This window comes from Camellia sinensis, chromosome 5, assembly GCF_055761805.1.
Source record: "Camellia sinensis isolate YWXY chromosome 5, ASM5576180v1, whole genome shotgun sequence".
NCBI lineage: Eukaryota > Viridiplantae > Streptophyta > Magnoliopsida > Ericales > Theaceae > Camellia > Camellia sinensis.
Window position 1 is genome coordinate 153,990,330 of NC_138965.1, and position 72,089 is coordinate 154,062,418.

At 34.1% G+C, this 72,089-nt stretch overlaps 2 protein-coding genes across 7 annotated transcripts; one reads left to right on the forward strand and one right to left on the reverse strand.

Annotated features, from left to right (window-relative positions):
* The first annotated feature begins 4,751 nt into the window (after positions 1–4,751).
* On the forward strand, positions 4,752–30,400 carry LOC114285002 (phospholipase D zeta 1). 5 transcript variants are annotated; one of them, XM_028227985.2, is made up of 20 exons: positions 4,752–5,181; positions 7,445–7,546; positions 7,764–7,879; positions 7,994–8,135; positions 8,383–8,544; positions 12,627–12,800; positions 14,450–14,692; positions 14,784–14,900; positions 15,875–16,014; positions 16,160–16,309; positions 16,734–16,890; positions 16,971–17,483; positions 17,865–17,975; positions 26,687–26,833; positions 26,919–27,116; positions 27,212–27,313; positions 27,862–27,993; positions 28,143–28,208; positions 28,894–28,955; positions 29,636–30,400. In XM_028227985.2, the coding sequence occupies exons 1-20, from the start codon at positions 4,999–5,001 to the stop codon at positions 29,883–29,885; spliced, it is 3,267 nt and encodes a 1,088-aa protein (XP_028083786.2). In that variant the 5' UTR covers positions 4,752–4,998; the 3' UTR covers positions 29,886–30,400. The 5 variants fall into 5 exon arrangements, with proteins under 5 accessions (XP_028083786.2, XP_028083792.2, XP_028083799.2 ...); XM_082870224.1 differs by lacking the exon at positions 4,752–5,181 and adding an exon at positions 5,298–5,355; XM_028227991.2 differs by lacking the exon at positions 8,383–8,544.
* An 827-nt stretch (positions 30,401–31,227) lies between these two features.
* On the reverse strand, positions 31,228–37,267 carry LOC114285024 (putative protein phosphatase 2C 34). 2 transcript variants are annotated; one of them, XM_028228007.2, is made up of 6 exons: positions 36,996–37,267; positions 35,529–35,785; positions 34,743–35,057; positions 33,307–33,424; positions 32,836–33,059; positions 31,228–31,659 (listed from the first exon to the last, which is right to left on the reverse strand). In XM_028228007.2, the coding sequence occupies exons 2-6, from the start codon at positions 35,769–35,771 to the stop codon at positions 31,453–31,455; spliced, it is 1,107 nt and encodes a 368-aa protein (XP_028083808.2). In that variant the 5' UTR covers positions 35,772–35,785; positions 36,996–37,267; the 3' UTR covers positions 31,228–31,452. The 2 variants fall into 2 exon arrangements, with proteins under 2 accessions (XP_028083808.2, XP_028083814.2); XM_028228013.2 differs by having other exon boundaries at positions 36,666–37,153.
* Between the last annotated feature and the right edge of the window lie 34,822 nt (positions 37,268–72,089).

The window sequence follows — 72,089 nt, forward strand, 5'->3', positions numbered from 1 at the left end:
GTTTTGAATTGAGTTTTCAAAACTTAATTGAAAAACTTATAATTAATAACCAAACACACAACTCAAAACTCTATTAAAAATTCTATTTTAAGCTCATAACCAGATTTTTTTTTAAATTCAATTCAAAAAATAATTTGTCATTTTGGTGTAAAAAAATAATTTTATATTTAAAAAATATCAAAAACAAATATATTTTTTTTTTCCACATAAAAGGTGACGATTGGCAATTGCCAAAAAAAAAAAAAAAAATATTATTCCGGTCAATCGGCTGGACATCCGAGAGGATGTTAAGTCTGACGATCGGGTAAATCAAAAATTTAAAAATTGTCTGATTTACCAAATATATTTTGAAATTAATTTGGAATTATGATTTAAAAACTTTAACCAATCATAATATTAGAATGTAAAACTAGCTCCAAACACAGCCTTTCATTTTCATTTTCATTTTCATTTTTTTATTTTTTATTGAGATGGAACACATAAGCATCAGATGCCAAATTCTTCCTAGATACCTTGCAATTAAAGGTGTTGGTGGTGTAGTGATTAGTGATTATTATAATTAGTGGTGCTTAACGGATACACTGATTCATTTAAACTGATTTAATTGAATCGATTCGTTACATTTTAGACGAATGTATGATGATAAAAGGACGAATATAGATAGATTTTCTTCAATCCGTCTAATTTTGGACGGATGACAGATTAAAAATTCTTAAGCCGTAACCAAATCGTGAGTACTCCTAGTTTACAATCATTGTTAATATAGAAGTTTGTTGGATTATTATCCATGTTTGTAGTCATTATTAATAAGACATATTGAATTGTTATCCAAAAACAAAAAACAAAAAAATTTGTGTCGACTGGTTTTATTATGTTGAAAATTTGAAAAATGTAAACTGTCAAACCGATTCGGATCTATTTGTCAATTCGACAGACGATTGCTGATTAATTTTCTTCAATTTACTTAGTTTGGAATGAATGACGAATTAGAAATTTTCAAATCACAACCCAACCGCTAGCACCTCTAATTATTATAATAACAACGTTATTTTCCTCTGGTTCACATCATCATTTGACAAAAGAACACCTTGTCCGGTTCTCTCTTCGTTTTCAATTTTTTTTCATGTTTTCAAATATTAAAAAAACTAAAAATATTCATCGTTTTTATTTTTTTTTATGAAAAACAGTTCTAAAAAATTCAAAAAATAATTTCTTTAATTTTTCCTAAAAAGTTAGTTGCTTTCAGAAAAATGTTATCGAAAAACAAAATTTGAAAATTTACCAAATAAATTTTGTGTTTGAAAGAATCCAATTTCTCTCTGAGGGGTTGTTTGGGGTGTCCTAAATAAATATATTTTTTGTCTTTTTGAATTAAAAAATTGAGGAAAAAAAGATGGATATTTGGGTTAATTTTTTGTCTTTTTATAAAAAAATATGTGATAAAAAATTGTATAAATAAAGTGTATAGTGGAAGAAAGTTAATTAGTTGTACGGCTGCCCGGCTGTCCCAGCATGTCTTACAGAAAATAATTGCCTCCTTCAGGGCAAAGTGTTTGGACAATGATGGTCGATCCATGGGGGCCACCATGGGTCCCATTTTAATAATCTGAACCATCAATATGTACAACTCGTCACTTTGATCGGATATCGATAACTATATGATCAGATTAGTTTTTTTTTCAACAGTTAACTATCACACCATCTGTTTTGTTTATACAAAACTGATTTGATTATATAGTTAACGATATCCGATTAACGTGATTTTTTATAGACATATATTACGCGACGAGTTCTACATATTGAACGGTTCGAATTATCAAAACGGAACCCTTAGTGGGCCCCCAAGGGCCCAACATTACCATCAAACTTTGTGACTTTACATAGGTAATTTTTTTTTTGGCCCAAAAAGTGTATAATGCCTTCCTGCTTCACAAGTACGGCTGACAGAGCTTGATCAAACTTTTGTATTATAAAAATATATAAAATATTTTTTTAATATTTTTTATTTGTAAATAATAATAATTTTTTTACTTTTTATGTAATTTTTTGACTTTTTTAATTATTTTAGACTTGTCAAACCAGTCCTCAATTCGACCTAGTTGGGCCACTATAGATGTCATCCTAATGATATGAATTTTTCATTTTATAAACAGTTCTATATAGATTATTGAAGAAAAATTTAAATTAATTTAATAATCATAATCATATAATTTTATCAAAATAGTCATCTAATGAAATTATGTAACTATAATTATTAGATTAATTTGATTTTTTTTTTATATAGATAATTTATAGATAATGATTTAAAAAATGAACTGTTAAAATAATTATTAAAGTACAATTTGTGATGGAGCTCTGAACTGACTTTCTCTGCCACTGAAAAAAAGCCATATTTTCTTTTTTTAAAATGAACAAAAACGAATGGACAGCCAACATGCTTATTCTCTTTATTACTATGGAATAGATTAATGATTATTATTATTTCCAAATACAACAATGATTCATTCCATTAAAAATATCACTACTAATAGCACTAATATATTAAAAAGTAAAAAAAAAAAAAAATACAACTCCAAGACCAAAACATCACATCATTAATAGCGAGACCCACTGCCACCTAATTAGTGGGAGCACTAATTAGTGCTCCCAAGCATTTTTCTTCCAAATAGGACAGTTGTTGGTGATGTAATACTAATAAGGCATACGGGGTCACCATCGTTTGTTTTTTCGATGGCGCATACTTAAGAGATATTTCAATTGTTTAGGGCTTGTTGGCATATTCTGTGACTGTGAGCACAAAAGTGTGGATATTCTTAAATTGATTCTAAGTATCGCGGATGTGTCGCATGCAACATCTCATGGTCCCCGTTGCATGTTAAATGACCCAATTACCCAAACACCCCCCCCCCTTCAAAAAAAAAAAAAAAAAAAAGAAGAAAGTATGATGGACTTAGGCCCCGTTTGAGGACTTACTTTTTTAGCCAAAAAGTTAAAAAATTATCATTTTAGTCAAAAAGTCAACAACTCATACAAAAAAGTCAAAGATTCTCTTTTCTCTCTACTTTTTGCATATCTTTTCGTAATTAGTCAAAAAGTCATCCCAAACATATAAATTTTTTTTACCTATTTTTTTAGCCAAATAACCAAAAAGTTACTAAATTAGCATGTTCCCAAACGAGGCCTTAGTAAAGGTAAGCTCATCTTGTACTCACTTTATTTTTTCAAGAGTATCAAAAGATGTATATACTTTTTAGATTTAGTATGTTCGAGATTGATGTAATACTCTCAAATCAATAAGAGTATTAGTAATTGGATGACAGAAGTCGACTTGGGCCTCCTTATTAGTAAGGTCGGATTAATTTGTCTCCTTTTGTGTAGTTTTGTTGATCAAGAATACTACTACATGCACATGTCTCGAGAATACTTCAAAAAAACTAAATAATTTGTCCTATTTCAAAGACATTATTAGCTTTCGAAGGTTAATCCATGAAACTCTCTTTAGCTCAAGTATATTTACAAAAAAAAGTTGTTATTAGAGTTAGAAGGCTCAAAATTATTTGTATTGCAATTCCTCTTGTTATCTGGATGCATTCATAGCCACTAAATTATATCTCCTGATTGTTAGTAAATTAGGACTGAAAAAACATAAAAATGAAAATTTTGAAACAAAAGATCCCTTGATCTACTAGAAGTAGAGATAGCATAGATAATGGATTAACTTTGCCACTTTTTTTTTAGAGGGTTTTAATTTTGTGACTTTAAAAATAGAAAAATTAATAAAAATTAGAGATAATATAGTATATTATGAATAATGATTTATAATTAATAAGAGTTAAAAAATGTAAGATGATAAATAAATTAGTAAAAATGAATGTTAACTATAATATTTTAATAATTTAATCTTATTATATTAAAAATCAAATTATATACAGATAAATATATTTAATATATAAAAATGGGATATGATAAGTTAGATCAGGATAGAGGTACAAAACTTATTCTCACCTGACTTGTTTATCGAGACAGGACAGACAGATGTGAGGACAGAGTGAGATGGAAAAACATTATCGTTGATAGTTAGAAGGCACTATCATATCATTGGAGAATAATAGTAGTGAAGGTCATCGGTTGATTTTGAACTTGGGACAAAAATAAGAAAAATATTATGAACTTCAAATAATTTATTAAATATTTTATCAAATTTCTTATATGAGTGTGGGACCTATACAAACTCACATGTGTGTAAGTCTCATACTTATATGAAAGGTTTGATAAAATATTTGGTAAATTATTTGAGATCTCTAATATCACTTCAAAAATTAAGCAGCCCAAGTTCCTCCAAAAATTAATGAAAATCAAGGGGGGTATTTTGGACATTTCAGGTTATTCAGTTAGGGGACAGGTTTGAAATCAACCTTAAACCCTCAATTAAAAAAGGCTTACTTGAATATTTAAACCTCCAACAATTATATTCAAATCCAAACAAAACGTTAAAACACCTCAAGTAACACAATAGTCTCCGAGAAATCCAGAAAATCCACATGCCACGTACCCATACTTCACACGTGTCATCATCTAACAGTAACATTACGAAACCTCACTGAACCTATAGGTGACCACTTGAAAGAATAATATTATAATATCATAGATCATAAAATAAATATCATAAAATATATTATGAAATTTTTTTATTTTTTAAATATTGTGTGATTTTTTTATTATAGATGTAATCTTAAAAATAAAAAAATTTCGTAACCATTTTGATGATATTTTTTCCCCGCCACTCAAAACTGCGTCACTTGTTTTTGCTTCTGACAAAACATATATATATATATATATATCATAGTTTCTCTCACTAAAATCCAAGCTTTCTCTCTCTATATCTACATCTATATATATAATTTTGAGTGAAGCTTTGTTTTCTCTCTCTACTCTGAAAGAGGACATGCCAAAGCGAGTTACTGGCGATTCGACTCGGTGCAGAGAGAGAGTATTCGAATGTCGTCGGAATATCCCACTACCGGCGCCGCAAAGTACGTTCCAATCCAGCCCTACGGCCCAGAACCGCCGAGAATATTTGAAGAACTTCCTAGAGGAACGATTGTTTCAGTTTCGAGACCCGACGCTAGCGATATTAGCCCCCTGCAATTGTCTTACACCATTGAAATCCAATACAAACAGGCACTTCTCTCTCTCTCTCTCTCTCTCTCTCTCTCCCTCTCTTCCAATTTTTATATATATATATATATATATATATGTAATTGTGTGTATATTGTGTTTTTGTTTTGTACTTGTGTAGATGGTGAGAAAGGGAAAAAGGAAGAAAGAAATCATTTTAATTAAAGCTAAACTGTGGTAATAAGCGTGATTTAGTGCAGATTTAGCAATTGATTTTTTTTAAAAATGGATTTCAACTTTATTATGATGAATCGAGTATCTACAAATTTTGAAAACTGCCAAATATATAAGTTATTAATAAAATTCAGTTCTTGACTGAATCTTCTTTATGCTGGTTGTAAGAGATGAATGACGCGTCAATTTTGAGGTTTCAAAGCTTCGTTTAATTTGATAAAGAATTGGTTGTTGTGTTTATACCTTCTTTTCTTGTTGTTTGGAATTGGTTAAATTAGACAAATGGTCCCTAAATATGTCTGTTACATTTTAGTCCTCAATTTTTTTAATTTTCTACTTTGGTCCTCAACATATGAAACTTGTTACACTTAAAAGTCCCTAGCATCAATATTGTTCAAAATTAGTAATGGGTATTTTTGAAATTTTATATGTAAAACAAAATTAAATACTAGGAACAGAAATGCAAAAAAATGTTTACTTTGGAGACTAAAATGAAACAAAACGCATATTTTGGGAACTAAAATGCTACAAAATGCATACTTTGAGATCTATTTGGTCGTTTTGATTTTTTTGAGGTTTCATATAAAATTTCAAAAATACCCTTCATCTCGTTATTGATTTTGATCAACGCTGAGTCGTTGACATTAGGAACTAAAGTTTAATGGATCGCATAATTTGAGGAGCAAAGTGAACAATTTAAAGATTGGGTATTAAAGTGTAACATAATGTATAATTCAAGACCATTAGTGCAATAAGCCCTTTGGAATTTAACATTTTAAAGAACTCTACAAATAAAATGTTGTTGTGAATTTGGTTAAAAATTGATTGTATGTTTGATATGTTGTTGTGAATTATTTAGAATTTAGAAAACTGTAAATTGTTCAGCTCTTAATTAAATTCCAATGTATGTTTGATTATGGCAAAAGCTTCATTTAATTTGATAAAGGATTGATTGATGTGTTTATACCTTCTTGTTGTAATGTTAATTTTCACCAAGAAGGGGATGATTTGTTGGTGAATTGTCCATATTACTTGCTGCAGTAAATTATTATTTATTTATAAGAATAGGGCTGTGGTGGAGCATTATTTGAATTTTTTGTTTTGATTCTTATGAAAATGACAATCACATTCAATGGAGAATATTTCATTTCAACTAATGGGGACCACTTGGTGCTAGTAACTAGGAATATGGAATTAAGTCATAAAAGTATTTATGGACAACGTTCATAGATTGATTAGTGCTGTACTGGCTTTTTGTTTCTGATTGAAATGTTGGAAACTTTTAATAGTTGTAGTTGAATGCGATGTGTGCACCAAAATGTTCTTTTTTATCTTTCAGTTTGTAGTTTCAAGTTTATGCATTAGTCATGGAAATTGAGTTTTGTTTGTTGTAGATGTCAGAATTTTTTTGCAATGTGGACCAGCACATCTCCGTATTAAACCAAATGAAAAGAATGGTCAATTGAGAGTAGACCAGATGGATCTAAGAATTATTTGTGATCCCCAAATTGAAAATAATGCTTTTTATTAAAAGTCGTTTATGGGTTAGGACTTGCAATGTTGGATATATATATACAGACAGAGTGTTGGTCTCTACTCTTGCTCATGAGTTGCAGTCTTTCCAATAGGCTTAGCAATGAAAAGTAAGGGGAGAGAGTAAAAAAATTCCTCTACACTTACAAGGTTTGCCTGTTTGAATGAAATTAAGAAGACATGAATACAGTTACGCACACTTTTACAGCGGAAATAACACTGATGGAAATCTTTTGATGTTCTAGACTATGTATATATATATTTTTTAATCTTCTACTTATTTTTAGATTCTCATAACTACAAATTCTTTCAGATTTGAAAGTGTCAGTTCTAATTCTTTTGGCATGTTGTTTGTCGTCTTCTTACCTATGTTTGGTGTGGTTATGAGATTACTTTTGCTTTTCATATATTCTCATGTTTTAAGACTTGCTGAAATGATAACAGAAAGGGTCTACAAATCTGAAGCAAGATGCTCTTCCTTTTCATGCTTTTTACCTTTTGTGTTTCCTCTTAAACAATATCAATACTATGAAATACTCATTGTGTCTTTATTCAACAGTTTAAGTGGCGCTTACTAAAGAAAGCTTCACAAGTTATCTATTTACACTTTGCTTTGAAGAAGCGTGCAATAATTGAGGAACTTCATGAGAAACAAGAGCAGGTGTGCTTTTGACTTGTGCCCCTTCCTTACCCTTTTATTATGATCTCTCTCTCTCTTTTAGGGTATGTATGGAATTCTTCACAATGAACTTCTTAGTTAGAGTTTTGTAACGCACTTGGATTCAGATTTAGCATCTTATATGTTATGGGATTCCAATTATTTTTATGTGAATTTCTGGACTTCTGTTTTGATTTGTTGTTGAATCATTACATAAAAGGTAAAAGAATGGCTTCTCAACATTGGAATAGGAGACCAGACAGCAGTTGTGCATGACAATGATGAACCTGATGATGGAGCTGTTCCCATACATCATGAAGATGGTGCAAAAACCAGGTGATTGCTAATACCATATCGACAGCATTTACTGCTTGACACCATGCAAATTTTTGTTCACAATAACAGTTGTTCTTACTGGCTAGTTTTTTTTTTTTTTTTTTTTTTTTTCAGATATGTTCCATCCAGGGCTGCTTTGCCAATCATTCGTCCAGCACTGGGAGCACAGCAGACCATTTCAGAAAATGCAAAAGTCGCAATGCAAGGGTATCTGAACCACTTTTTGGGAAACATGGATATTGTGAATTCACGAGAGGTGTGCACCTAACTTTTTTTGCCTTTAACAACCTCCAGTTGGTCAGTTTATCTTATTCTGATATGAACATGATCCTTATTTTCATTACACTATTTTAATAAGGTGAAGACAAAGCTCCCTTTGGTCACAGTAGATTGCTTGATACTTCCAAACTTTTTTTTATTGTGTAATTTGCTCATTTATGTATCTGTCTGTTCTCAGTCTTCTGCCTCCATTCTAGTCCATGACAATTTTTTTTGAATTGTAGGTCTGCAAGTTTTTGGAGGTCTCTAAGTTATCGTTTTCACAAGAATATGGTCCAAAGTTGAAAGAAGGTTATGTAATGGTTAAGCATCTTGCAAAAATTCCAAAGGATGACGATTGTCATGTGTGTCGTTTGTTTGACTATTGTAACAAAAATTGGCAAAAGGTAACTGAACAAATGGAAATCAGTTTTGTTATTGTGTCTGCGCACAAAAAGAGATGCATAGACATAAGTATTATTATAGTCTTTTCCTGCACATAAGTTCCATGTCTTCCAAAAAGCACAACACCCCATGGTGATCTTATGTCAGTTGAAATTTGCCATTTTATGTAGAAAAATCCTCAATATGAAATAATTGACTTGGGTTCAAAGCTGGCCATTATCTTGTCCACCATTTGCATACATCGACATTCTCACACTTGGCCACCTTTGAATCTTGAAATTTGGAAGTTTTTTGTGTCCTTTTATGAACTTTGGGTTGCTCAGTTTTCGGTTTGAGTGTTCTTTTTAGGATGACAACATTAACATATGTCTCCAAAAAGATTTAGACCTGATTGTACTTTCCAGGAAAACGGACTGATCAATTATAGAAAAATGAAGATCATTAATTCCCTCTCTGAATTTATTGAAGCTGATTGCAATGGATGCTTCAGTTTAATAATTATACATATTTTCTGCATAATTTAATCCCTGAGCAATAGATAATGTAAGATTTTATGTATTATTGATTGATATATATTGTTGTATTGTGTTATTGATATTACAAGGATTCCTATTATATAGGAGAGGATTTGGGTAGTAGGTGAGGAGTAGGTGAGGGTACATTGGTGGTAGGTGTAGTAGGTGTGGTAGTAGGTGGTGGTAGGTGTAGGTACATTTCAACAGCCCCCCGCAAACTCAAGGAGGATAGGAACTAACCAACTTGAGTTTGGAGAGAGTTACAAAACAAGAAAATACATAAAAATAAAAGAGGATAAGAGACACTGTATGGTCGTGTCAGACCATTGGTGAAGACACTGGATGGTGGTGTCATAACGTTGTAGAGGACACTGTATGGGGGTGTCATAACCATGTAGAAGACAGTTTATGGGGTCATGTCGGACCGTTGTAGCAGACATTGTGTGGTCGTGTCAGACCGATGTAGAAGACAGTTTATGGGGTCATGTCGGACCGTTGTAACAGACACTGTTGTGACAGTTGTTGTGACAGTTTACGGAGTCTTGCTGGACCCTTGTAGAAACTAATCGGAATCAATGTCGGGACAGTTTACAGAGTCTTGTCGGACCCATAAAGGAGCTAACCGGAATCAATGTCGGGACAATTTACAGAGTCTTGTCGGACCCTTGTAGAAGACAGTTTATGGGGTCATGTCGGACCGATGTAAAAGTTGCACCCTCAAAAGGTGTGCCCAATTTTTCAAAAGGCGTGCCATCAAAAGGCGTGCCCAATTCATCAAAAGACGTGCCGGACATGATGGCGAGGCACGTGGGCGCCTTGGCTTGCGTGCCCGTTTGTCGGCTGGTGGCAAGAGGCGCGCGATGCGCGTGGCTGCCTTGGCTATTTAACCAAGGTTGATGCTGAGGCTGAGGCAGAGAAAAGCTGCGAAAAACCTCTGAAAAAAACTTCGTTGTGCTGAGAGAGAGAGTCTGTAACACTCTGTTTTCTGAGAGAGATTTCGGAGAGAGATACTCTGTAACACTCTGTTGCCTAGAAAAATGGCTTCGTCCTCGTCTTCCCGTGGACTGCTCACCCTCTTTCCCGACCTCAACGAGTCAATAAGAGAGAGAACGGGTGCGGTGGCACTGGAACCTCAACCAAGCGCCCCGGAGTTTGCTCCGTTGAACTTTCCGATGCGGTCGGTGGAGCAAAGAATGGCAGTGCAGTCGGATGTGGAGGCCAATCAGTATACTTTGAAGTCATGCGTGGAAACCATGACTGCGGTCACAAATTTGTCGAACCGGCTGCAGAGTAGGACAAATGAGGTGCAACAGTTAACCTCCCAGCTGGCTCTGCTCCAACGCATGTATAAGGATGCGCGAGCAGAGATAAGTGTGCTGAAAGCAGAAAATAAGGAGCTGAAGCGGAAGGCCACCGTGATGTGGCGATTTGGAGGTCCGCCATATGCTGCAGTGGAGGAGCAGGGGGGAGGCAACTTGCTTGGTAGTCTAGGAAACACGGAGATCGGATTGGCACGGGACACCCAAGATAAAAGTAAGAAGAAGAGACCTGCAGTAGAATAGAGAAGGGAAAAGAAAAATCCCACTGTGGGTGTGGTTGTTTTGTTTGTGGGTGTTTTTTTTTTTTTTTTTTTTTTTTTTTTTTTTTTTTTGGTGTAAAATGGTGATCGGGGTGAAGCCCGATATAAATAAAATGAGTTTGCAGTTCGTCTTCTTCCTCTTTGTTTGTTTGTTTGTTTGTGTTTTTTTTTTTTTTTTTTTTTTTTGTGAATAATAAGAATAATAAAAATAAAATATGAATGGAGAAAGCAGATAGTGGGAAACATGCGTGGGTGGAAAGATGGAACCAAAAAAGTATGAGTGGGAAAAAGTAAAGTGAGAAAAGAGGAGAGAGAGGGAGATTGAGTGGGTGCAGGAGTGGGTTAAAAAAATAAAAAGGAGGATGGATGAGACGGCTGCCAGGCTAGGAGATGATGATGTTTGTGTTAAAAAAAGAAGAGAAAAATAAAAAATTTGTTGAAAGCAGCTTCTGGAATTTTGATGCACTGTTCCAGCCACAACAACATCCTGCCCGTGATTCTCATGATACGTTCTTCCTGCAAGTTCCTCCCACTACGAAGTTTCTTCCTGAAGATTATGTTGAGCGGGTGAAGCGTGTTCATGAGTTTGGTGGCTATGGGTCCAGGGGTTATGAATATGATTGGAAAAGGGAGGAGGCAAACAAAAAACCTTCTGCGAACTCATACAACTGTTGTTTCCTCAAGGATGCTTACCGGCTTGCACAATAGATCGTGTATTCAGAAATGAAGCTGTGGATCGAACTCCTCCACATCTCCAACACAGCCGATCGAACTCCTTCCGCCCTTGTTTCTGTTGATCTGCACCAAAAAGACAGAGGACACGAAGGAGAGGAGAAGCGGCCGAAGATCTGATGTCATCATCGACGATCCCATCGTCGTCGCTGAGAAGGCTTTGACGTCCATGACTTCTGGATCGCCGGCTGCAGTGGTGGTAGAGGAGGAGAGAAATCTGTGTGAAAGATCTGAAACCAGAGAGAGAGATGTGTGTTTCAGTGAGGTGCCGAGAGGGAGAGGGAGGTTTGAATTGGTTGAGATCCGGCGGACGGTCAAGGCAAGGTTGCCGCCCGCCGGAAGGCGAAGAACACCAAGATCTTTAACCTATTGCTCTGATACCATGTAAGATTTTATGTATTATTGATTGATATATATTGTTGTATTGTGTTATTGATATTACAAGGATTCCTATTATATAGGAGAGGATTTGGGTAGTAGGTGAGGAGTAGGTGAGGGTACATTGGTGGTAGGTATAGTAGGTGTGGTAGTAGGTGGTGGTATGCAGGATTTTCAACTAAAAGCAGGATGCGTTTCTAGATTATAATGAAGCTGATTGTTCTTTCTTGATGGTCATGCAACATGCATGTTCTTTTGACAATGTAAAGATTCTGTTTAGATTATTGATTGTCACGTGAGATACACATCATTGTGTATTTCTTCACAGCAAGTAACGGAGTGTCACCATGTGGCATGAAAATCATAAAATATCATACATTAAGCACAGACAAGAATAGTAATGAATAAGTACCATCCTTGTCAACATCTCTTGAATCAGGGGTTCTTGGACATCCCTATAATGATATATGGAACCTTTTATCAATGCCATATTTATAGTTTATGGGAAGTCATGTCATGGAAGCATTGGGCAACCTCACCAATTTTGTAAACAGATCCTCTTGGCGAAGGTTCTACAACTCTATCTATGCATTCACCTTCTGTGCTTTTAAGTACCTCTGTTAGTTTATATCTAACAATAGTCACCAAGGTCCAGCTTAACAAAAAGGAAACTTGAGTACTATAGGACTTCCTTAGCTGTGATTGAAACTCAGGTAGCTGTGGTCTTTGTTATGAGACCATTAACTTTGTAATTGCTGCTACCACAATAAATCTTTCAAATATCATCTAAATTTATACCTGTGTGCTACGACTCTATGATTGCTCCAATTGCACTTTTGCTTTTGTGTATGTACGTGACCACCTTTCATTTCCTATGTAGGTTTGGGCTGTATTGAAACCTGGGTTCTTGGCCTTACTGGAAGATCCTTTTGATACCAACCTTTTAGATATAATCATTTTCGATGTGTTGCCAGCTTCAAATAAAGATAAAGAGGACCAAGTACATTTGGCAGAGGAGATAAAGCATCGCAATCCTTTACGTTATGCAGTTAAGGTTAGCTGTTTTTAATCATTTTAATTTGTTGAAACTTGAAAATCAAAGATGGCTGGAGACCCTGGTTGCCTTTATTTGACTTCAGTCATCTGCTTTGTTCAGTACCACTTTACCCCTGATTTGTGAAGACCCTCTGAAGTAACATTTTGATTTGACATGGCAGTGTTATTTGCAATAATTAATCATCAGTGTGATCTCCAAAATAAATAAATAAATACATATGTATATCATTGGGAATATTTAAATTCTTGACTATATGGCCATGTCTTTCTGTAAAATTTAATGTATAAAGAGAAATAGAGAGAGAATAAATTGTATGTATTATTGATTAATAGATATTGATATATTGTATTACAATGATTCATGATTCCTATATATAGAAGAGGGTGAGTGTGTAGTAGATAAGGAGTAGGTAAAGTGGAGGTGGTAGTGGTGTAGTGGGTTAGGTTTAGTGGAGTAGGTTTAAGTGGGTGAAGTAGGTGGAGAGTAGGTGGATTTTAACACTTTCCACCCGACATAACACCTAAGTAGCACAGACACGGACATGATACGAACACGCTGACATGACAATTTTTAGAAAATGCAGGACACAACATGCCTAGGACACATTAAAATTGATATTTTTATAAATTTATTATTTGTAAAACATAACACCAATTAAAATTAAACAACCATATATTCCATAACTTAAACATCAAAATATCATTCATATAATGATTGCATTCTAAATAATACAAAACAATTGTAAAATATTGAAATACACATGTGCATCTTATAAATATGTCAAAACATATTCGAAGTGCACAAATTGCATTTTGAAAAATTCAAAACATTATTACAATGAAGAGATTTATCGCATAGGTCGCGTTTGGAGAGATCAAGAAGTGTCGCCAAAGTGTCTAATATAAGGAATATAAAATTTTGACTTAAACACATTGAAGAAGTGTTGGACACACTTTAGGAGTGTTTGCAAAGTGTGACCTCCACATTATTACTATCATGGTTGTTAGAATCTTATGATTCACGATTCGATTCATATGAATTGGTACAAGTTTCAAGCAAAACGATTCGATGCGCACGGTTGAATCTTAAATGGAGTGAATCTTACAATTCATTGTGATTCATCACGATTCAAGTGATTCAGTTCACATAATGCATGGAATGACATCATTTTCCAAAATAAAAAAAGAGATCAACTACATATATATGTATATATATAATTTTATTTTAAACACTATTTGTGTATTTTTATATGTATATATATATATACATATGTAAAATTATATAGTATGCTAAGTAAAGTGAATCTTGCAATTCACAAATCAATTCACGATTTGACAACAATGATTACTATAATAATGGTATCGAAAGTCCAAAAAAACCTCCATGTCCACTGAATATTGTGACCTATATATTATTACTATATTTTTTTTTTCTTTTTACACATGGAGCAAATGCCATCTATCTGATTTCTTGAACTGAAATGTCCTGTTATATTATTTGGGAAATACTCTAATGTACTTTGAGTGGTTCAGCTTATTTCTTCAAGTGTTTTAGGTATGATTGTTTAGAAATCCACAAATTTACTTCCATTGGAAACAACGTTAATTGTAATTGTTCTTTTTTCTTCCTGTTGCAACCGTTGAAAGGTTTCTTGTGAAAACCGGATCATTAATTTAAGAACCACAAGTAATGCTAAAGTCAAAGCATGGGTTTCTGCAATCAATGATGCTGGTCTAAAGCCTCTTGAGGGTTGGTGTCATCCACATCAGTTTGGTTCTTTTGCTCCTCCAAGAGGTTTGATTGAAGATGGCAGTCAAGCTCAATGGTTTGTAGATGGCAAAGAAGCATTTGAAGCAATTGCCTCTTCTATAAAGACTGCAAAATCAGAGGTTCAACTCTCACATTACAAAGTCCCAGAGTGAATTAAGATTTGCCTATGTTTGACCATCAAATATTCAAATAACTAAAGGTTGTATGCAGATATACATAACTGGATGGTGGCTTTGTCCAGAGCTGTATTTGAGACGTCCCTTTCACAATCACAGTTCCTCCCGGCTTGATGCTTTACTTAAAGCGAAAGCTAAGGAAGGGGTCCAGGTGAATGTGTGAATTTGTTTGATTATTTGCGTCACCTTGATGCTTTTCTAATAAAGTTTGATTATTTATCCCCAAAAAAAAGTTACACTAAATCCATCTATATTTGGAGCTGCATTTGACTCACATATAATATGTGCCATTTTCAGAACACAGTAGACTAAATCTATAATCAAGCTAATTATCTACTTTTGCTGACATGTTTAATTCAGAACACTTTTTATTTCCTGGCAATTAGCTTTGAATGTTCTCCGGGGTTTATTTTCTTAAATCAGTTAATGATGGGAAGAATAACCTGATTTTTTGTTGTAAGAATCAGGATCCAGATCCATGCCACTTCACATGAATGTAACCATATCATCTTGGGCTGCGTATAGCCGAACTATTAGGGGAAGCACACCATAAAATCTTCAGGTTCTGATTACCTAACATTAGATTGCTTACACGATGCTTTAGTTGTGGACATATAATGGACTTGAGCAGCACCTTGTATTTGTTGCAATGACATGGGAATCACTGTAATATTGAAATTCCTGAAGTCAGGTGCATTATAGTGCAATTGGAAGCTCTGAATTCTCAGTTCTTATTTGCACATGCTAGCATCTACATTAACTGATAATTTATTGTGGATACATTACAAATTTAGAATCAATTGCTTCTCATAAATGATGAACAAGTGTGCTGATCTATTCACTAGATCACTATCTCATGGACTCAAATTAAGGCATGAGTTGCAGCAGTGTCCAGCTTCGTCATATTCAATGAATTTCTTGAGTATCATAATGCTGAATGTTTTTCACTTCATTAGATTGTTGTCCAATGCTTTAAGATTTCATTGTCTGTTACGCTTGAAGTATGGATCTGTGTTGGAGTAGAGTGGTAGTCAGGGAATCTATCTTTAATATGCATTCTAGTTGTTGAGCTATCTCATTATCAATCATGAATCAAAACTAAATTTTAATCAAACAATTATGCAGATTTACATTCTTCTCTACAAGGAAGTTTCTATTGCTTTGAAAATTAACAGTTCATACAGTAAGCAACTGTTGGTTGACATTCACGAGAACGTGAAAGTACTGCGCTATCCTGACCGTTTCCCTACTGGCATTTACTTATGGTACGCAGTTCATCTATGCAATCCATTTAACATTCTTGCCAACGATGAGATTGGCAACTGAATTTCCTCATTCAGATCTAAAATTAGTACTCCCTTTTTACTTGGTTTCTTGAGACACTGATTGAATGTGCCTAATTATGTACAGGTCACACCATGAGAAACTTGTCATTGTTGATTACAACATTTGCTTTATTGGAGGACTAGATCTATGCTTTGGCCGTTACGACACAATTGAACACAAAGTGGGTGATTACCCTCCGTCCATATGGCCTGGAAAGGACTACTATAACCCACGGTGGATATTGTTTTCTCTCTATGACTGGACCATGATTTGGGAGTGAGAACTTTGATAAATATTGTGACCTATTGACATTGATTTGATGGTACAGAGATCAGAGGGTAGACCCCTTTCAGTCAGTGGAGTATCCCTAGGAACATACCTAATTTGATTCGCTCTTCATTTTAAGAGCTCTTTGATGGATAAACGTTCATATTTTAGTACTAAATAATTTAGGTAATGGTGGAAGATATCACCATTTATGGCATATTGCTGACGACTTGACCTTCTATTTTTCGTACCTAGTGGAATTTGAAGGAGACTTCTGCTAACTTTTGTTACTTACAATTCTTTGATTTGTTTTTACCTTATTTTGTTCTGCTAGCACTTAGTTGTTTGATTCATTTTTTATTAATTTATTCTGTCTTATTATTTGGGCTAGAGAACATGAACCAAATTCTTGGGAAGACACCATGAGAGATGAACTGGATCGTGAAAAATATCCTCGCATGCCTTGGCATGATGTCCATTGTGCTCTTTGGGGACCAGCCTGTCGTGATATTGCTAGACACTTTGTTCAGCGTTGGAACCATGCTAAGGTAGACCTTATGTTACTTTTAGTCCCTCATTGTATTTTCCCGTTACGTTTCATGTCTAATACTGTTACACAATCTGCCAGAGAAATAAAGCTCCAAAGAAGCAAGCAATTCCTCTACTTATGCCACACCACCACATGGTTCTCCCACATTACATGGGAAGAAGCAGAGAGATAAACGTGGAGAGTAATACAGAGGTAAAGCAGAAAGACATCAGTAGACAAGATTCCTTTTCCTCCCGATCACCGTTGGAAGATATTCCCTTGCTTTTGCCTCCTGAAGCTGATAATACATTAAATGGCCTAGACAACCATCAATTTCAACGTAATCTCGACCGGCCAAGCAAGATTGGTCAAAGTCCTCCATTCTCCATCCCACAGCCCAAAGTTGAACCTTTAATTCCAGATATGCAGATGAAAGGTGTTGTAGATGACCTTGATTTTATGGACCTTCAAAGTGAAACGAGTATAGATGTAGTGGCACAGTCTGACATACAAAATTCAGATGAGTGGTGGGAAACACAAGAGCGAGGTTATCAGGATGTTTTGGCTGATGAAACTGCACAAGTTGGTCCTCGTACCCCATGTCGGTGTCAGGTTAGATTTATCTCTTAAAATTCATCAAAATCTTTTATATTTTATTTCAAATTTCATTCTGTTTGAATAGGTTTTTTGATCCTTGTTCATTAGTGCATTAAGTGTAATTAGTTTTCAGAGTTTCATTTTGTGAGAAACCATTCAAAGCTGTCGAGAGACTCAGCTTGGAAAACCAGCACTGCTAACAGATTTGCAAGTTTCAGCATTTGGAAGAAAAATGATCATAGAGCTAGATAGCTGTTATAATCATGTCTATAATGCATTAGTATAATGATTCTGCCAGATAATGAGTATCATACATATAATTGTAGATAATTATTGCCTTTATGCACTCATGTATTTGAACTTTTTTTGATGTTTTATCTACTTGATGATATGCAGGTTATCAGAAGTGTCAGCCAGTGGTCTGCTGGAACCAGTCAAAGTGAAGATAGCATTCATACAGCATATTGTTCTCTCATTGCGAATGCAGAACACTTTGTCTACATTGAGGTAACATAATTATCAATAGAACTTTGTTTTCTGATAATAGTAAAAGTGTTCTTGATTTAGTTTTAGATATAGTCTAAAGAGCAGTATGAGTGAAACAGGCACCACATCAGGAGATAATTTGCCAACGTAATCATGAAACCTAAATTTGATCTTACGGTTTTGACATTCGTGGAAAAGAAATCTTAGTAACCATCATGCTTTCGGAACTTTACTTTTTTAATAAAACTCAGCCTATGCCTAGTGTCACGGCCTTAGATTTCTAAGCCAACCGTGCGGCCTTAGATGCCTATCAACCCTCTTGGTTGCACCTAAGTCAGCCTCACCCACTCAACCACACTAACTTGAACACAAAGTTTAGGTGGAAGAAATGCCTTCACTATACAAGTTAAATTTACAAGTATAGTCGTGTACAAAGCTTTACAAGGCTCTCATACTCACACTTACACTCACAAGTGCTTCACTCTTAGAGCTCTCTTGGATCTCCAGCATTCGATGCCTAACAAATGAGACCCCTCACCCTTATATAGCCATCCTCCTCCCTAATGGACGGCTAGGATCATTTTGATCCAAGGGCTACAAACTCTCATCTAGAACATTCCATAGAACTATCTAGGACAACTACCCTATCTACTACAATCTAGAACTCTCCACACTAGTGTAGTACATGGTAGGCTTCTCCAGGATAATCTAGGATGCTCCAGACCCATCCAGACTCCTCTGGACACTCCAAGGCTCTTCCACATTCCGTTCTAGAGTCTTCCAGCATACTCTAGCCCGCTCTTGCTCCTTCCAGAACCTTCCAGCACATTTGGCCACTTCAAATGCTGCTCCTTGTGTCACAGAAATTCTCGGGGCGTGACACTCTCCCCCACCCAATCCCATGATGCCCTCGTCACGCAGAAGCATACCAAGCCACCACGTCTCGATATGATCTGTGTTCGCTGCTGCTGGTGCTTGCTTCTTCGCCCTTGCCCTTGCCATGCTGCTCAGTCTGCTGCATTGCCGCAAGTGCTTTCTCCTTGTCCTTGAGTAGCTGACTCCTTGCCACCAATGGGACCTCACATGGTCGATCACCTGCAAACAACAACATGGTTGCAGCGTGCGGGACTGGCATCACATTGTTCTTCCTCATAAAATCCATCCCTAGGATTATGGGGTGGTCATCTATCTCAATGACCGTGAACTCCACCTGCCCAGTCCAACTCTCAATGGTCATGTCAGCACTCCTCACCAGGCCTTGGATTGGTGTCGCCTTCGCATTCACTGGCTTGGACCAACCCTTGTCCTCTTTGACCTTCCAGCCCAGCCTCTTAGCCTGTCCAGTGCTCACAAAGTTATGTGTGGCACCTGTATCCACAAACGCGTGTGAAGTTACTCCATTAACCTTCACCTCCGCGTACAGCACATCCTTCTTCTAGATGCTCCTCGGTGCTTCCATCTTCCCATTCTTCTTGGTTATTGACCCCAGAAGTTGGACGCTCCCCAGCTGTGCTTCCTTCTCTGAAGCGCTTTCACTATCGGAGCCTTTCGCCACTTTCTTCTTCATGGCACTTAGCGCCTTCTTCTTCGGGCAGTTCCTCACCAGGTGCGGTCCATTGCACAGGAAACACTCAAGCTGCCCTTTGCCTTCACGCTTCTTCTTTGGAGATCCAGTGCGTTGCCCATCCTTGCGCCGTTCCCGCCTCTTTGGGGACTCGTCAACACTATGCTCGTCATCGGTGGTTGGTGGAGACTGTCTCCCGCCTTTGCCCTTGGGTTTCCCTAGTACTTTGAAGTCATCCAACTTCTCCGCCTCCGCTAGTGCAGTTGCAAGGTCTTTTACTCCCTGACTCTGCAACTCTCTTGCTGCCCAAGGCTGCAACCCATCCAAGAAGCCATACAACGCCTCTTTCTCTGCCATGTCGGGGATCTCCAATAATAGCGCGGAATACTCCTTCACATAGTCCCGCAACGTCCCCACATGCTTTATGCTGGAAATTTGTGTTAATGCATATAATAAGATAGTGGCATGTATAGAATATGATAGTGGTGTTGGTGGTAGATAGTGGCATGTATAGAATATGATAGTGGTGTTGGTGGTAGATAGTGGCATGTATATAATATGATAGTGGTAGATAGTGGTAATATATAATATGTAAGTGGCATATAATGGGTTATAATGATGTTTGTAATATCTCCTATATAAGGAGTGTCATTTGGTCTTGTAAAATAAGAAGTTTTTAATATAACAGAAATATATTCCTTCTTCCTCATATTTTCGGAGTTCTTCTTCCTCATATTTTCTAAGTTGGTATCAGAGCTACAAAAAACACAGCAGCCCTAAAACCGTCATAGCCATGTCGGAAGTCACGTCCGAAACCACTTCAACCCCTGCCGCTGCTATTCCGGTGAAAACGTCAAACTCTCACTCTGTCCAAATCACCACCATCCGCCTAAATGGTGATAATTTTCTCCGCTGGTCACAATCTGTCCGGATGTATATCCGTGGGCAAGGAAAGATCGGTTACATCACTGGTGACAAGAAGGCTCCTGCTGTTAATGATCCGTTGTTCGACAGTTGGGACGCTGAAAACTCCATGGTTATGACATGGTTGGTCAATTCCATGGAGGAGGATATAAGCTCTAATTACATGTGCTATCCTACTGCACAAGAATTGTCGGATAATGTTAGTCAGATGTATTCTGACCTAGGAAATCAATCTCAAGTTTTCGAATTAACTTTGAAGTTGGGAGAGATTCGTCAAGGAGATGATTCCGTCACCAAATATTTCAATTCGTTGAAAAGGTTGTGGCAGGATCTTGACATCTTCAACACATACGAATGGAAATCGGTTGACGACTGCAACCACCACAAGAAAACTGTGGAAGACAGCCGTATTTACAAGTTTCTTGCCGGCCTCAACATTGAGTTCGATGAAGTGCGATGAAGAATTATTGGCAGACCTCCTCTCCCATCCATTGGCGAAGTATTTGCCGAAGTCAGAAGGGAAGAGAGCCGAATGAGCTTCATGCTGAAGAAAAAAGGTACTGGTGAATCAATTGAAATTTCTGCTTTAATTAGCGATGCTGCAGCCAACAAGGCTGCAAATTACCAGCGCAGGTTTGATGATAAGCCACGGGTCTGGTGTGATTTTTGCAACAAGCCTCGCCATACACGCGAAACGTGTTGGAAGATCCATGGCAAACCTGTCAACTGGAAAAACAGCAAACAAGGAGAGAAGAATCGTGGCTTTCCTACCGCTAATGAAGCCGATTCAGGTCCCTTCACCAAAGAGCAGATTGATCAACTCTTAAAGCTGATAAAATCCAACTCCTCATCCGGTACTCCTAGTGTTTTGTTGGCACCAACAGGTAGAAATCCTAAAGCCTTCGCTTGACAAGTGGAGTAGAAGACCGTTTTTGGGATATTTCTATCCCGCTCCCCAATGTCATTTATCCTACACAAAAACCACATTTGTCTGATAATGATCACTTAGGAGAACCAAGTTCTATGGTGCCTAGTCAAGAAGATTCTTGTTTAGGAGGAGAAGTACTACAAAATGATCTAAATCTTGAGCTTCAGGTTTATACTAGGAAGCGATTTCATCTGAGGAATAATGACCCGAATGTCCATCCTAATGACCCGAATGTCCACCCGAGTTCTGACATCGAAATTTTAGGTAATCCTATTCCTTCTATTTCCGACCTTGATGTTCCTATAGCAATTAGGAAAGGTGTCCGAAATTGCATTAAACATCCTATTGCAAATTACCTCTCCTATCAAAGACTGTCTAAAAACCATAGAGCTTTCACATCTAGGATTTCACACTTGTTTGTTCCAAGGAATATACAGGAAGCATTGGATGATCCGAATTGAAAATTAGCAGTCATGGAGGAGATGAATGCTTTAAGGAGAAGTGGTACTTGGGAGATAGTTGATCTACCCAAAGACAAGAAAACAGTTGGGTGTAAATGGGTGTTTACGATAAAATGTAACGCAGATGGAAGCGTTGAGAGATACAAGGCGAGACTGGTGGCTAAAGGCTTCACTCAAACTTATGGGATCGACTATCAGGAGACGTTTGCTCCTGTTGCTAAAATAAATTCCATCAGAGTACTGTTATCTCTTGCAGTAAATTCAGATTGGCCTCTACATCAACTTGACATTAAAAATGCATTTCTCAATGGTGATCTTGAAGAGGAGGTGTTCATGAGCCTACCGCCGGGATTTGAGCAGAGACTTGGAAGCGACAGAGTATGCAGATTGAACAAGTCATTATACGGACTCAAACAATCACCAAGAGCATGGTTTGAACGCTTTGGGAAGGCAGTTATCAGTTGTGGCTTCTCGCAGAGTCAAGCAGATCACACAATATTTTATAAACATTCAAAAAACAGTAAAATTGCAATTTTGATTGTTTATGTTGATGACATCATTTTAACTGGTAATGATGAAGCAGAGTTAGCAGCCCTCAAAGAGAAACTCGCAAAAGAATTTCACATTAAGGATCTGGGAGCCCTCAAGTATTTCCTAGGAATGGAATTTGCAAGATCCAAGGAAGGTATATTCGTTAATCAGAGAAAATATGTTCTTGATCTCCTTGGAGAAACAGGTATGCTTGGTTGTAAGATGGTGGAGACTCCGATCGAGCCTAACTTGAAGTTACAAGCTGCTAAGGCTGAAGAAGTCAAAGAGAGGGAACAATATCAGCGACTTGTCGGGAAATTGATTTACTTGTCTCATACGCGGCCTGATATTGCCTTTGCAGTCAGCATGGTAAGTCAGTTCATGCACTCACCAGGGGCAGAGCACTTTGAGGCCGTTTATAAGATCTTAAGATATTTGAAAGGAACTCCAGGGAGAGGCTTACTGTTCAAGAAACATGGACATCTTCAAGTTGAAGTATACACAGATGCAGACTGGGCAGGAAGTGTTACAGACAGGAGATCAACATCCGGATACTGCTCCTTTGTAGGTGGGAACCTAGTTACATGGCGGAGTAAAAAACAGAATGTGGTAGCTAGAAGTAGTGCAGAAGCAGAGTTCAGAGCTGTTGCCCATGGAATCTGTGAAGTAATGTGGATTAAAAGAATTCTTGAAGAATTAAAGCTTTCTCACCCGACACCTATGAAGGTCTATTGTGACAACAAAGCAGCTATATCTATAGCTCATAATCCAGTTCTACATGATCACACAAAACATATAGAAGTGGATAAACATTTCATCAAGGAGAAAATCAATGCTGGCATAATCTGTATGACCTACCTTCCAACAGGTGAACAATTAGCTGATGTGCTAACGAAGGGACTACACAAGAAACAATTTGATAAGCTGACTAGCAAGCTGGCTATGGAAGATATCTTCAAACCAGCTTGAGGGGGAGTGCTGGAAATTTGTGTTAATGCATATAATAAGATAGTGGCATGTATAGAATATGATAGTGGTGTTGGTGGTAGATAGTGGCATGTATAGAATATGATAGTGGTGTTGGTGGTAGATAGTGGCATGTATATAATATGATAGTGGTAGATAGTGGTAATATATAATATGTTAGTGGCATATAATGGGTTATAATGATGTTTGTAATATCTCCTATATAAGGAGTGTCGTTTGGTCTTGTAAAATAAGAAGTTTTGAATATAACAGAAATATATTCCTTCTTCCTCATATTTTCGGAGTTCTTCTTCCTCATATTTTCTAAGTCTTTAGCTTGCGTAGCTTCCTGTATGCTTGGAACTCGACATTGACAGGGTAGAAGTGCTTCTTCAACTCTCTCTTGAGTTCAGCCCAAGTCTCTATCTTGCACAGCCCCTTCTCCATGTCGGCATACCGCCTCCTCCACCATAGCATAGCAGTGTCCTTCAGATACATGGTTGCGGTCTGCACCTTCTCGTCTTCATCCGCGATGTCGACGTTCTCAAAGTACCGCTCCATGTTCCAAATGAAGTTGTCGATCTCACGGGCATCCCTTGCACCATCATAGCTCTTAGGTTCTGGCACACGAACCTTCTTCCTGGTTGGAGCCAAATTCCCTCCATTGCCAGCCACGATGGCCTTCTTGCACAACTCCAACTCCACTTCTAAGCTAGCGACTCTCGTCTCTAGGGCCTTCCGTTCAGTGGGACTGTCTCTAACTACCTCTGAGAGAGACGAATCACCCTTTCTTCGAAGGAGTCAACATTTTCCTCCAACTCTTCCACCCTAGCAATAAGACTAGCAAAGTGAGTGAAAAATTCTCCTACATGGAATGTGGACTTACCAGGGCCAACTAGAGCTTCCTCCAGCCTAGTGAACCGTTCTGCCACAATCTCCATCATCCCCTCAAGTCGTGCCTCCAATGCTACCATTGAGTCCTTCGTTGAGAGCTTCTTCACCTTTGGGACGTTACCACCTTCGTCACCCGACGTAGCCATGTACACCTCACTTGGTTACTTTCTCACATAACCTTGCTCTAATACCAACTGTCACGGCCTTAGATTTCTAAGCCAACCGTGCGGCCTTAGATGCCTATCAACCCTCTTGGTTGCACCTAAGTCAGCCTCACCCACTCAACCACACTAACTTGAACACAAAGTTTAGGTGGAAGAAATGCCTTCACTCTACAAGTTAAATTTACAAGTATAGTCATGTACAAAGCTTTACAAGACTCTCACACTCACACTTACACTCACAAGTGCTTCACTCTTAGAGCTCTCTTGGATCTCCAGCATTCGATGGCTAACAAATGAGACCCCTCACCCTTATATAGCCATCCTCCTCCCTAATGGATGGCTAGGATCATTTTGATCCAAGGGCTACAAACTCTCATCTAGAACATTCCATAGAACTATCTAGGACAACTACCCTATCTACTACAATCTAGAACTCTCCACACTAGTGTAGTACATGGTAGGCTTCTCCAGGATAATCTAGGATGCTCCAGACCCATCCAGACTCCTCTGGACACTCCAAGGCTCTTCCACATTCCGTTCTAGAGTCTTCCAGCATACTCTAGCCCGCTCTTGCTCCTTCCGGAACCTTCCAGCACATTTGGCCACTTCAAATGCTGCTCCTTGTGTCACAGAAATTCTCGGGGCATGACACTAGGGTGGGGGTTTGGTGTGGAGCCCAACCATGTTAAAATTACTAAATTCAAGTAAAAGAGCCGGGGTATTTAGAAGCCTAACCCTTGGACAGTGTGCTATGGAACTTAAGCGAACATGCACAACCCATTTTGTCTAGCCTAAGGAAACATGAGGTGAGATTTTGAAAATAGATTTCAAGTTGAGTGCCAATTAGCATCAATTATTTTTCAGTTAAACACACTGACAGGAGGAATCTTTTAATCCAAGCTAATTTAATTCAAATTAATTCCAAGTTATTTTAGCAGAATATAATACACAGAAAAATAAAGCAATCAATCATAGAGAGGCAACAACTCGACAAAAAACCATGGACACGAACACTCGACTAGTGTATCAAGATCAACTACTATGCTTACTAAGATCCAAACACAGATCCTACCTACCTAGTCAACACCCAGAGCAGGTTCGTTGTCCAATCTGCTATCCTCGCTTATTCAATCTCTCACTTGTACTCCTCCACACATCAATCACAATTTAGCTCTCCAACCGTCTGGTCCATGGAGCAAGCAGTGTACTGGTCCCAGTAATGATTGTACAAATTTAAATCTAGGTGAATAAAACACAACACTCGCAAAATCTAGAATCTCACAAAGATCAACCTTGACCCTTAAAAATTCTCGTAATGAAAAAGAGAGTATGAATTGGACTATTTGAAAAAGCTCACTGAAGTTCTCCCAATCCCCAATCTGTGTGTGTGTTCTCTTCAACAAATAAGCCAAGATATGTATTTATAGGAAAGGGTAACCTAAGGGAACAAGGAAGCAAAAGCCAACAAGGATTCTATTCCAGGCACCCAATCCAAAGGAAATTGTGCTAATGCGTTCACTTTTGCTTCTTTTAAGATTGTAGTGCTTGTAGAACCAATGCACGTTAATATACAATTTATCTTTTCCAATTGTTAGTGTAGTCTGAATTTTTTTTTATTTTTTAATTTTTTTTTTATGATGAGGAACCCACCCCAAACATCTTGTGCACAAGTTTGGTAAACCCTAGATATATGCAATCACCCACAAACCATTTATATCATGCGAGCCAAGGTGTTGCGCGTGAAATTTGAACACAGGACGTCCGAGTTTATGGTTCATCCCACATCAACCCCTTATTGCTGGGTTACTCATGTGGATCATTAGAGTAATCTCCACTCCTTTCTATGCTAAAGGAAATGTAGACTATCATACATGAAAAATAAAACCTAGCTTGAAGTGCATAGATCCAGATCAATCTAAGTTAGTGAGGCAACAAAAAAGTTCTATGAAAAAATCCAAGTTGATTTAATTTAATTTAAGGAGTCGCTAATGCCACACAAGTTTTATGGTGCCACAGACAATAATGACATATTTTCTAAATTACCCTCTTTTCGTTTTATTTTATCCTTTAATTATCTTTTCTCTGTCCTGTCCTCTTTAACTCTCTCGTTCCCCTTAAATTCTTCAAGATTTTGACTTAACACGGCATTCATCATTCAACAACCACACCACCATCTCCATAGTTGACTACTTGATAGTGTGCGGCTTTTTAACTGATCAATGTTTGAAATAAATACCAATATAATTACTTGAGTGTCTATTGCTGATAACCTTTTCTGTTTTACTGCTGCTTTCTTCCAGAATCAATTTTTCATATCAGGCCTTTCAGGGGATGAAATCATACAGAACCGCGTCCTCGAAGCCTTGTATCGGCGTATCTTGCGGGCTCACAAAGAGCAGAAGTGTTTCAGGGTGGTTGTCGTCATACCACTCCTACCCGGATTCCAGGTAGTAAATTAGTTTACTTTTGTTTTGAACCACATAAATCTTTGTTTATAGTACCTTTTCTTTTGTATTAATTTTGAATTGACAGGGGGGTCTGGATGATAGTGGTGCAGCAACTGTGAGAGCGATAATGCATTGGCAGTATCGAACCATCTGCAGAGGAAAAAACTCAATTTTGCATAATCTTAATGCATTGCTAGGTCCAAAGGCAAACGATTATATTTCTTTCTGTGGCCTTAGGACATATGGTAAACTCTCTGATGGCGGTCCTGTTGTCACAAGTCAGGTAGTTTACAGCATAACCTGTCTCCTTTTCATTTATACCGTATATCATTGTTTGTCAACCTCTTCTCATATTTATGATGTTATTTCTCCATCCAGGTATATGTTCATAGCAAAGTGTTGATAGTTGATGATCATATTACTGTGCTTGGATCATCCAATGTAAATGATAGGAGTTTGCTCGGATCAAGAGACTCTGAGGTAAAAACTGTATTTTGCCTTCAAGTTTAAGTTTTATGTTTTTAGTATGTCAAAGTCAGTTCAAAGGCAGAATTAGTTCTTTGCTTGTGATTTTAGCCAACACTAAAGCCCTCTTTCTGATTTGGTGGGTGTCATTGATACCATGCATCTAGTTATCGCTTAACTGAAAATAAATCGGAGATGAAATTATGAACTGTATACTGCAGAGAACCAAAAAAAAAAAAAGCTAAACTTCACCACCACCTTGAACCATCAATTTTTATCAATTTGAACCTTCCATTAAGAGGGTATGTTATGTAAAGGGATGGAAAATTGACATCTGACTTGCAGGTAAAGTGTAATTAAATAAAGTCCAAAATATCTGAAAGATTACCGTCTTGCTGAGTTTTATGGATTGTTGCGTTGAAGGTTCAACTTTACAGTTTCTTCATTTTCTCCTTCCTCCTCTATGTTCCCTCTCTTTAAGGCAGCCGTCTTTGCTCACTAGTGTTGCTCTTCTCCTTTCTGGGAAAAATTTACTATTTCTAACATTCAAGTTTCTCTCTCAGATTGGTTTTGTTATTGAAGATAAAGAGTTTGTTGAATCATCAATGAACGGAGACCCTTGGAAGGCTGGAAAATTTGCTTTGAGTCTTCGGCTTTCCCTCTGGTCAGAGCACCTTGGTCTTCATGCAGGAGAGGTTAGTAATTGATAAATTTAAGTGCTAGTGCACTTCTTTTTTCTCTCACCCAACTCTACTTTTAAAGGACACAACCTAAATTGGCAATTACTAACATTGAATTGGTAACACTGTGTTTGATACATCATGCTATCATTTTGCTTTTTCAGATTAAGCGAATCAGAGACCCCATAGCTGACTCTACTTACAAAGATTTGTGGTTGACAACTGCAGAGGTGAGAATGATATTAAAATGTAAAACAATGTCCAATCAGGTGTTTGTATTCGATGGTTGAGACAAAAGGAATAAAATAAAGAATTGTTGTGCTAAAAATATGCCGAAGGCCTCAATTTCCTTTTAGAACTACAATTCTCTCTCTCCACAGCTATGTATGTAGGATGGAGAAGATATCATTTCATTTCCAAATGCCCTAGTTAATCTCTAATATGTTTGTATATGCAATCAAAAATACCAAAAAGATTCACATACATTTATTTGTACGTAGGTATTTCTGAATTTTTCTAAGTGTGAGGTTTCAATGGCATAATTGGCATTCCACTTTTCTAATAATTTTCATATTTGTCTTCTTAGGCAGCTACTATACCTTGTTTTCGCTTGAAATTACAAGAAACCAAAAACTTACCCTAATTAGGTTTCTTGAATCGCAAAACCTTGTGAAATTGGTACCACATGCGAATTTTTTGTACATCTTCTCCCAACACGTATGGCACATGCTTACAATTCTTGACCTATCACTTGATTATTTTGATCACCACATACTAAAAGCTGGCAGATTGGTGTACCAAAAAAGGTGTTTATTACTGATGATCAAATAATGAGTCGGTGTTGATTTTTGTGAAAGTTACTTTCTGTCTGTGCTTCTGCTCATCGTCTAAATAACAATTCTTATCTTTTGACAGACTAATACCACAATCTACCAAGACGTCTTTGGTTGCGTCCCCAATGATCTTATTCACTCCAGGTACCAAACTGCCTTCACCATCCTCTTCTTCTTAGTACTTATTTAACCTGTTTGGCTGTTGTTTTCCCTTTCTCCATTTTTGTTTCTTGTTTTCATTTTTGTTTTTCATGTTTTTAGAACAAAAACAATGAAAAGTTTAAAATCCATCATCGTTTATCATTTTCATGTAAAACAATTTTTGAAAATTCTGAAAGAACTTTTGGGTGAGTTTTCTTTACTTGTTTTCTAAAAAAAATGAAAAATTATAAACTAGTTTGACAAAAATAAACACAAAAAAAGATATTTTTAAATTTTCAAAAAATTTTCTCTCCAAAAAAGAGAGAACTATATGAAAATAATGAGTTTTTTTTTTTTTTTAATTTTTTCACCAAACTTTATTTTTTTTATTTTTTAAAAAAAAAATTCATAAAAAATATATTCTAAAAACTCAACTAAACAGAAAACAAAAAACACAGCCAATCAGAGAACAGAAAACATAACCAAACAGATTCATAAATTTTTCATAAAATAAGTTTTTGGAAACAAGTGGACAAACAAGTTTTTTGAGCGTGTATTTTTTTTAAATGAAAACAAAAAGCAGAAAACGAAATCACAGCCAAATATAGGGATTTTTTTTCCTTCCGCTTTCTCATTTCCCAATGCTCTTTCACACATTTGCGCATTATTGTCGTCAAATGCAGGTCTGCATTTAGGCAAAGCATGAACCACTGTAAAGAGAGGATCGGATACACCACTATTGATTTAGGAGTAGCTCCCGAGAAGCTAGAAAGTTGTGAGGATGGAGAAACTAAAGTAACCGATCCAATGGATAAACTGAAGTCGTTGAGAGGATTTCTTGTTCTTTTTCCCTTAGAATTCCTCTGTGAAGAAGATTTGAGACCGATGTTTGTTGAGAGTGAGTTTTATACATCTCCACAAGTGTTTCATTAAGTAGCATTTAGGAGGAACTGTTGAAAGCATTATGATCGCCAAAAGGAGAAAATCGTGGTAGCAGTTGAAATGTGGTTGGCAAAGAGGTCAAGTGCGGCCAATTTGGAAAGAAGAAAAAGGATCAAAAGATGATCGAACAAGTTGTTTCTGACTCTAACTCAGCTTCTTTCTAGGAGAAGGTGTTGTCAATGTTGAGGCAGAATTTGAATCAGAATGATCTTTTGTTAGAGATCAGTAATTAGAAGTTCTAATGAAGAAACACTTCGTACATCAATGCGAATAGATTGACCGGTTGTATAGTATTGCATGGAAAAATAAATATAAATAAAAAATAAAAATAGGAAAAGGAATGAAAATGAGTACTTATTAATCAGTCTTATTAATTAGATTTATTTATTTACAAGTTCGAATTGATAAATTTATCATTGTAAATTTATTTATAAAAATAAGAGAGACTGCTAAATTTGTCACTTGATAAATTTATTAATAGAACTTGATGAGTAATAAGTCTCAAAGTTAGGGCCTATTAGTAGTTTATCTAAATTATAAAAGGGGGGAAGGCAGCGTGCGTTGGCATTGTTACATTCGAATACTGTTTGTAGTTTGCTTTGTTATGATTAATGTTTTGAATTATTCCTAGGGTTGCTGTTATTATTAAATGCGGCTCAATTGTAAATGGAGTTTGTAAGTGTTGAGCACTCTAATGATTTGACTTTCCAAAATTTTCCTGACAAAAACATTATTGGCCGAAAACATGAAAAACATTATATTAAATTTTGAAGGGTCATACAAATCATATACTAAAATGAAAAAAAACACAAACAAACAAACATAAAAAAAAATAACAAATTTATTAAAAAAATCAGTTACAAATTAAGAAAAATTACCGATTTTTTTTAGAAATATAATTTGAAAAAGTAAAATTTACATCAAATCAAGCAAGATCTTCTTGAAAGATCATCACCTCCGTTGACTTCGTCTCCCTCATTGCTGCTCAATCAATTATAACGTCATCTCCATAGTTGCTGCTCAATCAATTATGACGTTGTCTCCGTCGTTGTTACTCAATCAATTATTGTGCTTATTAGCCGAATTATGAATACGGAGAGAGCTTTGAATGAGGTTGTTTTTGAAATATTTATGGAACCTTATGACTTAACAGCTAATCTCATGGATTTGTCCTTTTTAGCTCAAAACCAAAAGGCGTCTCCATAGTAGTGATTAGACGTGTGGCCTAACCCTCACGCAAAAAGTATTGTCTGCAATGACCCAGCCCAATAGCTAACCTCACAGGCTTGACCCTTGGGACTCAAACCCAAAGGCAGTGCCAAACATGGTAATATGCACAAATTCTGAGTACGTAGCATTATTAGAGTGATTCCCATGAACATTTTTTTTTCAGATAAGGTAATGTGTATTATGCCAACACTACCAATATAAAGATAAACAAGGTCAAGCAAAAATATAAACAAAAATAAAGAAGAAGAATATTAGGAAAAGATCATAGACGTGAAGAAGTAATTGCCTTGATCTTCTTTTTTTGGCCTTTATTTCATTGCTGTGTTGGCTAAGTTATTACGTGGTGATTATGCTCAGAAGATAAAGGAGAGTGAAAAAAGAGACAAATAGCTGAAATATCGTCCGCCACAAAACCTCGCCTCTTACGTTTCCATGCTTGGGAGGCATGCTCAACCAGGCGTTTCGCCGACTTCGCCCTGTCGGGAGTTGAATATACAATTTGCACTGCTTCTTGATTGGAGACAACATCCCATACCTAAAAAAAAACCAAAAAAAAAACAAGTATTTTGTGTTAGGTTTTGACAAAGAATTTTCTTGTATACCAAAAACATACACATTAAACGTGAAGTTACATGGTTGGTTTACCTTTCAATTTTTCTCTTCAGATTTTCTTCTTCTTTTCTTTTTTTTAAACTAAAAAATAGTTTGGTGACAAAAAAAAAAAAAAAAAATCAAAAGCACTCATCATTTTCTTTTTTCTTTTCTTTGCTTTTTTTTTTCATTTTGGCAACTAATTTACACATTTTTTTAAAAAAAATACAGAGATAGGTCATGAATGATACACATCACTATTGTTCTATCCTTAGGTTCCCAAGAGCATCTCCAATAGAGCTCTCAAAACACTTGTCAAAACTATAATTTAGCAATAGTGATAAAAAATGGGTCTCCAATGAATTCTTATTTTACTTGCTAAAGATGACATATGTCATATATGTTCTCAAATTTGACAAGCAAAATAGCAATTGCCAAACATGTCACATCAGCAAATATGAACATATTTGTGACTCCGAATTCAGTTGAAAAAACAAAATTGAAACAGTAGAAAACCGAGTAATTTTTTTAATTTAATTTTTCTATTTAATTTTTCAAATTCAATTATATTTAATTTTTTTATTTTTTTATATTTATCTAGTCGGGAATAATATAAATATATAATTTTTTTTACAAATAGTTAAAAAAAAATCATAAAAGACAAAAAATAAACAAAAAAAAAAATCACAAAAAAACCTATATCCAAACAACATCTTTAAACTTGGAGGGAAAGTTGGTTGAGAATTACTAAAATAGACCATTGAAGCACCATTGCTATAATTTGACAAAATAACACTATTCATTGCCAAATTATAACAATAACTAAGGAGTGCTTTGGGGTTCGAGTTCATAAAGAAGCATTGAACGCTCAATTGTATAAACCTAATCTACTAACTCGCTAACATTTTACCGAAGAAAAAAAAAAGTGTTATTTACATGGGAAAAGTTATGAATCATGAAAATTTTTTCATGAAAATGATTATGAAAAACTTATGATCCTTTGATTACCTTAATTAGTGTGTGATGTTTTATTCTAAGTGTAATCTAAGGATCACAAAACTTTTATGATTATTTTTATGAAAATTTTTTCATGATATCTAGCATTGCTGTATTTACATACCCCATCTGTTGCAAGCACAACAAATTGGTCTTGGTTGGATATATGTCTTTGTGTGACTTCAGGCACAGAAATGAGTCCAAAATCCTTGACAAAGTAGTCCCCGAAGGCTCTCGACATTGCCAATCCAGGTGATTCCACGTCTGGTAGCCAAACCCGATGCACCCCTGGCTCGTCTTCTAAACAGAAGACTCGCCCGTTGCTCTGAATTATCCGTTCTGCTTCCTCTGTTTCAACATAAACAAAATTATAATGGTTGATCAAATGGAGAGAGAGAGAAGTTGGGGTAGGGCTATAAACAAACAGAGCTGTTTATGAGCTCGGCTCATTTAAAGTTTGTTTGAACTTAGTTTGTTTATTTAGTAAACGAGCTCTACTTGAACTTGAGCTTGACTAATTCTTAGCAAACCGAGTTTGAACACTCAAAAGTTTAGCTCGGCTCTTTTGCAAGAAAGAGAAAGAGAGAGAACTGACGAGGTAGATTGGGCTTGAAGTCGACAGTAAGTTGAACTGGAACCAAGCTGCCATCATCAGACATGGTGGCCAATACAGCACGGGAGTCACCGACATTTGCCACAACCAAAAGTTCACCCTAGCAAAACAACCATCATGAGAGAATGAGAAAATCATGCTAATCCTAAGTTCCTGAGAAAATTTCTTAGGTTCATAACATTAACAAATATTATTAGCAAATAAAACCAACAAACATTATTAGTAAATAATAATAAGGTTTTTAATGGCCTTTTAAACTGAGTTCTAGCTTTATTACCGATCATTTTCCAAAAGATTTAACTGTTACTTTTTTATGGGATTTTAGTGTTTTTCTTTTTTTTCTTTTTTCTACTAAAAGCAAAAGTTGGAAGTACGGAAGCAAAAAAAATTGCTCGTGATTATATATAGAAATTAGATACTATTCTAGGCCGACTTAAGAAGTAATTGTATAAACTTCACCTTTCGCATTCTGTGTAAAAAGCACTTCCAAAACTTCGGTGAAACCAGTTTCTGAATCAAAATTCTAACTACAAAATGGCACCAACACGAAAAAAGCCCGGACCTGCAAAAGAAATTTATTTCCACCCACCATTGACGTTGAGGACCACTTCTGAGAGCTGTCTAAACAACGATCACGCCTTTTAAATGTGGCAAATTTGATGGCGAAAGGACAGTTTGCATAAGCAGCACGATTCCCACTTGGGCAATAATAGTCAAAATTCAAACATAAAGATGGCCTACAAAGCTCGTCAAGTCTCTTCAAATAACTCAAATCCATGAAGTCTTTTCAAATTACTCAAAGCTATGGTTGAATGATTTAGCACTCTACGTATTATTGAGTGATTCATCGAGTTTGGATGTTTCCTTAACGCTGGGTTTGGTTGGAGGATTTGAGGAGGGATTTGGAAAGGGAAAGGGAAAAGTTAGGTGAAATGTAAATAAAATATACTTACATTTCACCTAGTTTCACACACCTTTTCCCTTTCTCTTTCTAAATCCCTCTCCAAATCCCCCAACCAAACACAGCATAAAAGTTCAGCATTGTTATCTAATCATTAGTGTCATTTTATCAAAACTACAGATTAAAAACCATGTAAAAATTTATATAGGGGCATTCATAACTCTTCCAAAACTCGTGTCATAGTAGTTACATTGATGTGAAGAGTCTGTAATTTTTCATAGTCGGGCCAAATTCTACCACGCAAAAAGTTTCTTCCCCTTGAATGTCAGATAATGCATAAAACAACCCATATCACATTTCTTTTAAAAATTCAGTTCTTGCGCTCCCTTTGTTTTTTTGTCATCGAGGAAATTACTTATGGTCATACGACACATTAATCAATAAGAAATTATACATATAAGCTAAGCAAACTATCATCACCAAAAAAAAAAAAAGATTATTAGGGATCTTCCATTACCTGCCTAACAATTGTGAGAGCAGTGGTCCCACTGTAGAACGAATCAATTTTGCGAAGCTGCATTAGATCTTGATCAACAGTGGCACAAGTCTTTAAGTAGGAATGCTTCCATATATTAAATGTATGAAGCTTCTTATCCGATTCCAAATCAAAATCCAAATCCGGGTTGAGCGAAGCTTCAGTAAGCGTCTCTTGCCAATTGCACAGCAAAACCGAGGGCATTGTTTCTCTAACCCTCTTTGCCACATAATGTCCCCATTGACCATGCCCATCGAAAATCCCACAAAACATAATGTCTTCTTGGCCTCCAAATTCCTACCCACCAAACACATACAATCCACATCTATTAACTTCAAACCCCCCAAACAAAACCAAAGCAAAAATCATGATATAAACTAGGAACAAAATTTGTTTCTTTTCCATCAAAATGGACGAAAACAATAGTGGAATACTGAAATTCCAATGTTTCCAGCCGAACATACTGACATGCACCAAAATACACAAACTCTACAAAACATACCAAAGCAATGCGTTGTTCGACACTTAATAACAATATTTAACAATGTTCATTTTTATTTGCCTCTTTCCATCAAAAGAAAAATTTGAGAATAAAGAAAAGTAATAAATTTATTAAAAAATCCAGAAAGGAGAAGATAAAACAGACATTAAAATCTAAATAACACAAAAACAAATGAAAACTTGCAAAATCATATAAAAGCTGTTTTTTAATGACCAAAAAAAGACTAAAATTAAGATCATAACAAGCAAAATTGTCTAAAAACCTACCTCCCACACAATAAAGCAATCTTGGTTCACTCCTTTCTCTCCTCTTTTGGAGAAAACAGATGCAAAATTGTTCGACCCATTGACATGAACAGTCCCCGAAGACCGCAATATCAACTCGTTCTTCTTTGATTCTTTCACCATTGATTCTGCAGATTCACTTCCGCCACAATACCCAGAATTCCGCCCGTTCTTGATCGAAAATGACCGCGCCAGTCCATTGAACAAGGATGAAAAATGACCCATTTCAAACACCCTCTCTGCACAATTCAATTCCCATAAGTTCTTGTTGATTGCAGATTCAAAATTCTTAACAAACAAATATAGATATACAATTGAATCGTGTTATAGTTAGCTGAGTAAAAGATGTTACATGAGTGAGAAAGCTAAAAGAATCTATGAATTATTAAAAATGGATACAAACATTCAGGATGAATCTGGAAGAGACTAAAAAACACATGCTTAAGTAAACGGAAATCAGAAAATAGTCAATCTTACATGGAATTAGAACAGTACACGTAAGTAACACTTGTTTGGTAGCTCAGAAAATGAACCGACAGAAATGAAGAAAAAAAAAAATTCAATAATCCGAATCTTAAACTTCCCAGTTATATATATATATTATATATATATATGACCATTCAGAAAACAGAGGATCCAGAATTTTCTTTAATTTTTTGTCTCCATTTTCTAAGCAACCGAACAGAGGGTAAATCTAAGTCTACAAGTAATACCCAAATAGAAGTAGAGAGAAACAAACAGATGAGTAAAACATGTGACAATGGTCAGAAAGCTAAGAATCTGAAATTTTTCAAAAATAAAAAGAACATTATCGATCAGAAAGAAACTAAACAACCATTCCATAATGGAAATCACGAAAAGCAGAGGAAATTCAGTCTTAAATGGAATTCCAACAGCACAAGTAAGTAACTCGTGTTTGGTATATCAGAAAATAAACGGACACATTAAGCTAAAATGGAAAAAGAAACTAAACGGACCTAAAATTTTTTTAAAAAAAAATCAATAATCTGAATCTTAAACAACCCATTTTATAAAATTAAAAAAAATTATATTATATATAAAATTAAAAAAAATAAAAAGACCATTGCCCGTGGCAACCGCAGAAGACCCAGAACTTACTTTACATTTTCTTTTCTTTTTCCTCCATTTTCTAAACAACCGAACAGAGGATAATTCTACTGGAAACAAAACAATCTGAGCCTGCAAAAAATTCCTTTACTTTTTCTTTTCTTTTTGCTCTATTTTCTACGATACCAAACATAGGGTAATTCTACTTGAAGCAAAACAATCTGAGTCTGCAAACAATATCGTAAATAACCCAGAATTTCATTTTCTTTTTCCTCCATTTTTCTACGCAACCAAACAGAGTATAATTCTACTAAAAGCAAAACAAACTAACTCTAAAAATAAAACCCATTTCGAATTAGAGAGAGAAACAAACAAATAAACCTTTTCCAGGAATATTTGATTGGATGAGTGAGAAAATACTAGGCCGGAAACTGACAAACTGGCCGGAAAATCAATATTGTTGGCAAGTAAATGACGAAATTCCGACGACCCAAAATGAGATTGTGAGAAATGGAAGTGAGAGATAAATGGAAATCCATAGTTTTGGTGTTTACTTTGAGATCTTTTTAATCTGTGAAGAAGAAAGAAGGAGAAGAATACAAAGAAAGAAGAATGGCTTTTTCGTACACACGGGAAAAATTGTAGGCGGACTCTTTTTCATAACTGTGCGTCCGTTTATCTTTACGTCATGTTTAATTACTTTTTTACCCCTATCTTGTGGCATGGTCGAGGGTATTTTCGGAAATAAGTAAGTTAATATTATTTTAAACGGTAAATTACAACCTCCTGAGATTTGTTTAAAATACGAATTGTCCCTTCTGATTTGAAAAATTAAAAATACCTCATTGTCAGAATTTTTTATTTAACAGAATTAATTAAAAAGTGAAATTTCTAACTATTCACCTATACAATAATAAAATTATTTGAATTATTAATTGAAATAAATTTTTAACATTATTAAAAACTGTTAATTAACTTGATAATTTATTAATAAAAGGGCCTATTTATTATGAAATTAGAAATCTTCGGGGCACAATATAATTTCTAAAATTATAAAAAATAATTTGTAATTTAAATAAATCTCAAATGATGTATTTGTAATTTATCCCATTTTAAAATAATAATTTTACAAAAGTTATGTAGAAAAGTGTTAACAATGTAGGATGAGTAACGCCCAAAATATATTTAATTTATATTTTCTTTATTGAATATTTTCTAAAAATATGAAAAATTCTTAGGCCTATTTTAATAATTAGGAAAAAGTTAACTTAGTAATTTATTTGAATTATATCACTTCTCTATTTTATTATACGTTTCTTTTAAAAAAAGTCAAAAAAATTAATTTGTTTTCTTCTTCATAAAATAGGCCTAGGTATGTATAATTCAATCACTCAATCAATCTGAACTCTCTTCCATAATAGATAAATGTGTAAATTGTCCATGTAAGATAATTGTGTCTCATTTTATAATCAACTATCGTGCACTTAGAAAAATCATTAAAATATATCTTTTAACCCTTAACTTTGTAGCCCAATCATCCATGAAAGAGGTAGGGATGTAATTTTGGCCTAGTCCGGCCTTGCGAGCTCTCGCCAAAAAATCGAGCTGGGCTGGGCCGGGCCGGCCTACGGGCTAGAAAATTAAGCCCAGGCCCAGGAGTATTCGGGCTTTTGGGAGGGCCAATGGGCTGGGCCCCTGGGCTCGGTCTTGGGTCGGCCTAAAAAAAAATTAAATTTTTATTTTTATTTTTTCTACCAAAATTTTATTATTTTCCATTAAAATAACACTTGGCATTGGGTGGGCTGGGCCTCAGGGCAGGCCTTGAGCGGGCTGGACCGGACTTCAAAACGATGGCCCAGGCCCTGGCCCAAGGCCTCGGGCTGGGCTCGGGCTCGGACCGCCTGCGGGCCACGGGCCAAAATTACACCCATAGGAAGAGGGCGTTTTAGGAAATCAATTAGTTAACACTCTTTAAAATTCATTATTCAATAGTTAGAAAAATGTCTCAAATATATACATAAGTTGAGGATGAATTAGGTAGGGGTGGGCAACGGTTTATCCGAACCGCCCAACCCGCATATAAATGGGCGGTTTTGCAAATATAATGCGGGCGGATGCGGTTTGAAATATGACAAATTTGTGGGTTGCGGGCGGGTCACGGTTTAAACCCGCAACCCGCAAAAACCGTCCGCACTTTAATTATTATTATTTTATTTTTTTTTATATACCAACTTTGTAACTTTTACAGAAGCACCATTATATTCTCTATGACACTAGGATACTTATTTTTAAGTATTTCTCAACTTTCTTAATGCCGTAGAATTATCAAGTCTTAAACTTGGTTTCTTATATGATTTTCATTGGTGATTCATCCACTTTTTCCTAATAAAATTTTCCTTTTAATGGTCGATGGAACTTATAGTTTGATTATTGATTACTGAACTGGCAATTCTAATTGAGTACAACCTTTAATGCATTGATATACATTTTTTTCATGGCAAAAATGCTAGTGTAGGGTCTCTTTGTTTTGGGTACTTTCATTTAATGCATTGATATTCAATTTTTATTTGTAAACTCATCAAAAAATTATTATCACAAATATATAAAATGAATCTGATGCCTAAATTCGCTGGGAAAAAAAAACTCGAAAATTAATTTTTAAAGAAAAAAGTGTAAACCGCAAACCGCCCACAACCGCCCGCACATTTGCAAACCCTATCCGCACAAACCGCAAACTGCACTGCGGGCGATTGCGGGTTGACTTTTTCCCAAACCGCATAGATGCGGGCGGGTCAAAACCGAACCGCAAACCGCACAAAACCGATCCGCGAACACCCCTAGAATTAGGTTCACATATTTTCTTTTTGTGATACTAAGGTCTCGTTTGGCAATATCACTTTTAGTTTAAATGTCAAAAAATTATTTAAAAAATAAAAAAACTAACAACTTATACCAAAAATTCAAAAATTTTATTTTCTCTCTATTTTTTGCACATCTTTTCGTAAAAATCAAAAAGTCATCCTAAACATATTAATTTTTTTACATCATATTTTAACTAAAAAGCTAAAAAGTTATTAGGGTTGGTTTGGCATATACTACATAATCCATCTTTTTATCTTTTTTTCATCACATCACCTCTCTACTTTTCTGCACATCTTTTCATAAAAAGACAAAAAGTACACTTTTTTAAGACATCCCAAACCAACCCTAAAAAAAATTGTTTCTAAACGAGGCCTAAATCAATTATTGTCATGTGAGATGGCCACATCACATGATGTCTAAATTTAGAAGTGAGTTAAAAGTTACTTCACAGTTTTTAATTTATTTTGAGTCACATCATCTCTCATATTTTTTACACGTTTTAAAAAAAAAGTCAAAAAAAAAAATTAACTTTTAACCATCTTCAAAAAAAAAAAAAACCCTAATGAAAAAATAATACATCACTCATGATTGAACTTTACTATTAAATTTTAAAGATTATCTCATATGTCATCAACACACAATTTAAAATTTTGAAAGTGGACATTAAACCAAATAAATACATTATAACATAATGGATTACATTTAAAATTTGGCCACCATTAATATTATAGTCATGACAATTACTGTTGTAATGATAGATAGTCTAAATGGCTTATTTTGCAACGTATGCATTGAACAATATTTTACAGGTTACAAAACAAAAAATGTTATTAAATAAAATGTGCTTTGATCATCATTTTTGAATAAACATTAGGTGTGGAATTTATAAATTAATTTTATTTTCTTATTATGAAGAAGAATAATACCGGCATTCCTTCTCTAGAATAGCACGTCTTAAGTACTTTAATGTGTGCTATGGAATTGAATATTCAAAAACTACAGATTAGTTAGCAACAAAACATAGAAAGAAATTAATAAATAATTATTTTTTTTTAAAAAAAAGGTTAATCTCTTGGACTGAATATTAAGGCTAAGTTTGGCATACCCAAAATAATCCATCTTTTTATCTTTTTTTCATCATATCACCTCTCTACTTTTCTGCACATCTTTTTATAAAAACACAAAAAGTACACTTATTTAAGTCATCCCAAATAATCCCTAAATTAAGCAGGACTTGTTCTTAATTAGTAAGAAAAACATATAAGTCATAACTTGAACTGAATATTATACAATTAATGTTAAGATGATTAAACTTTAATATCAAATTTACTTATTATTTGACATGGCACTTTACCTATATTGTTTAGGGTTCATTGCAATGATGCAGAGATAGGTGCTGTTTGGTATAGCTGTTAAAACAGATTATGTGTCTGTTTGGTGCAGCTTAAAAGCTGCTTATTTCAGCTTTTAGCTTAATTTAAACTATTTTGATGTGTTTGGTTTAGCTTAACAATGCAGCTTATAACTTTTTGTAAGTCAGAAATTAGCTTACTCTTTGAGTAGGGCAGGAGATGCTTAATTTATAAGTCAGAAATCAGCTTATGTTCATAATTATAAGCTATAAGCTATTAAGACATAAGCTATAAGCACTTTCCTACAGCTCTACCAAACAGGGCCTATAGATTATAGCTTAACAGATTATAGATTATGACTTTAATCAGAAGCTGTTAATCTGTTTGGTATAGTTGTTGGATTATAGATTTAAGTTGCTGAATAGTGTTTGTTAAATAAGTTGTGAAGTAGCTTTTTCAATTAATTTTTATTTTTTATTATTCACTATTTGTCTACATTTTTTATAAAAAATAATAATAATATTTAATAGTCCATTTGGGTCTTTTTCTATTTTTAAAAAAATAAAAAATAAAAAAAATCTAAGAGTATAACCGTGAATTAACATGTCCCAGCAGAAGCTAATAATTAGAAGTAAGGGGTGAACAGCTTCTCAGAATCAGCTTTTTGACTTAAAATAAGTTGTTAGAATCAGAAGCTATATGAAATAAGTTTAACCAAACAGTCCAAAATAACTTTTTAAAAGCCAGAAGTCATAAGTTGGCTTAAAAAAGTTCCACCAAACACCCCCATAATATGGGATGATAAGTAAACTTGTTTAAAAAAATATTAGTCATCACAGTATTATTACTGTTTTGGCTCATTAGAATGGAAAAATAAAATAATTACTTTGTCTAAATATGCATTCTCATATTTGATTTTGTAAAAATGAATGAAATGTACATTTCAAATAACTAAGGAATAGCTATTTTATTCTTGTCCTAAATTATTCAAGTGAACCAAACATTTCTCATCGAGATAAATCATGAACTCAATGGATCAATTTTTTTCTAGCATACGAAATAGAGTGTTAAAAGCTTTGAGAGAAACAAGAAAGATAGACGAGCTATACTTTGTAGACAGACTCATTTCGTACTTAACTTACAAACTTGGGTAGTATTGCCTAAGGCTGAGTAAGGAATCCGTGAAATTCGTAATCCGATCCAGTCCAATCCAATCCGATAGGTTTGGATTGATTTTTTGAATCCGCGATTCGATTCCGGATTAAAGAATTAAAAATCCAGAGTTCACGGATTGGTTCCAGATTGAATTCCACGGTTCCGGATTAGAACCGATCCGGACCGTATACAAATAGTCTATATTTTTTTTATACATCCTCCCCCATAGTATCTTCTCTTATTCTATATAAAATCTAAACTCAAACCTAAAACCGTATAATATCTTCTTTTATTACTTTTGTTTGTTAGTTTTAAATTTTAATTTGTAATGGTCTAAATACTTATGGTTGTTTAAATTCTAGAACAGTATGTCGTTATTATAGAAAAACATATTGCTATTATGGAACTAATATAGCGTTATGTTTATATTTTTATAAAATTCAAGTGTTATATATATATATATATGTTATTTAATTATGTGAATCCGTGGTCCTAAACCGATCTAATCCGTATTTAAATGGATTGGTTCGGATTGGTTCCATGATTTAAACGGATTGGATTGGTTCCAATTTTTCAGGAACAGTAAATAACGGATTAGTCCTAGTTTTATTCCAATCCGGACCATGCTCACCCCTGCCTCCTCTCTCTATGTGTAATGGTAGTCATTATACTCATGCCCTAAATCATTCAAGTGAATTAAACACTATCTTGCAATTAAAAAGATTTATAATTAATTATTAATATATGTTCTTTGGGAAAAAAATTTGGTTATAAATTGTTCTTTAAAAAAATTAAACGATTTATTAACCAAAGATAGTGAATGTTTTTCTACAAATATCAACACCACAAACGGATACACACATATATATCAGGTGGCAAGTCTTTGTAGACCAACAGGACAACAAGTCCTTTAATAAAGGGAAAATATTTGGTAGTTCAAAATTTTGTTACTCAAATGGTTCAAGTCTATCAAAACAACGTCGTTTTATATTCATTTATACTCAAAACGACGTCGTTTTGAGTGATTTGAGCTATTTGAATCACAAAATTTTAAATTACCTAACATTATTGTTAATAAAAATATCATGGTCGATTTCATTTGAGCCAAGTTTATTTAAATTTTATTATTATATTTACAATGCAAACATTTGGGTTAGCGATATGGAAGACAATTATTTGAGAGATAATAAGGGTTCGTTTTAATATGGTTGGAACATTTTTAGTTTGACTTTTTTTTAGTAATGTTAGGGATCATAAAAAAATATCATGAAAATAATTATGAAAGATTTTCTATCGTTAGATTACACATATAATAAAACACCATACACTAATCAAAAAATGAAAAATCTTCATGAAATATTTTATGATATTTTTTTTATGATCCCTAGTATTATTCGGCTTTTTTAGTCTCGTTTGATTTTTGTTTTGGAACTTTTTTGACTTTTATGATAGAAAAAGTGTAATGATAATGAGTAAAAAGTAATATTTTGTCTTATTGACTTTTATTGTCAATTTATCTTTTTGTGATTATTTAACCCCAAAAAAATATCAAACCAAGGCTTAACTTTCAAAATATTTAAAATTATTTGTCACATGTTAAGATATCACACTCGATAATATAAACATAATTTTAATCATTTTGAAATTTTATGTTTACTTTCACAGACTTAAAATATCTGAACTTAATTAATATATAAGTTTGTGAATAATTAAACATATTTATAATTTATTTATAAAATCTTATACTAAATAACAAAGGCAGTCAATTGGAATCATCTAACATTCAAAAAATATCAATATCACAACATACTTTGCAACACACAAAACATAAATATATTGGCTTGGTCATGGTGACATGGGATATATAGGCCAAGGATTGGATAAGCCTAGCGTATAAAAATAATATATGACTAAAAAAATATTTAAAAGACCCAACCTATGCCCAAGAGTGTAATTTACGAAACTCTCACTCACCTAGTCATCATCACCCAAAAGTATTCATATTCTTTGTCCATCACAAAAAAAAAATATATATATATATATATATATTTGTCTTTTTCTATTTGCTTGTTTTATTTTATTTTTTATTTAGTTGGGGGAGAAACTCCTTTTTTTCATGTTTTTAAAAATAATTTCAAAAACATCTATGGAAAGGGTATTTTTAGACAGTTTTTCAGTAAACAACTAATAAATAAATATTTTGTGTTAATTTATGTGTTTTCTTTCGATAATAAAACTAAAACAATACAAAATGCACTCTAACTTATGTTTTTTTAATAAAACAAATAATAATAATAATAATAATAATAATAATAATAATTTTGAGTAACTAGATTAATGAAGTAGAGGATTCTGAACACTTAACTAATCTTAACATTACTAATGTTAAATGTAAATGGATGAGTAATATTTATTATTGGATTTATTTTAACTTATTCATATAATAAAATTCATTTATATGTATAAAACTTATTATATTTAAACACTTATTGTATCATATAAAAAAAAATTACTAATAAAATATTTGATAAAATTATAAAGAGTTCTTTTTTATCATAAAAAGCCTCGTTTGGGATAGGCTTTTTGGCTTTTTTAACTTTTGTGAGAGAAATAATATAATGATTATGGATTAAATGTGACTTTTTTGTAAGAATGTGTTTTCCTTTTTTCTTATAGGATTAGGAATTGGTGTCCTATTAGACTTCTATATATCAGTGATGTATTCATGTAGAATTAAGAATTAGTGTTCTATATAAATGATGTATTCTTTGTCAATCAATTCAATCTAATATACAGTTTCATTCCAAAAACTTGCATGGTATTAGGGCCACTGTCGGAACCCTAGAAGCCGTTTGTTATTTGCTGACACTGAGTTGGCTTTGGTTCGTAGTTCTTCCATTTGCTTCATGACAGGTTCTCCCTCGCGACTGGGTCTCTGTTGCCTTTGATCCGTGGCTCAGTGTGAGTCGCTAGTCCAGTGTGATCCATGGGTCTCTGGTGCATCTCTCTATATCGTTGGATTGTGGTTTCCTGGTTCGCTGTCCCTCTCTGTCTCGCTAGTTCTCCTTAGGGCTTCGACATCGTCACAATCGAGTCCTCTGGTTATCTCTCTCTCTCTCTCTCTCTCTTGTATTAAGCTTTCTAGTTATTTCTCTATCTGTCTCTGTCTCTCGTATTGTTATTAGTATCTGAGTTCACTAGTATTTGACCCAACTGTGCTAACTTTGGGATTATTATAGTTTGACCCCTCTTATTAAGTTGTTTTATATTTGGACACCATAAACTCTACTGTATTACAATGTCGGATACTAAAATCCAAGCCATCAAATGCAAACTCACTGGTGGCAATTATGCCTATTAGGCCAGTGTTATGAAGAATTTTCTTCTTGGTCAAAAAAAAATGCGGCTATGTTTCTGGTTTTGTTCCTTGTCCATCGGATCCGAAGACAGAAGGGTGTTTGACTTCCTGTGACTCTTGAGATTGTGATAATGCCCAAGTTCTGACTTAGTTTCATAACTCTGTGGATGATCGTATTGGAATGATGTTTTCCAAGTATAGTCCTACCAAGAAGGTATAGGATTATTTACTAGGTGTTTATCAGCAGTCCAACTTTGCTAGGCGATATGAGTTGGAAACAGCTATTCAGAATGCTCGTCAGCAGGATCAAACTATTCAAGACTTCTATATTGAGATGACAAGTCTCTGGGATCAGCTGACTTTTGTGGAACCACCTAGTCTCAAGATACTGGATGCTTATCTTGAGTTTCGGGAGTAAGGTCGTTTAGTGCAATTCTTAACGGCTCTCTCCCCTCAGTATGAGGCTATCCGAGGTTGCATCCTTCACCGATCTCTTCTTCCATCTATGGATGCTATTGTTCGTGAGCTCCTCTCCGAGGAAACCCGTCTTAAAATGGCCAGTCAGAATCTGCCTCCTTCTGTCTTCTTGGCTCCTGCCAAACCTCCCTTGTCATCAACCTCACCTCCTCATCAGCTTCTGGCCACTGGGAAATCCAAGAAAGGACCATTAGGGCCAAATGAGTGTGTTTTCTGCCATTAAAGAGGTCATTGGAAGAACAACTGTCCCAAGAAGGGACGTCAGCCTGCTTCGTGTTCTCAGACACAATTCCACGGTCCTACCTTGGGTACTTTCCGACCTCTTATACTACATCTACTCCGGCTCCCGATCTTGACTTACCTTTCTTGAGTGCTCAGGTTGCACAACTTCAACATATTCTGTCTACTTCTCAACCATTCCTATCTGCCTTCGTTCTTACCTATCTTTATTCAGGTTTGCTTAGCTCCTCTTCAGGTATCCCTTCTCCTGTCTGGCTTTTTGATTTTGATGTCTTTCATCATATGACTCCTCACATTTTCTTACTTCAAAACTGTATTCCCCTACTCGTTCCTATTACTATTAATACTCCTAATGGGTCTGGTATGTCTGTTTTGTCTATTAGGTCTGTCTTATCCTCTGCTATGTCTGTTGTTACTATTCATTCTGTTCTTTATTGCCCTCAGTTATCTGTCAGTTTATTATCTATCAGTCAACTTGATGCGTCTGGTTTTGATATTATCTTTTCCTCTTCTGTTTGTTGTATGTAGGATCGAGTGTCCAAGAAGCAAATTGGAACCGATCGTAGAATTGGAGATCTCTATGTGGTTGAAAGCTTGCATCTCCCCTTATCCACCTCTCTAGCGGCACTTTCCTCGTTTCAGTTAGATTCTCAATCGAGTTAGTTTTACTTATGGCATTCTCGCTTCGATCATTTGTCTGTTGACCGCTTACAGTTTTTAGCTCAGTCAGGGTTGTTAGGTAAAGTTTCTCTTAGTCAAATTGATGAATGTCGAGGGTGTAAACTTGTCAAAATGTCAGTTTTACCATTTAATAAAAATACATCTATTTTTGTTTCTCATTTTTCTCTTGTGTATACTGATGTTTGGGGACCCTTTCCTGTTCTTACTAAAGGGGGTTCAGTATACTATCCGTTACATGTGAGTTTATCTTATGACTCATAAGTCTGACTTCTACCAGATATAACGTACTTTCCAGTCTATGATCACTACACTGTTTGGGTCTACTATTAAATTGTTACGATCTGACTTGGGTGGGGAATACTTTAAAACTGAATTTTGTGAATATTTGGCCAACTTGGATACCATTCACTAAACTTCTTGTATTGATATACCTGTCCAAAATGGTCGAGCTGAGTATAAACATCGTCGTCTCATTGAGACAGCTAGGTCTCTCCTTCTCTCTGTCTCCGTTCCAGCTCCGTTTTGGAGTGAGGCAGTTCTTACTACTGCTTTTATTCTCAACCGTATGCCTACTCCCCTTCTTTCTGATCGGTCTCCTTATGAGGCTCTATTTTCTCAACTCTCTAATTACTCCCTCATTCGTGCATTTGGGTCTACTTGTTTTATCTTTTTACCCCGTAAAGATAGGACCAAACTCAGTGTCCGGTCTATCATATGTGTTTTTTTAGGTTATGGTCTCACTCAGAAAGGTTATCGTTGTTATGACCCTATGTCTCGTCGTCTTTATGTCTTCTGCCATGTTGTCTTTTTCGAACATCTATCTTACTTTCAACTTCCTCTTCTTACCGCCCCAGTTTTCAAAGAGGATTTGGTTCATATTGATCTATTTCCTTCTGAGGTCCCGTCTGATGAGTACATCTCCACAGTTCCTCTTAAGCTTGTTCCATCTTCTCTTCCTGTTTCACCTCTGACTGCTTCTCCTCCTTCACCTTCTTCTTCTCCTCCGTTGTTAGTTTATTCTTATCACAAGGCTCCTCCTTCACCAGTTGTGTAACGGCCCCAAAATATATGTCACAATTATCCTTAATTAATTATGTGATAATATGAATTAATTGGAGAATATCTATTTGAATTGGAAAAATATCTGTTGAGGCTACAACTTCGGGACTGAAATTGATGACCATAATGGGTTCAAAAAATGAAGTTGAGCACATAGATATGCTATTGGGAATTTTTAGAGTTGTTTGGGAAGTTAATTGGAAACTGATTTTGTCTGATTCGCTAAGCCATGTTTGGCTCAATCTTTAGACAATTATATATAGATATAGATATGGGCCCTTGTTTAACTCAACACAAAAAGAAAAAGAAAATCTGAGAGAGAGAGAGAGAGAGAGAGAGAGAGAGTGTGTGTGTGTGTGTGTGTGTGTGTGTGTTCTAGAGACTAAGAGAAGAAAGGAAAAGGAAAAAGAAGATCAAAGGAGGATTGAAGCCAAATCTTCACCAAATTAAGCATCTAAGGTGAGAATCTATCTCTAATTTCTTGAAGCTAAGTGGAATTAAAGAGTTGAGTAGAGTAAGTGTTGGTTAGAACTCACATGAGTTTAAATAAAAGAATTGTAATTATCCATGGCATGAGTTCATGAATTTGTGTTCATACATGTGAAATCTTGCATGCTTCTTTACTTGAGGAGGAAACTCCATGAATTTTGAGCATGAAACTCAAGATTAGCATGATTTGGGCCTTTATACTTTGAATTCAAGTTTTGATTATTTTCATGGACAATTATTGAGTTTGATTTGAAGCCATGATCTTTATTTGAAGTTGGGAATGTGTAAATCATATGTTTTGAAGTTATAATGTTTATTTCAATGTGTTTTGAAGTGTTTTGAGCCTTGTTTTACATACAAAAGGGTTGGGTTTGCAAGAAAGGAGAAGGCCTATTGTTTAACAGAATTTTGGACTGGTTTTACACCCAGACCGCTCGAGCAGCCTGGGCCATCACTCGAGCGACCAACCTTGTTTTGGGCCAAAATGCATTCTGCAGTTCCACCACTCGTGCGGCCAAACAGGGCAGATTTTTCGGTTTTGTTCTCTTTTCGTTTTCTGATTTCCGGACCTTCATTTACATGGTTTTCGCATGTCATATGCATCCATATACATCTCATGAGCATGAAATAAAATAAGAAAAGAATGGAAATAATTGACTGGTCAAGTAACGGATAATTGATGAGGTTAAGAACCAACTACATGACTCGGATGTGTATTGAGGATTTGTGCTATACATGTCTGTATTTGTAGGTCAAGACTTGAAGACCGTGTAACCGGTTTTGGGAGCCCACAGTGAGTAACATTTCTGTAAAGATATGTTGATAAAAATTATGTTTTAATTGTTATCGATAAGCTATGTTTTCTTGAAATGCTATCTTGATTATGTGAACGAATATCTTATTTGCGAATCTAATATGGTATCCACAGATAGTCCTAAATCATGGAGGACCGCACATTATGTGTTTAATCTGTATCCGGAACCGATTACTCTAGTCGGAAGACAATATGTGTTATGTCCTGTGAGATGTACCATTATATTATGTTCTGATATGAGACTGATATGAATGATTGTGACATGATTTGTTTTTACAGATATGCTATAAGTGGAATTCGTTCACTAACTCCTTTACTTTAATGTTATTCACTGGGCTTTAACTCACTGTTTTTATATATATTTATAGGTGAGCGTTCTGGAAGTCAAGCCTAGGCGGAGTCTTGAACTGAGCCACCGTTTTGAAGCCTACCAAGTGTTTTGGGTGCCTCCGAGTTAAGGCTAGGCCTGGAGGGCCGTTAGTAAGCTTTTGGTTATGTTGTATTTTTGACCCGTAAATATGTTTTGTATAAGATATTATGTTATATGTTATGTATTGTAAGTGGGTAAACTAACGTTTTTGCATGTAAACATTTGTTCATATAGATACATAGCTCATTGGACTAATGGTGCTTTTGTCTCTTGCTTCTGCAAGCCCTGATTGTTTTTATTTGCACAGGAAGGCCTTTGGTAATCCAAGGATTACTGGCCGATTACGATGCCAAACTTTTAGAGGCGGGTTTGGGTTGTGACAAGTTCTCTCTGCCCCTGTTGCTGATCCTTCTACTTTTGACAACTCTAATCTTGCTATACACCGATACCCTCCTCGAGCGCGTCATCCTCCAAACAGATTGGGTTGGTCTAATACTTGTTTTTCTGCTTCATATCGTACCTTTTTGTCTGCTATTCACTCTTTTGCAAAACCTCAGTTTTACAAGGAGGCCTATCAGGATCCTCATTGGGTTCAAGCTATGGAGGATGAGTTGTTTGCTCTACAGAAAACTAGTACTTAAGAGTTGGTTCATTTGTCTGCTGGTAAGAATTTGGTTGGTTGTAAATGGGTCTACAAAGTCAAGACTCATTTTAATGGTTCTCTTGAGCGTTACAAAGCTCATTTAGTGGCCTAAGGTTTCTCCCAGAAGTATGGTATTGATTATGAGGAGACATTTGCTCCTGTTGCCAAGATGACTATTGTCCATGCTTTGATCTCTGTTGTTATTGTTCATTCTTTGCCTCTTTATCAGATAGATGTTAAGAATGCTTTTCTTAATGGCTATCTCACTGAAGAGGTTTACATGCGTCCTCCCCCTGATCTTCACCATTCCTCTGGCCAGGTTTGTCGTCTTCGGCGTGCTCTGTATGGTCAGAATCAATCTCCTCGTGCTTGGTATGACCGCTTTTAGACTGCTGTTATCGAGCTTGGGTTTCATCCTTCTGCTTCTGACTCTGCTTTATTTCTAGGACATACCTCGGCTGGTTTTGTTGCTCTCTTACTATATGTGGATGATATGATCATCATTGGCTCTAACTCTTTGCTATCTCTGAGGTCAAGCAGCATCTCTTCCGCATCTTCGAAATAAAGGATCTGGAACCATTGCAGTATTCTCTTGGTATTGAGGTGGCTTCTTCTCCCAAGGGTTACTTTCTATCCCAGGCTAAGTATGCCAACGAGGTTATCCATCGTACCACACTTACTGACGCTAAGCTTTCTGATACCCCCATTGAGCTTAATGTAAAGCTCAACACTATTGATGGTGTTCCTCTAGACAATCCTACGTTATATCACAAGCTTGTCGGTTGCTTAGTCTATCTGATAGCTACTCACCATGATCTTGCCTATGCTGTCCATGTGGTTAGTCAGTTTTTTTTTTTGCTCCTCGCTCTACATATTAGGCTGTTTTGCTTCGAATTCTTTGCTATCTTTGCAGTACTATCTTCCAAGGCTTGCTATTCTCTTCTACTTCTTCCTTAGACTTGGTGGCTTATTCTGATGTTAATTGGGCTGGTGATGTTAACGATCGTAAATCTACTTCTGATTTCTGTATGTGTTCTTGGCAATTCCCTGATTTCTTGGAAAAGCAAGAAACAAACTGTTGTTACTCGTTCTACTGCCGAAATTGAGTATCGGGCTATGGCTCATACTACTGCTGCAATTGTCTGGCTTCATGGTCTCTTGTTTGACTTGGGCATCCCTTAGTCTTCCACAGCCTCTCTCTATTGTGACAACCAAAGTGCTATTCAAATTGCTTATAACACTGTCTTTCATGAACGGACAAAGCATATTGAGATTGATTGTCACTTCGTCCGTCAACATCTGCAGTCTGGCTTTATCCCGCTTCCTTTTGTCTCTTTGGCTCTGCAACTTGTTGACTTTTTCACCAAGACTCACATCACTGCTCGGTTTCGATTTTTTCTTAACAAACTCTCAGTGTTTTCTACTAAAACACCTTGAGTTTGAGCGAGGGTGTGAGAATGTGTTCTCCTTTTTCTTTATAGGATTAGGAATTATACTTGTATATATCAGTGATGTATTCATGTAGGATTGTCAATTAGTGTTCTATATAAATGATGTATTCTTTCTCAATCAATTCAATCTAATACTCCCTCCGTCCCAAAATAATGGTCCCTTATGGGGAATCTAACTTTTTTTGGTAGTACAATTATTGCATTTAAAAAAAGTTGATTTTCCAAAATTATCCTTTTGATAGTACATTTTTTGGGAATATCAATACATAATTGTACTTTTTATGTTGTTTATTAATTTAAAAGAAGGGTAAAATAGGAAATTTATATTATTTTTGTACTTGATTTTTGAAGAGGGACTAATATTTTGGGACAATGAAAAATGGAATAAGGGACTAATATTTTGGGACGGAGAGAGTATACAGTTTCGTTCAAAAAACTTATAATTTTGTCTTATTAAATTAAAAAATTTATTTTATTTTTTATAATTAAATAATTTTAAATCGAATCCAACTCAATCCAAATTACCAAACCAAGGCAAGTGTTATTTTGGTTCACCTCATATGTGGTGGTGGAGATGAGGTCGTACAGAGGCTGACACCACGTATAAGGGGAATGGGCTTTGTCGCATAGAATCTTATTATTGGATTCTATAAATAATTAGGTGTTAGTGGGCCACATCATAGTGGGCCCAATATCCAGACAAAAATTCTAACAGTCGCTTATTGCGTTTGTGTGGTCCGAAATAGAGTTTTGATTATGTGAGTCGGTCCTATGTAAAAATTAAATGCTTCTAAAAATGAGATCCTATAAAATTAAATTTATATAAATTTTTTTGGTAGTCCCTCATTCGAGCATATCCGATGTGTAAAGAAAATTATTACTATTATTATTATTTTAAAGTTTGGCAATTCATCCACAAATTATGAAGCACTTGTGTGTATCTAAATTAATAAACATTTACCACACAAAATTATTTTTTATTTTTTATTTTTTTCATAAAACATATTTTAACACATAAATTTAAAGAGTCCATTGAAAATATTCTTTTCTAATTATATATTACTATAAAAATAAAGACAAAAAGTTTTATAGTTCCAATCTTTCAATATTTTCGTAGGAATAATGCTAAGAATATCAAATTTTCTATCAAATAAATGACAAAATATCTCACATGAATGTGAGGTCTGAAATTTTGTAGACCCCACACCCATGTAAGGCATTTAGTCATTTATTTGGTAAATTTTTTTGAGACTTATAACATTTTCCTTTTCACAATTTTGCCATAGAAATATGATTTTATATTGGATCGGGCCTCTCTCATATTGAGGCGTTAATATTAGAGATCTTGAGGGTCAATGGAGCTTACCACAAATCTCATTTCAATGAATCAAATCGTTACTTTTTAAGACTCGTTGGGTAAAATATTCATGTAAAAAATAATATGATTGGACATTAGTAATTGTATGTTTGAATCAAATTTATAAAAAATAGATGGTTATTTTTTAAAATATATTTAAAATAAATATGATTCAATAATTTTTTACACACACCTCTATGTTTGATAATAAAAAAAAAGAAGATATTTTTGCTTATTTAATAATTTTTGGTGATTTAAAATGTGATTTGCGGATAACACTTCTTCTCCATGTATATAAACCAATCGTTGAATTGAATATAATTTTTTTACATCAGTTTGGCAATTATTTGTGATGGGTTTTCATTGAAAGACCTTTTCGCTTGATGATATATGTTTGGGATTAGGAGTGTTTTTGAAAAGTTGGTTGAAGATTAATTTTTTTTAATTTTTTAAATTTTTTTGAAAAAAATGTGTAAAATGTAGAGAAGTAATATAACTCAAAAAAGTTAAAAAATTAAAAAAATTGACTTTTAATCAGCTTGCCAAAATGACTCTCAGAACTATTTTGAGAAATAGATTAAAAGCCATTTCTCAACTTTTAACCCATTTTCTTTCCTCACAAAAAAAGTCAAAAATTAATTTTTAATTATTTTTCTAAAACACCCCTCAATCTGTGTAAATGGCATGGACAGATCTTAAAAATTTTACACTATAATACTCATATTAATATTATATAAAACTTGTAATACTCCCTCCATCCTAAAACAATAGCTTTTTTTTTGGAAAATTCAACTTTTTTTTAATAGTACAATTATTACATTTGAAAAAAGTTGATTTTTCAAAATTACCCTTTTGATAGTACATTTTTTAGGAATATCAATGTCATAATTATACTTTTTATATTGTTTATTAATTTAAAAGAAGGGCAAAATAGAAAATTTATATTATTTTTGTACTTGATTTTTGAAGATGGACTAATATTTTGGGACAATGAAAAATAGAATAAGGGACTAATATTTTGGAACGGAATGAGTAATTTTTTTCAAAAATACTATAAATTTCAAAAATTCTATCAAATGTCTCATACGAGTGTAGAATCTATATGAAAACTATGTGATGTTTTGAAAAATTAGTAAAAAATAAACTTTTTGACTTTTTAGTGACTTTTTTGACAAAATAGCTAACTTCTTTGACTAAAATTCTTCCCAAAGTGTCCCTATATTATATGTAGGGTCCGCACTCATATAAGATATTTTGTAAATTTTTTAAAATTTATAGCATTACTCATGCTTCATTTGAGAAGTGGATTGGTTTTTTAATTTTTTGACTTTTTTAACTATTTTAACTTGGGCTAAAAAATTTGATTTGAAAATGACGTTTTGATTTTTTAACTTTTTTTATAAAAAAAAAATATAATAAATATGAATTAAATGTGATATTTTATTTATTGTAACTAAAATAAATTATTTTATCTTTTATAACTAAAATAACGGCAAACTATTTTCTCAAACCCACCTCAATTTTTGCAGGATCTCAAAGATTTCTGAATGCCACGTGCTATGCTGTCATGGTTGTGTTGACAGATAATTACCAACACTCTTCCATTCAAACTTACTGTGCACATGGTAGAATATCTAGAACAACAATGATTCATCCTCCTTTTCTCCTCACCCCCTTTGACCCCCTCTCTCTCTCTCATTAGTTACTTTTTTTTTTTTTTTTCCTGCTCCCCCAATCACCACCCGCCACGTGGCAAAGGGGGTGAGGGGGTGACCCCCCAAAGGGGGTCCCAAGCATTATTCTATCTAGAATTTGTTTGGCTTCAGCTTGAATAATTATTTTTTAATAAATTATAGTTTTGAGGTTTAAAAATAATACAATATAATTATATTAATTTCTATTTTAATATTTCTATTTTAATAAGTCTAAATAGATAGAAATTTAAAACTAATAAAGATAATGTGAAGACACAATAATAAAAAATAAAAATATATAATTTTAATAGAAAAGTGATAATAATATCATTTTTTAATCTTTATAACTAACAAATTATTGAAAAAAAAATGAGTTAAGTGTTATATAAATTAAACAGTAAGAGACCCTAATAAAATTATATCAAAATTGTAAGACTTATTTCTTCAAACTTTCAAGGAAGTCAGTGTAATTTATCATTATCTTTTTTAATTTAAGCAAAAATTATGTTGTTTATTTGGTTTAAATTTTAACTTATTTACATCTCATTTCGGAAAATGTTATTTTAGTAATTTTGAGTTTTTTACAAAAAAAAAAAGAGAATGATGTGACGATTTATATTGATTTTTTTGACTAAAACTGAAGATTGTCAAATGAGAAGTTAGCCATAAGAAAAAGCAATAATTTTAATGAAATTCATATTGTTTGACAACTAATATAAAAAAAATCACATTTATTCTTAATTTTTTTTTGTCTTATATTTAAAAGTTTTATTAAAATTTGTTATCTTTTGAGGAAATTTAAAAGTAAAAATATTTTTAAAAAAATTATTTCAGGAAAAAAAATTCCAAACCCCACCTAAATATTTTCAATAAGCAAAAAATTAAGGTAATTACACTGACCTCTCTTGATGTTTGAAACAAATATACAAGAAGATCTACAATAGTGACGCAATTATATTGACCTTCTTTATAATAAATTTAAAGAGATAGAAATTAATACTGATAATATAAAGACACAAATATACAAAATATAAGATATACATTTTAATATAAAACTAATAATAATATCATTTTTTCATTCATAGGATTAACTAATTTCTAATGAAAAGAGTCTTAAGTGTTATATAAATCAAAACGTCAAGGGAGTCCAGTGTAATTATTTTAAATTTATGGGACTTATTGTATTTCTTTTAAATTTTAAGGAATGTCAGAGTAACTTATCTAAAAAATTACTCATGTATGTATTTTTCAAATTTATTAAATTTTTAGTAACAATTTATTTTTTTAAATACTTTTTTTTTTAAAAAAAACATTTGCCTAAAGTGAATTATAAATTAATTTTTTGACTTATTAAAAAAATGAACAAAAAAATAAAAAGATAATAAAATTTAAACAAATTAATAAACTAATTTATAAGTTTGTTTCCAAAATAACCCTAAAATGTAACGCAAACCGCGAGGCTTTTATCAACGGCTATGGGCTGTTTTTCAAATTCGCGTGGACGCGACTTGAATTCTAAAATTATTATTATATTTTCAAATTCGTGGTGAATATCCTTTTGGTCTCGTTTATTTAGAAATAAATCGATGGTAAAAAATGAAAATGAAATGAAAAAAATAAAAAAAATAAAAGAGAAGTAAAAATTTTCTTACCTACATTTGTATATATGAAATTTTTTGTAAGGGAGTAATAGAAAAAAATATAATCACTACATAATAAGGAGTTATAGAAGGAAACATTGGCAAAAAGAAAAAAATAAATAAATCTTGTCAAGATTTGTAAAAAAAGATAAATTTTCTTGTATATTTTGCAAGAAATTGGCCCTGTTTAGTGAAGTTTTTTTTTTTTTCAGTTAAAAGTTAATAATAAAAAAGCAGAAGCTAAAAGTACTCCTACCCCAACTTTCAAATAATTAATTTTTTTTAGCTTATTTAAGCTATTTTTGCCTAATAAGCTATAAGCAGAAGCTGAACCAAACAGTCTAGCACAAGCTTTCAAATCAAAATAAGCTATAATCACCCTAAAAGCTGTAACAAACAATCCCATTGTTTTCCTAAGCTAATTTGAGTTGTGCAGAGAATTTTAGTTTTTTTACCTTGTAAGATTCTCTATCTAAACAAACATATAATTTTTTATTTTTATTTTTATTTTTCTTTCACTTTCTTGTATTATCTATCTAATCAAATTGAGCATAAGGTTCTTTTTTATTAGAAACAAAAAATTGGTGGAAAGTGAAAAAGTGATAGAAAATGAAGTGAAATAAATAAATAGAAAATAAAATATATTTTTTTGTAGGGCAATTCTTAAATGTGTAAGTACATACCATATGCATTTGCATAAATTCTCACAAATATATATATATAAGTTAATCCCAAAAAAAATTGAGAAATCACAATTTACGTATATTTGTGAGAACTTACGCAATTTTGTGAAGTAATTTATGTATATTTGTAAAAACTTATGCAAATATATATTATATACACCTTACACACCCTGGCACTACCTTTTCTTGTAAGTATTTGAGCCTCCGTTTAGGAAGTGGGCTGACTTTTTGACTATTTTAACCTGGGGCTAAAAAGCCTGGTTTGGTAAGAATTTTTTGGCTTTTTGACTTTTTTGACTTTTTTTGTGAGAGATGAGTGTAATGATTATGGGTTGGATTTGATGTTTTGTTTTTTGTGACTAAAATAACCTATTTTGTTTTTTGTGGCTATTTTAGCCCCTAACCCACCAAAACCAACTTCCCAAACTATGCCTGATTAAGATAAAAAAATTTACAAGCCTCCGTTTGGCAAGTTGGTTTTTGGGCTTTTTTGGCTGTTTTAGCCACAAAAGACAAAATAGGTTGTTTTACCCACAACAAATAAAATATTACATCCAACCCATAATCATTACACTATTCTCTAAAAAAAAAAGTCAAAAAAATCAAAAAGTAAAAAAGTCCTTCCCAAACCAAGATTTTTAGTCCACGTTAAAATAGCCAAAAAAGTCAAAAAGCTAAAAAGCCAACCCACTTCCCAAACGAATAGAAAATTTTGAAATTTTAAGGATAAATTACAATTACACCCCTGAAATTTGTTTAAAATAAGAATTGCCCATGTACTTTAGAAAATTACAAATAACTCATTGTTATAATTTTTTATTTAACATAATTAACTAAAAAAGTTCTTAACTATTCTCCTATACAATAATAAAATTACTTGAATTTTAATTGAAATAAATTCCTGACATCATTAAAAACTGTTAATTGACTTTATGATTTATTAATGAAAACAGTCATTTGTTATGAAATTCAAAACTTCAGGGGGGTGAGATGTAATTTCTAGAATTACAAAAGACAATTCATATTTTAAATAAATCTCAAAAAATGTATTTATAATTTATCCAAAAAATTTAATTATAAATAACTTCTTATATAAACATTCAAATTTTTTCTTTTGGGTATTTTCTTGTGCAATTTACGAGAAATTAGAAAGTTAGTTACATATTAATATAAGTTCTATAAGAAAATTATTATTATTTTTACTTTCTACCGCTCTCACCTTAAACAAACTCGTGAAAAATAGATAAATTACAAATATAATTAATGAGATTTATTTAAAATATAAATTACCCCCTATGATTCTGAAAATTCATCCTGCACACTGAAATTTATAATTTCATAACAAATAATTCATTTTTATTAATAAATTATCAAGTCAATTAATAATTTTTTAAAGATATCATAAATTTATTTCAATTAATAATTTAGTTAACTTCCTATTGTATAGAAGAACAATTAGAATTTTTATTTTTTTAATTAATTATGTTAAATAAAAATTTCCAACATGAGAATATTTATAATTTTCAAATTATATGAGACAATCTATATTTTTAACAAACCTCAAAATATATATTTATAATTTATCCTAAAGAATTATATATATATTTTCTTGTTTCACTTTCTATCATTTTCATTACAAATAAACAGAGCCTTACTGTAATCTATTTTTGTAGTAACATTTAACATTCTAACTTCGCGGGCGGCCAAGGGGGCGCCCCCCCCCCCCCCGGGAGGTTGTTATATGATCTAAAAAAAACTTTAAATTATATATTTACAATTTTTAACAAATCAAAATTATTTTACTTTCACCTTTTTCCAAATAGGGAGTCTCCTTAGGGATTTTTATAATTGAAATGTTTAAATATCTGATTTTAAGTTTAAATAATAATGTGATACTAAATACTAGTTCAAGGAGTAAAGTGCAAATTTATTTAGTTTTGAATTTTTGTTATTTGTATTATTTTTATTTTTAGTGAACTTTTTAAATATTTTAAATAATTTTTTTATTTTTTAAATTTACTTAATCAGAATATACTTATGTTTGGCAAGATGGGTTTGGAATTTTTTTTGGCTAAAATAGTCACAAAAAACAAATAGGCTTTTTAACCTAATAAGATAAAACATCACATCAAACTTATAATTATTATATTATTTTTCTCACAAAAAAATCAAAAAATTCAAAAGCTCTTCCCAAACTAGGCTTTTTAACCCCAGGTTAAAATAGCTAAAAAAGTCAAAAAGTCAACCCACTTTCTAAACGAAGCCTTAAAAAATAAGATATTTATGATTTTTATAAAAAAAAATTACTAAATATATAAATTTAAAACATTTTCATATTTATTATATATTTATATATTATTTTCATTTTTTTTTTTTGGTTTAACAATTAGGAATTTATGAACCAGTTTACCGACATTTCAACTAAAATATTTTACTTTTACATAAAAGTTCAGTGCATTTAAAAATTTGAAGAAAAAATAATATTTAAAAAATTTGCTAAGCATTTAATAATAATTATTTGATGATATGATATATTGGAATGATTTAAAAAATTAATTAAAAGTTAATTTTTTAATTTCTTTTAACTTTTTATATATAAAAAATAATATGACTGAAAATAAGTTAACAATTAAAATTAATTTTTAACTAGCTTCTCTACAGCATCTGTCGTCGGTAAAAATGGAGTGATTGACAGCATGGGGTCCACAGTAAGGTGGAGGGAGCTAGATTGTGCACCTAACCAAAAGCTGACACGTAATGGCCAACAATCAGGTGTGGGGCGGTGCGTGCAAAACGACGTCCCTATTGCTTCCACACACTTCCCCTCACTTTTTTTGTACTCATGCCAATTTGCGACCAAATGGCTAGTGGTGTGGGTGAACTTGTACTTTTTAAAAAGAAGTCTTCTTAATGATAATTTTAAAGGTTATTAATAAGAATTAGAGGTAATTATTAAAAAAAATTAAAGTTTAATTTTTGTAATAAAATAAAATTTTAATTTCAATTTAAACTTAAATTTGTGATTTGCTTTTAATCTAAAACATTTATCTACTTTTATTAATTAAAATTTAACAAAAAATATATATTTTAATCATTAACTTCAATAAAAAATATATTTTAAACATTTTATATATATATTTTTTTTCATTCAGTTTTAATTACTAAAATATTATTTTTTCATTAATTTTACTTAAAGAAAATCAATTTATGGTTTATATTGAAAACAAATTAAAAAATTATAATTTAAATTGATAAACTTAAAAACTCAGTATTTATTTTGTTACAATAGTCAAATTTTATGATTTTTTTTTAAAAATTTCTCCTAAAAATTATAATATTAAAGTTATTTATAATTTTAATTTTAATACATATTTTATATTTTTTAAAAATATTTTTATTTACTATTATGTATTTCAATATATTTTTATATATTAACAACGTTTTAATTTTTTATTTTTTATTTTAATTGGATGAAACACAAACTCCGTTTGGGAAGTGGGTTGATTTTTTGACTATTTTAACTTGAGCTAAAAAGTTTGATTTGGGAAATTTTTTTTTGACTTTTTGACTTTTTTAATTTTTTTGTGAAAAAAAATATAATAATTATAGATTAAATGTAATATTTTATTTGTTCTGAAAATAACCTATTTTATAAAATAGTTACAAAGCTCTTGTCAAACGCAGCCAATCTTATCAAAAATATCCGAATGGGCCCCACAAAACGACGATGATGGTCAGAGGATTGCTAACTCCAGCGACATGTTACCAAAAATTATTCCTCATGTTGATATTGTTTTATTTTATTTATATTTTTAAATATTATAATTAAAAATTGGTTTTGCATTTATTTTAATTTTAAAAAAATTAAAAAAATCCCCTCTAAAAAATAATATTAAAAAAAATATTAAATTCTTATAATTATAATAAAAAAATGATTTCACTAGTTTGGAAAAAAAAAATTAAAAAAATTGTTTCCTTACTCTTTCTCCTATCCTCTCTTGTCACCAACCACCGCTCATCATCATCACCGGCATTCCGTTATTGTTGCCAATGATCTCCTCCAACAAATACCTCTCATGTCCAAAATCATTTCCAGCTGCTGCCAAACACATTTCATTGTTAATAATCACCTTCGATCATTATTTCTTGTCAAAAGTTATCTTCAACCGCTACTTTCAATAGTTAACAATCACTTCCAACCATCAAAAATTGCCTTCCATCCACCACCTCCCAACCATCAAAAATTGCCTTCCATCCACCACCTCTCTCATTTTTCTTCAAAACAAGGTTTATAAATATATATGTATGTTAAAACTATTTTTTTATTTTATTTTTTATAAATAAAAAATATTACATTTGACACAATACTACCTTTTATAGGAGTGTGTAAAAAAAGCGATCGAACCATTAAACTGTTCGAGGCAGTCCAAATTGTACACTTTGATCTATTTTTTTTAGGGGATGATTTGGTTCTGATTCTAATAAATTAAGAACTGTTGATTATGGTTCAATTCACAAATAGAGATAAAAAAATCAAATTAATTTAGATCGAATCATTTTCAAGTTTTTATTAATTTTGACATATGTCTAGTGGTATTCAGCAAGGAATTTGTTTTCTTTCTCATTGGTTTTTTGAAATTTTAATTTTGTGCTTGTTTGGCATATTCTATAAAAAATAAAAAGTCAAAAAATTATTAAAAAGGCTAAAAAATTACCACTATTTACAAAAAAAAAAAATATATATATATATATATATAAACAAATTTACACAGGCGGGTGCACAAAAAAAATACAAGCCAACTTTGTATTGAGGTGATGGTACAAATTTATACAAGCGGGTGCACAAAAAATTTACACAGGACAATGTTGCTCGGCCTGTGGGGGCTCATCACGGGTCCTATTTTAATAATTTGAACCGTTCAATGTGTAGAACTCGTCGAGTACTATATGTCTGTAAAAAAATCACGTTAATCGGATATTGATAGCTATATAATCAAATCAGTTTTGTATATAAAAAAATATAGACAGTGAACAAATTAACGATTGACAAAACATTGATCCAATGAGATAGCTATCGATATCCGATCAACGTTATTTTTTACAAGCATATAATACTTGACGAGTTCTACACATTGAATGGTTCGAATTATCAAAACAGGACCCGTGTTGGGCCCCCACGGACTAAACAACACCGTCCAATCCGATCTCGGACTGGAAGCAAGCTGCTCCTATATATCTTCTGAAATATGCTACCCACCACACAACTTCAAAGCAACGGTTCGTACTGGCTTCCTAAACAATCACTGTCAGTACGCATAGGGGGCATTAGGGCTAATACGATAATTTTACTATTTTATAAAATATTTTAATACACATTTTTTCGTAAAAAGTCAAAAAATTATCCCAAACCATCATATTTTTTTCCTCTACTTTTTTATCCAAAAATTCAAAAAATACATTTATATAATTTATCCCAAAAAATTCCAAATTCATTCTATTTACAAAATTTATAAAATTTTAAATGAAAAATATATATGCGATGATAAAATTTTATAGCATGGAACCGTTGAATTAAACTAAAACTGAATTATTTTTAATATATCATTTTATTTTATGTGTTATCATTCCACTGTACCAATAATATGTTGACTAATAAAATGATAAGACATAATAGGGTGATTAATATAACATTATTCAAATCAAGCAAAATCTAACAGAGTGTTGTGGACCAAACGGCCATTTGATAATGCCATATATATGTAATCGGTAATGCTAAATAACAAAATTCATGAAAAGTTATCAATGCTCATTGATTTTATTTTCGGTATAAAAATAGGCTAGTAAAAAATTAGCATGGTTCTTAAAAAAAAAAATGCTATTTTCAAAAAAATATAACTTAAAAATAAAATTTTCAATAAAAATAAATAAAAGGTAAAGAGGAAAGAAGAGAGCCTGGAGTTGAAAAATAATAAAACATCTAAGAATGTCATGTGATATTATACACATTAATTGAGTTATCAGTGATTTTTCGTAGAGTGATTTTAGAGTGATTTATTTAAAATTTGAAATTTAATTCTACAAAAACTGAGAAGACAATAAGACCAAATTGAGGTTACACTAAAAAAAAAAAATGAAAATCTCAACCATACAAAAATTACTTTATAATAATTCTATCAAAAATTACTCTAGAATATTTGAACTCATCTTCTATTTATTCTTAAAAAAAATTCATTATATAGTTAATTTAAAAGACTATATAAATAATTAATTATTCGTAGTGCCCCAGCCAATTAGATCATCGGGTCAGATCTTCTAAGTGAAACCACTTTACAAGTCATCTTGGCGTGCTTGGAAACTTTGGCCCAGCTCCACTTTAACATCTCTAAATCAATGGCTACAAATGTGTGTTCTAACAACGAAGGCACTCAATGGGTTGGACAAAATTTCTATACTCTGATTAGACATAAGCTGATTCACATTCAAGTCATTTCCCTTTATTTTTCTTCCTAAATTAAGAAAATTCATAATTAGATTAGTTTGGCTCTTATCTTCATCCCTCCACTTGGAAAAGTGTTTAATAATTCTGAAGATAATCAAGTGATATTCCAAGAGTATTGTGATTAAAAAATGAGGTGAAATTCATAACGTTGTGTTAAGATATAAAAAAATAACATAAAAACTTAGGGGTGATTTGGAAAATTGATTCAAAGCTAGCTTTTTAACTTTTTTTTTTTGTCTTTTTATATATAAAAAATATAAAAAGTGACGTAACTAAAAATAAGTTAAAAATTCAAAATAAACTTGAAATTAGCAAAAAATTAGTAGAGATAAAGACGCGTTGTACTCTTAAACCATCTAATACCTTTTTCTCGATTTGAGTATCCCATGCTCTTTTGTTTGGATTTGCTCACTCTGTTTGGTTTTTATTTTTAGAATTTATCTTTCAAAAAATTTTATTTTTTTGTTTTCTATATGTATATTTTTTTCATTGAATTTTTTTAATATTTTAAGTAATTTTTTTTTAAAAAAAATTTAGACACATCTAACATAAATATACTTAAAAAATATAATATTTGTGAAAAAAGCCTTTAAAAAATTCACTAAATATATAAAAAAAAAGAGAGTACATTTTTCGTATTTTTGCACATTTATTAATTTTTAAAAATATTTTTCACAAATATTTTACTATTTAGATACATCTAAATAAGGTGCATCTAAAAAAGTAAAAAAATTATTTAAAATTTAAAAAATATTCACTAAAAACAAAAAAATATGAAAAAACAAAACACTCAATTTTTAAAAAATTAAATTCAGAAATTTAAAACCAAACATACTGATTGAAAGCCTCATTATGAAAAATATAAGAGTAATAGATAGATTTTGGGTGGGTTTTGTTTAAAAATCTTATCAATTTTTTTCTTTAGAAAATGTTTTAGGATATTACTAAATAAAAATGAATTTATTCACATACGGATTGATCCAAAACTCTAAGTTCCACACCTAAAAGCGTATTGATCTTATTTAACTTATGGGTTCCACAATTTTAGACTATTTAAAATAAATATTTTGTTCATAAACCTTGTCAGTTATATGAACAAGATTGAACTCCTATTAAAAGGACCAAACATGTCTCTAGTTTGGAGTTTCAAACTGGACATCTAGTTCAGGCAATACTTTTTATAAAGTAGCGGCCGAGGCACACGCCATGTGTGTGCAAATTCAACAAAAAAATTATATTATTCTTTTATTATATTTTTTTATAATAATATATATGTATTATAAGTGTAATGTAATGCAAGTTAAATATTTCTAACTATGTACAATATTATATTTATTTGGTATATATTTCAAATAAAATATGTACAATATAATATATATACAAATCGTTAAAAAAAATATAATATTTCCTAATTTTCACCACCCAAAAAAAAAAAAAAAAAACTATACATTATGAATTCGTAAAACATCTCTATTTGGCGTTGACATAAGAGTGAAAATTACAAATCCTACAAGCAATATATAAGATACATTAAAAAATTAGTATTATTTTCGTTTGTTATATAAACATTAAAATAAAATTTTACATTAAATTTAAAAATAAATATACTTTAATTAATTGATTGCAAGCATAACTTTGCTTTTGTAATTGGCTAATTGCGTTATGTATAAAGATACAAAATGTAAATATTTTTGAAATTTTTATAAACGAAACTAAAAAGTTAGAAACTTACATTTGGGTATGGGTTGACATATCCCAACCAAATGTCCCCCCAACAATCCATTCAAATTGTTTTCATACATTTTTTGGACATAGCTTTGTGACAATACAAATAATAAGATTGAGTTGATAAAAATTGAAGTAAGAAAATTTTGGTTTGAATACAAATATATAAGTTGATTACCTTGTAATAGTGTTGCACATGTCATTGTAAGTTTTCAGTGTTGCACATGTTATTTTTTTTTATATTTTTCTTCATATTTGTAATTTAGAATGAACTTTATTTGGTGGGAAAAATAAAAAAGGTTTTTTTTATAAAAATATAAGCCCAAAATAATGTATACATTTTTTTCAATCAACATGATCAACTAAATCAAACAATAATGTATACATGTTTTGTTTTTTTCTTTTTTGTTTTTTTTTAATTTAGATTGAACTTTTATATGGTTGAAAAAATTAAAAAAAAATCATAAAAATATATATGAGCATAAAATCCACATCATAATGTATACATTTTTTGTTGTTTTATTTGTAATTTAGATTGAACTTTTACACGGTGAAAAAAATGAAGAAAAAAATCATTAAAATATGAGTCTACGATCCACATTATAATGTATATACATTTTTTTTTAATTTGTTATTTTTTTAATCAACATGATCAACAAAATGGAAATGTGATTTTTTATTAGTATTGCTAATTAATGAACATTAAAAAATAAATACAAATTTTTTACTAAACAATTACAAAATTTATACTTCAAAAAAAAACAGATAAACAAACAAACACTAATAGAACACTTATAGGCCCTGTACGGGGAGGAAATAATTCTCCTCGTATAATCTTGTTGACCAAGTCCACGCTCCTCCGTACGACGTCGCTTTATCACCTGAAAACACAAACGTGAGCTAGCCGGCGGGTGAGTGCCGAAAACCTCTCCGATGCCTAAGTCAGTAAGCTTGACAAATAGACAAAGTTTTATGTTCTCAGAAAGAATTGTGTTCAATTACCTCCTCCAAGGTGATGCTTGTGAGCTTTTATAGGTTTCGAATGGCATAATCCTAGTAGGACTTTTATTTCTCCATGCAGAGTCCTCTTAGGATTCATACTCCTAAAGGATAATGCTTATCCTTTTACACCCCCCCACTGCTTAAACCAAGTGGGATGGTTTTCTCCATGGCCGAACTACCATTTGACCGAAGTAAAACTGGCTATGCTGAGCCACAAAGTAAGCCGAACTATCCTTAGTTCAGCCCTTCCCTTTACTCTTCCTTATATCGGTTTCTCATCTGTTCAACCCATGGTGTGTTTGGACCAAACCAACGACTCTCGACCGATATAACTCCCTGACCGGTACACCTCTAAGGCCGACATAACTTCAAGGCCGGCCTAACCCCAAGTTGCTCCCGGACCCGAAGTACATTTACAATCCTTTAACCGAAGTAACTTTATAATTCCTGAGCCGGAGTAACCTTGCTCTCCTAGGCCGGAGAAACCATTACGGCCTTTTTACTTAGTCCTTCGCACTTTGGGCCTCAAAGCTCAACTCGCAGCTCGGCCCAATTTTTCCCAAAAATTACCCTCTCAATTGCCCCTTAATTCCATCTGCGTAACATGATTGGGATTACCAGTCTACTGGCCGAGCTAGAGTTTATTAAGCCTTTCCAGCCGAGCTAAAAACCCTCGGGCTCTCCAACCGAGCTAATTTTACTTCGGGCTTCACTTTGTCCGGTCAAAACGTCTCTTCAATCACGACTGTAACGCTTCCCTTTCCGTATACACGTGGCATGCCCCCATTCGTAGAAGGCAGCTGTCAATGCCGTCTTCGTGTTTCGTAATTTTTGAATAGTTCCCGCTTCTTCCCTTTTCTTTTCCCTCTCTCTCATTTCACAAAACACTTTTTTCATACTTGAACCATTCACCTTTGGATTAACCACTCTATCATTTCCTTTCTTCTCTCTCTACCTTGTGTTCTTGCTGCTCTTTCGTTGCTTCTGAAGACTGATCTTGCTGCCATCATCACATCTTCAGTTCCCTCTTCTTCAATCTTGGTAAGTAAACTCATTTTCCTTCCTTCGTTTTGCTTTCGTATCTGTTCTATGTATTTGGTTTAATGTGTTTTTGCAAAACATGTTCTTCGCTTTCTGTTTTGCTTCTGAACTCTCAGTAGAACTCATGTATGTGTATGAACTATTCTGTAGAAAATTAGTTTCTGATCCAAAATCTTGCCCCAACCGAACTAGGATACTGTTTTTGTGCTATAGCGGTAGATCATCTTAGACAATTAATCGAACTAGAACTTGTAAGATGACAGTAGCTTTGAAAAATAAATTTCCGATTCAATTTAGCCGAAATAAGATCACCGAACGAAGTGTGAACTCAATAAACCAGGAACCTCAGTCATTAACCGAGCTAAACCTTTGGGGCTAAGCCAGCTTTCTCGGTTTCTATATCAGACTCCGAAAGCTGCCCCTAGAGGCTCAACCGAAGTATCAAAACACATAGGTCAACCGATTTAGGCCCTGGGGCTAAGCCAGCTCTCTTAGTTTTTAGACCGAACTAAGAAAGCCGCCCCTAGATGGCGAACCGGTCTAATAAGCAACTTGCTCAAACCGAGCTTACCAAACCTTTTGCCAAACCGAGATATCACCTGCCCTTAAAGCCGAAATAGGGCATTTTTACCTTGTTTTTATTTTGTAGCACGGTCCTATGATCTGTGCTTAACCCCTTTGTTTTCTACTTTGCAGACTTAGGTTGCCCAGGCATTCCTTCTTGTGCTCAACCGAGCTACTTGAGTCCAATCTTCCGACCGAGATAACTTATTAATAATTTATACCACAAATGGGTAAGTATAGGTATCTGGTAGATACCCCAGGTGGCATGGCCGAATTCCGAAGGGATTATGGCATTCCAGATGATGTACACCTTACCCTAGCCAAAAAGGAAACCATTCCGTGGAACAACCAAGGCTTTGTCCCCTTTACTGTTTTATCTATTATAGAAACCAGACTAAGGTTCCCGGTCCAGCCTTTAATTTGCAAATTTCTTAGGCAAACCAGACTATGCCCAACCCAGCTATCCACCAATACATACCGGATAATAATGGGTATTGCCGAGCTAAACCGCCAAGCAGGCTTGAACCTCGGTTTAGCCGAAATCTTCCACCAGTACTCCATAGGTTCCAAAGATGATGGCTGGGTTTATTACCTTAGGATACGCCGACGTAGAGAAAAGATAATAAAAGATACCCCGGATAAGGATGTTAATGACGACGACTTCTTCTGGGTATCGGGCAATTTTGAGGATCACCAAGCCCAAATCCCAGGCCAAAGTATTAACTGGAAGAAAGGAGAACCTGGTAAAGTTACTTCGGTTTTATGCATGTCTTTCTTTTACTTCGGTTTCAGGCGTCATGACCGATCTAACAGTCGTATATTTTTTGCAGACTTGGCCCATCTTGCTTCCTACTATAGTTACCCACATCTGAACACACTCCGAGCCGCACTACGGATTAAAGAAAGAAGTTGGGCCAAGCTTCTAAGCTTTGAACCGACCTACCGATATAACGGTCGTCGAAAGGCCCGAGTGACCGATTTCCTTCTTGAGGAAGCACCAGAATCGGACCTAAACTTGCCCGAAATACGACTTGTCCCATTAACTGCTGAAGAAGAGATGGCAAAGAAAAGCAGAGTTAGGGCCCTTCTGACTGCAACAACCAGGGCCGAAGTACCACCAATTATTGAAACGCAGCTTGCCGTTGTGGCCCTCCCTTCACAACGGCCTTCTTCCTCTCGCCCTTCCAAACGCGCCCGATCTACATCAACCGAACAGCAACTTATCGATGAGGTTGAATCCATCCCCCAGAGTCCTCCACCTATCCTTCAACCGGAGCAAACCGACCGAGCTGAACCTTCCAATTGGTCTCCGAAGCTAACCTTCAACGACCGAGATATCAAAGTTTCCGATTCGATTGTTGCTGAAAAAGATCATTTGTTGGCATTCAACTTGGCCAAGAGTGTGTGCCTCCCAAAAGATATGGAGCACCACTTAAAGCAGCTAAACACCGAAATGAAGTCGATCCGGTCCGCATCGAAGTCCATGATTTTGGTAAGTAGCTCTGTCAGTTTTTTTCTGTCTGATTTCTAACTTTTACTTCGGCTTAAGAGAAGTCTTCGTTTTTCCAAGCCTTACAGAAGAACAACATCACTTACAAGAAAGTCCAAGAGCTTAGAAAAACCACAAGGCAGGCAATGGCGGAAGCCGAGGCAAAGGTGGCCGAGCTAGAAGAAGCTGAAAAGAAAATGGCCGAGATGCAAGCAGAGAACCACCGACTTGCCGATCTGGTTAATTCGGCTGAAGCGGAGAAGCAGAAAGCCGCCATCGCTATGAAGGACAAGTATCTGCGGGAGTTGGTGAAGCTTGAGAAGAGAAAAGGCACCGAAATAACTCAACTAAAAAAGAGCGCGGAGGAAGCCGAAAAGGAGGGGTACAAGCAAGGTTACAAGAAGGCAGAAGATGTCTATGTTAAACAATGCGACGCTGCCAAGGAACTGTTCTTCAAGTGCGGCTGGAGGGCGGCTGTTGAGAAGCTCGGTCATGATCAGCAGACCGAGGTCTTCGACCCTCCAGCTTACTTTATACCGAAGTCCCTTGTGGAGTATGCGGATGCCTTGCAACAAGAGTTTCTGGAAGACTCCGATTCTGATGACTCCTCTACTCCCGAAGACATTCCGGTTGTTAGTGCAGACCCATCACTTCGGTTGGAGCCCATGGTAGAGGACCTACCTATCGAACAGCCAAATGAAACCGTGGTTCCAACCGAAAGCATCCTGGCAACCGAGAGTGAACTTCCTCTTGAAACCGGTCTTCAAGTCACTGGTGACGCGGCTTTTGACGCCGAAATTGAAGAACTTTTTTCCTGATTTTTTTCCTTTTTTGTTACCTTTTTTTTTGTAACCGGGCTATGTCCTCTTGTACTTGCTTTTTAATGAATGAAAATTTTGTTGGACTCTTATTCCGGTTTCTGATTCATATGCTTGCACTTGTAATGTCTTCTATTTACTCCAACTGTTATTTCGGTTTTGGCTGGTTAAACTATGCTTACTAGCTGACCACTCCTTAGCCGATATAATCACTTTGGCTGAGGAGTACAAAGTTTTTAATCCAGCCAATCCAGTTTCAACCATACCCTTACTTTGGCTGAAGAGTAACAAGAGTTGTTTATTCCAGCCAACCACTCTTCAGCCTTGTACTTATTTCGGCTGAAGAGTAACAAGTGTTGGTTTATTCCCGCCAACCACTCTTCAGCCATGCACTTACTTCGGCTGAGGAGTAACAAGAGTTGCTTTATTTCAGCCAACCACTCTTCAGCCTTGCACTTACTTCGGCTGAAGAGTAACAAGTGTTGGTTTATTCCAGCCAACCACTCTTCAGCCATGCACTTACTTCGGCTGAAGAGTAACAAGTGTTGGTTTATTCCAGCCAACCACTCTTCAGCCATGCACTTACTTCGGCTGAAGAGTAACAAGAGTTGGTTTATTCCAGCCAACCACTCTTCAGCCTTGCACTTACTTCGGCTGAAGAGTAACAAGTGTTGGTTTATTCCAGCCAACCACTCTTCAGCCATGCACTTACTTCGGCTGAAGAGTAACAAGAGTTGGTTTATTCCAGCCAACCACTTTTCAGCCTTGCACTTACTTCGGTTGAAGAGTAACAAGTGTTGGTTTATTCCAGCCAACCACTCTTCAGCCATGCACTTACTTCGGCTGAAGAGTAACAAGTGTTGGTTTATTCCAGCCAACCACTCTTCAGCCATGCACTTACTTCGGCTGAAGAGTAACAAGAGTTGGTTTATTCCAGCCAACCACTCTTCAGCCTTGCACTTACTTCGGTTGAAGAGTAACAAGTGTTGGTTTATTCCAGCCAACCTCTAAGTTAGTTTTTTTCAGCTAACTTAGAACAATGCTTGCAATATACCTAATCTTTACTAAGGCTAACTTTTACAAAGAACATCTTGTGCTGAAAAGAACTGCTTGTTTTATTGAAGGAAGAAAAAATTACATATGTTTGAAAAAAGAAAAGCTAAAAGTAAAATAACTTGAGATTGGCCGTGTTCCATGGCCTAGGGATTGCTTTGCCATCCTTGTCTTCTAGGTGGTATGCCCCTTTGCCTGCTAACCCAACCACCTTATAAGGACCTTCCCAGTTTGGGCCTAACTTGCCATCTCTTGGGTTTGAGGTGTTTCCCATTACTTTGCGCAGTACCCAATCTCCAATCTTGAATTGTCTTGGATGGACCTTTTTGCTGTATTTTCTTATTAACTCTCGTTGGTATGAGGCGATGTGGACTAGTGCTCTTTCTCTTCTTTCTTCTGCAAGGTCGAGTTCTAAGGCTATGACTTCTCCATTTAAGTTTGGATCAAAATTTTCGCTTCGAATTGTGGGGAGGCCAACTTCTAGTGGGATTACTGCCTCCATTCCATAGGCTAAGGAGAATGGTGTTTCTCCTGTCGATCGTCGAGGTGTGGTGCGGTAAGCCCATAAAACGTGAGGAAGTTCATCTGCCCACTTGCCTTTTGCCTTTTCTAGCCTTTTCTTTAGTCCATCCAGGACGACTTTATTTGATGCTTCTGCTTGTCCATTTGCTTGAGGATATGCCGGTGTAGAATTGTAGAACTCTATCTTGTACTCTTCACAAAAGTTTCTAAAGATTCTGCCGTCGAACTGAGTACCATTGTCTGAGATCAGTGCTTTTGGTATGCCAAACCGAGTGATAATATTTTGCCAAACAAATTTCTTCACGTCTTTTTCTTTGATTGATGCCAATGCTTCTGCTTCCACCCACTTTGTGAAGTAGTCTGTTGCTGCGAGAAAGAATTTTCTGCCGCCGGGCGCTGTTGGAAGTGGTCCTACTATGTCCAAGCCCCACATTGCG

Bases quoted from the DNA above. Each gene is read 5' to 3' on its own strand.
- LOC114285002 (XM_028227985.2), top strand. From the start codon at position 4,999: ATGTCGTCGGAATATCCCACTACCGGCGCCGCAAAGTACGTTCCAATC. The intron at 14,693-14,783 runs GTTCAACTCTCA...GGTTGTATGCAG, and splicing joins TAAAGACTGCAAAATCAGAG to ATATACATAACTGGATGGTG. The intron at 27,994-28,142 runs GTTAGTAATTGA...TTGCTTTTTCAG, and splicing joins TTGGTCTTCATGCAGGAGAG to ATTAAGCGAATCAGAGACCC.
- LOC114285024 (XM_028228007.2), bottom strand. From the start codon at position 35,771: ATGGGTCATTTTTCATCCTTGTTCAATGGACTGGCGCGGTCATTTTCG. The intron at 35,058-35,528 runs GTAGGTTTTTAG...TTTGGTGGGTAG, and splicing joins ATTGCTTTATTGTGTGGGAG to GAATTTGGAGGCCAAGAAGA. The intron at 33,060-33,306 runs GTCAGTTCTCTC...ATGTTGAAACAG, and splicing joins CTTCAAGCCCAATCTACCTC to AGGAAGCAGAACGGATAATT.